This window comes from Falco cherrug, chromosome 11 (assembly GCF_023634085.1).
Source record: "Falco cherrug isolate bFalChe1 chromosome 11, bFalChe1.pri, whole genome shotgun sequence".
NCBI classification, from domain to species: domain Eukaryota; kingdom Metazoa; phylum Chordata; class Aves; order Falconiformes; family Falconidae; genus Falco; species Falco cherrug.
Genome location: NC_073707.1, coordinates 10,815,471 through 10,871,929, shown reverse-complemented (window position 1 = coordinate 10,871,929; position 56,459 = coordinate 10,815,471). Strand labels below are relative to the sequence as shown.

The 56,459-nt window shown below is 41.7% G+C and overlaps 1 protein-coding gene and 1 long non-coding RNA gene across 2 annotated transcripts; both read left to right on the top strand.

Annotated features, from left to right (window-relative positions):
- The first annotated feature begins 6,178 nt into the window (after positions 1 to 6,178).
- On the top strand, positions 6,179 to 53,993 carry LOC102054109 (vesicle-associated membrane protein 2-like). Its single transcript, XM_055723888.1, has 5 exons — positions 6,179 to 6,363; positions 43,189 to 43,303; positions 46,918 to 47,076; positions 49,066 to 49,117; positions 51,290 to 53,993. Coding segments are annotated over exons 1-5 (345 nt in total). The 5' UTR covers positions 6,179 to 6,361; the 3' UTR covers positions 51,307 to 53,993.
- Positions 6,563 to 7,314, top strand: LOC129737072 (uncharacterized). Its single transcript, XR_008734492.1, has 2 exons — positions 6,563 to 7,034; positions 7,134 to 7,314. It is a non-coding gene; the product is annotated as an uncharacterized LOC129737072 (long non-coding RNA).
- Positions 53,994 to 56,459: the final 2,466 nt, after the last annotated feature.

Genomic DNA, 56,459 nt, shown 5'->3' with positions numbered 1-56,459 from the left:
CGCTCAGGATCATTTCTGGCTAGCGTATTTTAATCTTATGTTGAGCTTGTAACCAGCTGCTGTGGCTATCAAGCTTAATGTAGTTAGCTGAGTAATTGCTGAGACTTGCATGTACTTCCTGCTAAGACAGTAATTTCATGATAATTATCAAAGACAGACTCCTTTTTAGGAGATCTGTGCAGAAAACTGCTCTTGTAATGGATGAAAAAAGGCATTTACTGGAAAACTACTCCTGATCTTAGCATGATGCACACACCAAGTTTACCTAACGTTAGGGAAGAATAATATTAAGTACAAAGACCCAAGAAAAGAATTTCAAATCCCGTAAGAGTGATGGTGATAGCTCAAAGCTAATACATGCACAAAGTAGTTAGCTCAAACTCATTTTTGCTTTGCTTCATCTGGTTAAAAAATGAATAGTTTTGAATTGCTTGTGTCTCGTCCATCCCCCCATCCCTGGTCCCCCTTCTTCATCTATCTGAAAAGTAGTAAGCATAAAGGCACTATTACAGGAACATAAGCAATAATTATGTTCTGGTTCAAGAGAATTGGTAGTACTAACTTTGTCAAACAGTGATTTTTGGCTGCTGCCCATATGTTGCTACTGCCTGTTACACCCTGGAGCTGGGTGTACTGGTGCCACTAACTGCGGCAATGTTGTTCCTAGAAAATTGTCCTGGGTTGTCACACCTGGCAGCGCCTGTGTGTATGCGGAGGAATAGAGATGCTGCCCCTCCAGATTTCTCTTGCTGGGTGGGAGAAAGCATAGGGAATTGGTTACATGATAAAGATGTAGACACACAAGGTCTGGAGACCTGGATTTCATACCTACTTCTGCCAGTGACTTGCTAGTTTTTTAGGTTAAGTTATTTAATTTGCCTGTAACTGTCCCCTTGTGTGTGGGACAGCTAATCCAGCCTGGGTGACAAAGGGATCTGTGGCTCTTTGAAAGGTGCTCTGGGAATACTTACAAAATTTTTGTTAAAAATGTATACAAAACTTAGCCTTGGATGTACTTACAGTTTATTCTTAGGAGACCCAGAGAAGAGGCTCAGTCCAGAAAATCTCTTCTTAAATAGCCGTGCTCGCTTTTTTTGGCTGTGCTTCCCATCTCCTGTGCTTTCTTCTGGGAGTCCCTTCTTTCCCTTGCGCCAGCTCGTTTCATCTGCCATAACAGCAGCACCTGCTCAGATGAGAGCAGAAGTCCGAGTAGCTTTTCGAAAGCCTCTTTCTAACTGTGTTGCGCCTGGTGACGTTTGGATCTGTTCCTCTCCAAACCTGGAAGTGTCCAGAGTTACGCAGAAGGTTTAGTCAAGATCAGTGAGCAGCCGCTTTCTGTCAGATGGAGCAAATACCAGCTTTGGAAAATCCTGCAGATACAAGGCGACTCTGGATATTCTTTCTCAACCACTGTTCCACGTAATTGGAGAAAGTAGGCTTGGACATTAAATACAATAAATATTTCCCTCTACGCGCTCACTTTCATGATCAGGCTGGTTGCTGAAAACGAACAGAGGCGGTGGCTCATTTGGGAAAAGCAAAGAACCAGGAGCCAGTGAAACAGTTTTGTGCAGAAAACAGAAGCAGTAAAACAAATGTGAGATGAAGCAAACACTGCAAAGCAAAAACCAGAACCCTTGAAAGATGAAGAACCAACAGGGGATTTTAGTTAAGGCTTGGAAATTATTTCCTTTTTCTTTTGATAAAGCAGTTGATTAGTCTGCATTTCCGCCTTGCATTGCTTTGTCTCCAAGAATTAGCCCGTTGGCCTCTCTGATTGAATTAGTCTCTCTGCTCTACATTCGATACTTGCTAATTGCATTAACTTTTGGTTGCTTGAGGTGGAGGGTCACGTTCGCCCCCTCCTAATGACTGGAAGTGGTTCTCTGTTGCTACCTGTTCAAAATATTTTCCACAAATCATCCAAAACAAGTCATACAGTGTTGGTATGCTTAAAAACAAAATTGGCAACCGTTCTGAACTATGCACTCTTCTGATTTTACTCTTCATATCCTCCTCCCCTCCCCAGCCTTTTAAGAACAGTTCTCTGACCAGTTCTTACAGCGGGACATACAGAGGCTGTAGGGACTCGCTGTGCAAATGCTTTGCAGGATCAACATGTTTTGCATGAAACAGTTTCTCGTTGTGTTAAAATAATTTACCAAAACCGTATGTTGACACCTATTAAACAGAAACTAAAATACCTCGAAGGAACGGAGTGACACACCTTGCTACTCCTGCTTGGTAACAGGACAGCCAGCTTTTTAAGAGAACCTAGGTAAGCTGGACCTGTTTATCCCACAGAAATGCCAGAAAAAGGCTATTTATGAAAGAAATTACAAACAGTTCATTGACCTGTAAAAGGAAGCTGTCACTAAAGAATGGCTGTGCTATTAGAGAACGAATAAAAGTTGTGAATGAAAGAAAATGACACGCCTCACGATGCTAGACTTCAGATTTTAATTTGTGACGAAACGATCTGCAAGTTCAGGACCCATTTTAGGCACACAGTGGTGCTGAGGTGAAGCTTTGCAGAACAGAGCAACCTGTAGCTAATAAACCCTGCAACCGGGGAGGCAGGAATCCTCCTTGCCTCTGCCAAGTGAGCTTCAAAGGCGTCTCCTCACAGATCTTCCAGCAGTAATTCTGCTTGTCTAAAAGATCAAGAGAGGAAAATGTAATGCTGAAAGTACATGTGTACATACGTGGAAACTGGTGACAAAGAATTGAAGGTACACAGAAGGGGTTGTTTATACAGCCATTTAGTCAATTTTTTTTTCCAAAAATTTGTACTTTGGACATATATTGTATAGTATTTCATTTCTCTTCTTTTAAAGCTGAAGTTGTCTGGCTACGTTGGGTTTCCAGCATAATTAATTCTAATGACATAGGGGGAATTCCTCCTGTACTTGAACCCTATGCTTAAATGTGTTGCCAGATCAAAAGATTTGAATATCCAATATTTGAATAATTAATTTATTTGCCTTGCTTTTCTTCTGTGCTTGAATCTGGTGAAATGTGACTACTGTTGCTTTCAGTGCACCAATTAATTGCCCTCACCTTTCTCACTTAACAACAGCAATAGTGCTTTTTTGTTTTGTGAGCCAGGTTAACCAGTAACTGTTGGTGTGGTTAGCCTTGAGATTTATTGTATGGTCAGTCTGTTAAATTTACAGATTACATAACAGGTCTTTAAAACAGGAATCCTACTTGTAGATCTGGGACAAAACAAGTTTCCTTCAGATGAAGATTGCACAGAAGCATTTTCAGGAACCTCAGCGTTGTACATGCAGGTTGTCGCTAGTTAATTTTAAGCAAAATCTAGTACCTGCAAGACTTCAGATGTCAAAACTGATTTGCACTGATGCTTGCTGTTGACGGCTTTTATCCCTGGACTATCTGAGCAGTGTATTGGTGTCTCTGTGACTGCCGTTATATTTATAAAGATGACTTCAGGACAAAGTATGAATTGTGGATGGGGTTAGAAACACCCAACAATTTACAGATGGGACTCACAGGCTAAAGATGCAGGAAACTTTTTCAGAAACGGACCGTTTCCACAGCCATCCCTCCAACTGCAGCAGCACACAGCAGCCCTGGCCGGGCTGATACCCCTGGGGTAAAAGAACCAAACAGAACAAGAGGTAAAATCTTTGTGGCAGGGACTGTCATGCAAACACACAGGGTAAAAGATGTCAGACAGGACAGGAGGTCTGGAGGGAGGAAATGACATGACTAGCAACTTGGGAAAGATTTCTTTGTCCCCAGGATGCAGTTTTTCTGATCCAGTTCTGTGTCTTAATTAAATAAAATTTGTTTGAACTAATTCTGATCATATTATTTTTCCCACCACAGGGTGTCTCTGCATCTCTTCTTACACCGAAGGCTTTGGTAGCCTTTCATGGCAAGCCGTGATCTCAAGGGAATGTAGGGTTAAAGGGAAATGTCCCCCACTTTAACTGTGGACTGACTTCAGGATCGTGAGCCGCCTTGGATCGGAATGGTGATGCCTTCATTAGCCGGCAGGAAATTCTTCAGCAAGTAAGGTCTTAGTCCAGTGATGTTATTTAATTTGGTTTTGAGTGCTCTCCTGTATCAGATCAAGGCTGTGGCCATATGATGTGGTGCACTGATCTAGCTTAAGTTTGTTCTGCATTACATTCACAACATTTGAAGCATTATCCCTGCACTGGCACACTTTCACTAAAGCAGGCGATGCCTGTCTGCCACGTTACCTTTATGCTTACGTGGGTATTTTTTGTTCTCCTTCAACTGGGATAAAGCTGGCATGAAGCCAGCATGAACACTGGATCGTGTGCTCTGGATAGTTTGTATATTTAAACCGTTTCATGTTGGGTTTGGGGGTTTTTAGGACTTCCTTCAGTCTTACAAGCTTTGGGCTGGCATCAGTAGTTACTTGTTCCACTCTCCATATAGCAGGGACGTGAAGCCACACCGCAGGAAGGTCTGGGCAGTGGGTGCTGCTGTCCCAGCAGCTCCTGGCCACACCAGCCAGCCATGGCTCTTCACTTCCTCGGGATTCCAATGTGGTTTGGGTTTGAGGAGTAAGGAGATAGTAAGTAAGGAGTAGCAGGTGCTCCCAACGTTGGGGTTAAGTCTGTGTGTGGTTGTTGGCGTGGCTGTATGCTATAGGCACATTATGTAAACATATCTTTGTCTGGGAGGTCTGAAAAGTAAACCATCCTCAGGAGGGAAGAGTTACGGAGGAATTCCAGATGGGAAGTGCTGAGCTAAGCGGTCTGTGGATGGGTATAGCTTAAAGCTAGTCAGGAATCTTCTGATTGTCATCAGGGCATGTCAGCTGGTTGAAACTCCAGCTTTATGTAGAGAAAATCCAGTTTGAAGTGTTTTTTACTGCCATTGGGAAACGTTTCCCAGGGCCAGGCTGTTATGAGTGCAATATGTGAGCAAGCCCTCAGCGATGTGGTTGAATGTAGAAAACTAGAGCTCAAAGTGCTGCCCTAAGTGATATTTATTTATTCATGCAAATAATTAGCTTCAGTGGAAGAGACAGAATCTCACCCTCCAGTGGCAGTAGGTATGATGAGTCTTCAACGCAGTGAGCAAGCTCTGAGTTGGCAGAGGCAGAAGGTCCTTGTGGCCCCGCTGCTCTGGGGTGTTGCACCGCTCCAAGGGGCTGCTTCCCCGTCTGCGCTGGTGGCTGGGGGCTCGCACCTGAACCAGGCCGCGACAGCACCTCAGCCTGGATTTAGGTAATAACCAAGTGTCTGGTGGCTGGGCTGTGTGCCACTGCTGTGGGTGCTGTCACACGCGCTGGCTACTTTCTTTTTCCATGAAAATACTCAGCTGGTTGATGATACCCAGTTTGGAAACCGGGGCTGATGCGCCGCTCACCCCTAACGCCTGCACCTTTGCCTGTTGCTTTGAGGAGTCATTGCACGCAGAAGACACAGATTTGATGTGATAACGCAGATGCATTTATCCCCAACAGGAATCCCAGGATCTGAGGTCCAGATACTTGCAGAAGCATCTGTTCTGGCTGTGTTCTGGGTAAGCTCTCGCCCTGCTTGGGTGGATGCCTGGTTTTAAAGTCTTGTGCTAGCTGTCACTGAGGCTGGCGGAAAGTTGGGGACAGCGGTGACCGGTGGAGTGTCTTTTTACAATTAAACCGAAGCAAGGTGTCACTGCGGACAGCAACAGCAAGGTCCCACTTCTTGAGAAAATGACGGCGTAGGCTTGCTGCGTCCTTGGTGTCTGGCTGGAGCCCGTGATGGCCGCAGAGGGGCACGTTCTGCCTCGGGTGTTTGGCCCCGCACCGGGCCGGGGGCGAGCGAGAGCAGCGCTGCGCTAGCCAGGGGGCTCGGGGGAGCTGGGACGTGGGGGCTGCGAGGAGCCCGAGCCAGGAGCGCCGGGCCGGGGCCAGGGCGCGGTTCCGCCCGAGGGACGCCCCTGCCGAAGCACCCACGGCTGCCCTCGCTGCCCACCCGCCGCCGGCTCTGCCCCGCGGTACCCCCCGTCACGGCCCCCCCGCCCTCCCCCATCCCGCGGGGGGACCGGGCCGGTGGCTGCAGGCACGCACGAAGGTCTCCAGCTGGGACCCCCGGCGGGATGGCCCCGCCGCCCCGGGACAGCTCCCGCCCGCGGGGGGGGGGGGAGGGGAGGGGGAGGGGCGGCGGCGGCGCCCGTCCCTCCCGGACCTGCCGGGGGTGGGGAGGGGGCCCCGCCGCTCCCCGCTCCGTGATGTGCGGCGCAGGCATGCTCAGTAGCCGGTGCCTACCCCTCCTCTCTCCGCCGCCGCGCCGACGGTGCTAGGAGGCTGCCGGCAGCGGCGCCGAAAGCCATCTTTGCCGGAGCCGCCCGGCGCCCCTCGGTCGCCGCCATGTGAGTAGCGGGGCGGCCCGGCCCCCCCCCCCCCGGGGCGCGGGCGGCCGCGGGGCTGTAGGGCTCGGGGGGCGCCGCGGGGCGCTGCCCTGCTGCTCCCGCAGCCGGGGGGGCGGCTCCGTGCGGCGGGGGGCTGGGGCTGGGGGCGGGAGGGGGCTGCGGCGCCCTGAGCGGGGGTCCCGGGCGGGGCCGGGGGTGTGCGGTGCCCGCAGCCCCGAAGTCCGGTGTGGTGCTGCTGCTGCCAGCAACCTGCGAGCCTCGGCGGGTCTGCGGGGCGTACCCGCCCGCCGGGCAGCGGGAGGGGGTGGCTGGCACGGTACTGACCCGGGTCGGCCCGAGGGGCAGCGCGGGGCCGAGACCCTCGACAGGTCCGAGGCAGCGATGCAGAACTGCCTGAGTCACCCGGCGGAGCCACGGCCAGCGGGTCCTGCCTGTCCTCGCTGTTCCGTGAGACGTTCCCTCCCCAGGACTGGCAGCCTGAGCAGCTCAGCCCCATCCCCAGCACCCACGGCCTCCTGTCAGCAGCGCCGGATAATAATCCGTTTCTTCTTGCTTGCATCTCTTCAAATACCTCTCCTGAGCCCTTACGTTGAGCATCAACGCTTTAATTAACGCTCTCTGCTAGGCAGTGCTGAACCCCCCAAAGTCAGTGCTGAAACAAGTGTGCTGAGGTAAGTAGGGGCGGATCAGCCCCCTGTTCATTCACAAAAGAATTCAGGTGGCTTGAACGCATCATTTCACTATTGTCTCAATTCACTGTGCATTCCCAGTGACTCCTAAGGGACTGCCAGAGAAGATGGCTAAAGCAAAGAGTCACTCATGTGCTGGTGTATGGGACCAAATATCTGCTGGTTTTGGGTGCTCTTGGAAGAACTGGAGCTTGCTTGATTCAGAGAAGATAAGGAGTGGAAACAGTCCTGGCAATCTGTGATTAAATTACTATTAAAATATTGCCAGTAACTAACTGTTCTTCACGAGGGTTTTTCAGAATAGTCTACCATCACATATTGTGAAATGTTTGCTTTTTTCTTTAATGTTATTTCCTATATAATATCTCAGACAATAAGCTTTTGTCTATGTTGTCTAAAATGTTTCCAAAGCAAGGAACTCCTTGGAAGGAAAAAAAAATAACTTATCTAAAAGAAGATTCCTTAGGTAAACACTGAACTCCATCTAGCAAAAGGCAGTTCATTGTAAGCTTCTGTTGCCTAGTTGTGCTTATATCAGGAGCCAGATGATGACATCAAATACTTTTATTTATATGTGAGATTTTTTTCTGTGATTAATACAAGAGTTTGCTGCTGCGGTATTATACGATCGAAGCTGTTAAGACACAAAGCAATAATTCAGATAATGTTTAACTCAATCGGTATATGTTTTGGTTTTGGCGTGTCTAGGTCTTCAAGAGAGCATTTCTAAATAAAGCAGAAAGGGTGACACTAGTAGAACTTGGTCATACCTCTTCTATAGGGGACTTGCATCAGACTTCTGACAAAAATCAGAAGAAAAGAAGGCAGTTTTTGCCTACTTTGGCCATATAGACTTCCAGTCTGATAATTGAAATGAAGCCAAGACAAATAAGCAGCTTGTCATTGTCAGTTGGCTTCTGTTTCATTGCCAGATATTGTAATGAAAACTTTTTTTTTTTAACATCTGCATGAATATCATGTCCCAGTACCTTCTGAGTTACTGATGAACAACAGAGATAAATGTGTATTAGCTACTGACTTGTAGCAGCAGCTACAGTTGTAGTTCACAGGGCTGTAGAAGCCAATTGCTAGTGAGCACCAAATACTCTGCAGAGGTTACTTCTAATCTTACACCGATAGAGTATTGCAAACACGGACTCTTCTTGCGTGTATACAGACATGCGCATGAGACATGACGCTGTGTCTTCAGCGTGTGGGATCTAGTGTCAGTGAAGAGCTCCTTTGCTGGGTCAAGTGACAGATCCATCTCTCCTGGTGTGCTGTCCTCTGAAGTAGCTAGCAGGGAGTGCTTAGGGGAGAGTACAAGAAAGCAGTGGGTATGCAGTGGTATTCCCAGAATTCTTCCCCAGCTGCCAGGCATGTAAGGCTTGGGGAGTGTCCGAACCTGAGGAGAGTTCTTTAGCGTTCCTGACTCGCACTGGGTTTTGTTGTTCTTTCAGGAAGGTGTCCAGTTGCTCCATTTGCAGCGTACTGTGGCACAGAGCTCCACAGCTGGACTGGGCCGGTGCGAAAGCCACGTCCTATTGTTTCTGAGCTAGCAGGTAGCAGGTTCTGCCTGACCTTACTCTCATGTTGGAGATCAGAGAACAGTATTCCTTATTCACCGTCTTCTCTGGGGTTCATGATTGTGTGTCACCCCAGCAAACCTGCACTGATTTACGTGAGGTGGGAATCTGTGGTCTCTGTTGCAGTGAGTACGATCCAGGGCAGGTAAGACACGTTCAGGTAACAGACATCTTTCACCTTGGTGCAGGCAGAGGAGAGGATGCTGTGGCATAAGAAGGTTGAATGAAAAGATATAAGAGGGATCTAAAGCAAGAATGGAGATGGGTTGGACCATACCAGTGCTGCTAGGAAGATTGTTCCAGGTGTAAGGGAGAGCACGCAAACTTACTTAGAGGAGATATGAGGAGCAGTGAAGGGAGATGAGGAGAAGAAAACGGTGCTTAAAGTTGGGGCACTTATAGGCTTTGTTCCTCTCTGGAAAACAGACTGACAGCGGCAGGTGAAGTATATTGGTTTGTTTCTTTTACAATGGTCACATCTCAATAGGTAATTATATATAGTAGAAGTTCATGACATCATGGCATCTGTTGTTTACAGATAGGTCAGTGAGCAGACAGCAGGGTGCCTTTGATTACATTAATCCAATACAAATGTGCTCTATGGCAGGGTACAACTTTTGTGAGACAAGGAGCAAAGCAAAGCACCTGGCTCTCCCCCCGGCGGAATTGCCTTGCTGTATCTCATTCCTCGGGTAGCAGTTAGAGCTTTCTGAAAAAAAAAAACCAAACCACCCAACCCTTCTGCCTATTTTAGAGCAGCAAGGAGTAACATCCTGGTGGGGATGGATAGGATTAAAATGGTTCCAGCAATTGTAATGAGTCTGTTCTGGTTGAATGTCTGTTTGGTTTCTCTGAAAAGAATGGCATGGCCATGGTCTCCTGCTGTTAGTAGAGCAGTACTTAGCCCTGGTTTTGTGGGCATAATTTTATGAAACTCAGCAAAATCTCCCTACCTTGCCCTTCTCTTGTACTGATCAGTGGAGACAAACCAATTTAGTACAGCTCTCTACCCAGTCCTGACCCCCTGCTTTTGGGGAGCTCGGTGGCTTACAAAAGCGAGTGCAGCCAGTGCATGTCCTAGGGAAGTATAACTAGCGTAAAATGGAGGGGTACATTTTCTAAATGGTACATCTGTTCTGTGCTGCTAAGTGTCTGTGTTCCCTTAGAAATATGTTCTAAAAGAGCTCCGAAAATCCACGGTCGCAAGAAGATTGGCATCCACTGGAGCTCTCAGGGTTTTACATCTGGTGGCCAGCTGCCTCAGACCCAGACAAGCTACAGTCAGTCTTGACGTTTTCTGACTGCCTCCCCCATCAGCCAGAGGGACCAGTGGTTTTGAGAGTCCTGTAGTATTGGTTCACACAAGCATAGTTGTGACCGAGTGGGTGGTTGTTCTCATTTAAAGGATGTAGTGGAGCTTGTAGTGAAAATAACCAGGCTGTACTCGGTGGAGCACAGCTGTGTGCAGGAGAAGAGGATGCTGAGGGGTGAAAGGGCCCCGTTTTCAGCATGGTTCTATTCTGACCCTTGTTTGCTGGTTCTAACACTCACAGCTCTGAGTAAGAGCCTTGAAGTAAGGGCGTTAGGAATAGGAGCTGTTGTTGTTTGCCACTTTAAGACCTCAACAGAGGGATGTATGTGTTGTGTTCATTGGTTTTTTCCCTTCACTGGCTCTTTTGTGGCATCATGCACACAGGCATCTTCTTTCTGTCTTGCATTAGAAATAGATGCTTCCAGCCACATGTTAAGTGTTATTCCTTATACGCTTGCCGTTTGAAAGAAGGGTGGCCCAAGCAGGTCATAAATCTTTTGGATATTTGGGTAATGAGTCTTTTAAAATGTAGAGATCAAACTGAATGGTGTCTTGAGGACCTCAGTGAAGAAAATAATCCCAGAATGGGCGCAACTGGGAATTACGTGTGACAAGTACAGACAAAGTGAATGTCACAATAAACATTCTTCAAAACAGGCTAACAATGAGGTGCATGAAACCCAAATATATTTAGTCCAGTGGTCCCTTTCCTTGTGACTTGGCGCTCATTCATTGTGTTATGCATCAGCCATAACTTGTTGCTGTTGACTTCCAGGCATTTTGCATGGATAGTTCCAGCTGTGGGGTGACTTACAGGACACTTAATGTGGCTGTAGTGGAAGCTGAACTGGTTAACCAGATGAGCATTTCCCCTTTTTAGATGCTATTTAGATAATCAATGTCTTCTTGAAAAATCAGTAATTAGGCTGTAGAGCACCAGGCACACCCATGTTTGTGTGGACGGCTTGGGGTGAAGAGGCATGGCTGAAGAAAGGAAAGCGATGTATGAAACATGTTTTCCCCTTCCGCTGCTGTTCTGCCACCGTTTGTAGGATGCAGAACACATGGAGGTTTCTCACTGACAGCTTTAGCCAAATGCCAGCGGTGCCCTGGAAGGGCCAGTACAGGCTGTCCCAAATAAGTTCAAATTGACTGAACTGCTCATTTTAAGCAATTACGACTTAAAGAGAATATGCTCCCACCTACGTCATTCAGTGCTCTCTACTGTCATTATTTGTAGTCATTACCAGCAGTTAACTAGGCTGGTGTTTTGTAATGATGCAATTCCTTTTTCCCTGATGTTTGTACTTGAGCCCTCTAAACTCTTTTCCATTATCCACTGAACACCCACCAAATGATTGCAAGGTGGTGTTTTGGTTTTTTTTAACTGCTAAGTTATGGCAACCTGATGTTTTTTCTGTGTAAAGTAGTAACTCATTGAAAAAGATCTGTCTGTACGTTTGCAAGTAAGTGTTTTGTCAGTTGCAATTATATTGTAGCTTCTTGTACTGGGTGAAATAATTAGAATGAAAGTTCCTGACCAAATGATCTGAATTATCTGATCAAGTTCCTTTATCTCTTCAGATGCAAAATTCAATGAGAAATATGCAGGAAAATGCAAGTATTTCTATTTCAGAGTAAATGAGAAAGAAATTTAATTTATCATGTGTTACCTTACAGCTGCTTGAATCAGTATCGCAGGGTCAAAAGGAACTCTTCTAGAAAACAGACATTCTCCTACGATGGCCTTTTAGAAGATAAACCCCACATTGTTGCAGGAATTGGGGTGGTGGGGTGTTTGTTGTTTCTTTTTTTTTTAAAGTACATTCTCATCTATTGCAGCGGTCTCTAAATGTAAACTGGTAAATGTATTGGAATCAAGTGCTTTCACTGCATGTTTATGTATCAGAGCCATAGCTTGCTTGCATGTTGGAAGCACCAACTAGCTGACGATTTGTGTTTGTGAGGAGTCAGTGCTTCACCAGAGTTTTTATTATTATGAAACACGTCAATACCATGCAGAATTGAGACAGCCTTTGCAAGAAGCTGGAGACAGAAACAGCACTGGTGGGAATACACCGAAGGCTGTGATGTGTCCTGCTTCATCAAATGATGTCCTTGTGCTGGAGTCTAAGTAGGAAAGGAAGTGTCCACAGATTTTACAAAACTCCTTACATGGTCCAGAAAAGAGATTAAGAGAGGAAACAGACAGCAATAAGTGCTGTACTGAAGTGTTGTTAGTGCCTGATACTGGATAGATGCTGATTTTCTTTTAAGATGCTCACACTAGATCCAGATGGGAATTTATATAATGAAATTGAAAAATTGAACAGTATTAAAAATGCAGTCATTGTAAGGAAATGCTTCTTATGTCCTGTTCAGGATGCAGCAAAATGTGTGTTATATTACAAAATTATCAAGACTACTTTGCATTGTTTGAAGTTCAGTTGCAAAATTTTGTTTTTAAATAGCTTCTTAAAGGACTGTATTGCATCTCCTGAACAAGGAGAGATGTTTCATGAAATGTTTTTGGAGGGATTAAAAAATCTGGCTGGACAATGTCCTAAGCAACTTCATCTAGTGGGCCCTGCTCTGAGCAGAGGGCTAGACTAGATGATCTCCAGAGGTTCCTTCCAACCTCAGTGCTCCTGTGCTACCATTTGAAAAGGTCAGACAAAACTGAATATGTTGAAGTTAATTAAACTAATGTTTGGCTGTATTCCAAGCGTCCAAGATACTGACTTTTCATCCATGATAACTTGGTAGCACTTTTATCTTCAACCTGTTGGTAGTGTATGCCACAGGAATACCTGTAATAGAAGGCGAAAACATGGTATTTGGGAAGGGAGGAAATGTGGGAGTTAAAAAAAAAAATGCAGATCCCTGGAATGCATTATTAAATTTGGCTTGAATGCAAAAGTTTGTATTTCTCCCACAGGGAACAAAAACCAGGTTTCTTGCAAGTGAGCTTTCTCATCTTTCATATTCCATGCAATCTTCTCTAGCTTGGTGTCTGCTCCCATCTCTCTACACCATGTCTTGCAGTAGCTTGGTAGTTTGCAAAAAGCTATTGTTCTGTTGCCCTGTAAATGCTGTTCTCAGCAGTGCAGAGCGCACATTTTAATAAAACCATATGTGCTTACATAAAGTTAGAGGAGAATCTCACAGTCGCATGCAGTGGACTGGAAGAGAGAGGAATTGCTGGTAGTAGGCAAGGTTACGGATTTGTGGTGTGCTGACCAAGACAGGAGTTCTGACCCACTGCTACAGAGCTGTGGCTTTTTCAACTCAGTTTGTAACTTCTGGAAATGGTTGGTTTAATCCCTGGTGTATCTACCAGAATGGCAGCTGATGAGTTAGCACAAAAGACTGTGTTGCTTCAGGGCATGGCTGTGGCGGGGGATCCTTCAGCTGTGGAGCGCTCCTTATATCCATGCTGGCAGCAGGTATCTCTTGGGTTTGGGCTGTCAGAAGCAGGACAGATCCTTAGCCCAGCATCTTCCCTGCCTCTCCAGATCTCTTTCCTCAGTCTAGATTTCACGTACCTCTGGAGAAGAGCGAGGAGTGAGCTTTCCCAGTAAGCCCTGTGAACTGCAGTTCTTGCTGGAATCAGTCTCTGAACTTCCAAGCGAGCCCCAAAGTACTCTGCTCTACTGAAACATCGTTGCCTCTGTAAGAGCAAGCGTGGATCTGTGAAGGAAAGGACTTAAGAATTGGCTCTACAGGCTTCCCAGCATCTCCTCTGCACCTGCAGAAGGGCAGGGGTCTGGCTCTGGGAGGTGGGGGTGTTGTAACGCACTGGTTGCCCTTTTAGACACCAAGGTCCTGAGTCAGGCAATGTGCCAGTGTTTTAGAAATATATGGGTTCTGGTAAAGCTTTCCTAGAAACAAAGAAAATCATTAATTATCCCTAAACCCACTTGTTACCTGCTTCAGGAGGTTAATGGTTAGAAATTACATTTGTTCATTTGAATTCATATACAAAAATAGCTCCTCTTTATCATGCTAGTGAATATGGCCCTGCTCAGGGCCCTAATTACGGTGTGCTGCAGGAAGGTGAAGGGCACGGCTGCTTCAGAGCATAAACCTGCAGCTGTTGGCACAGGCTGTTGCATGGGATAGTGCTTTTTTGTGATAGTTTGGGGTTTAGAGGGGAATTCTAAGACTGGACATTTCTTCTTGTGCACTCACTCTCTCCTTAAGTCGATCTGTGGGAAAGCTTGCTGAACTCCAGCAAGGTTTGCCAATAGCTCTTATAGAGAATGGTCCCCCCCTTCTCTTTCTTGTGTCTCCAGCAGTATCCATTTCCAGTGTGTGCACAGAGAGAATAGTTGCACTTAACAGCTGTCACCTATGGTGACAATTCAGCAGGGGAAAGGGGAGGGGAAGCAAAGAAACAAAGAGCTTTAATCAATAGCAGCAAACCCAAAGTTGTCACCTAACCCTGAAAAGCATGGAGCACTTTGTGCTATCACCGAGCAGCTAAACTGACTGGCATGGCGCTTTGTGCTGCCAAACATCCTGAGTGGGGTCGGAACTTACCAAACAGTTGCCACAAGATAGTTGGAGCTACCTCTTGGTAAAGATGCCAAGATTCCTAAATCAGCATCAGATCGAGCATCAATAAGCAAAGCTCTGGCAGAATGACCTTGCACCCCTCGTTCAGGGTGAGGGCGGTGGGTGCTGCAAGCTGGATTTGCTAGTCCTGGTTCTGGGCAAGTACTCGTATTTGCAGAGGACAGTTCTGTATAAATATAGCTTTGTTTGTTTTCCATCACAACTGCACCGAGTGACCAAACAGTCCTTCCAGAAGGCTTTGGGTAGCTGGTTGCTTCCTACACTTCAAAAGCTGGCTGAGATTTGATGATGACTTATAGCCCATCAGCTTACTTGAGAATTTCAAGGCAGAATTCTCTGGGCTGGTGTCAGCACTGCGGTTGAGAGCCTTTCTGCTGACTGGGATCCAGGGAGAGCTCAGCTTGAGAGCAGGTACTGCCAGGATGAATCAGCAGATATCTTCCTGGAAGCAGTCAACAGTCTGGATATCCCAAGTGTTTAGCAGAGATCCCACCAGGCTATAAAAGTCTGCTTCTGAAATGTATGACTACTTGTTTCCAGCAAGGAGGTGTACAGTCATTCCCTGACAGCTGTGATACTGTCTCCCACACATACATGAAGATCACACGGTGACATTTTTCAGCAACTTTGTTTACTAGATGATATAAACACAAAAATATTTCAAGCCACTGAACGCTTTGATGCTTTTTTCCATTGAATGTTTCAGGGAGACGAGGAGAAGGGAATGGAAAGGTGGAGTGTGCCCTGTGTGTCTTGGCGTGTTGACACTGACCTGCATGTTTTGCATGTCAGTTCTCAATTGTTTCACGTATGTGAAGCAACATGGTCTCTTGTATTTCGTCTTTGTAACTGATTCATGGCCACAGCAGCAATGTTAAAGCGAAGAACCTTGCATTAGCATGTTTGTTGCCCTTGTGACAATTCTGTGCAGTTAACCCTAGGAGAGAATGAGGCGGATTTGATTTTAAGTTCTGTGCAGACACTGAAATGCTTTAGCGGTAGAATGATCTCCTTCAGAAACCACAGCTGACAGGTGCTCTTCTTGTTCAACTCCGACCTGACAAAGCCAGTTACGAACTACGCAAGTTAGTATTTTTCTGGTTGCTGACTCCCAGATAGCTGTTTGAGGATCTCCTTCACCACCACAGTTCTGGAAATAAAGCCTGTTGTCAGTCCCGAGCCCCTCTCCCAGCCCTTCCTATTTCCTGAGCAGTCTGGATGGTGAAACTTGTTAGGCAGGAAGAAGGCACTTAGACTTAAACCATAACAATTACAGAATCAAACACTCTCTATACCTGGACAGAGGAAAGAGCTGAACCGGTCGGATAGTGTGTGTGTATGAAACGAGGGGGCCTGCACCTTGGGGAAGGGAGCATTGTGCCCAGAGGGAAGAGCAGAGTTCCTGTCTCAGAAATACCTCGTTCCTGTGTGTTGTCAGTGAACAAGAGGTACCCAGATTTCCAGGTAACTTGCCGTAGTCTTGGAGGAATCCGTAGTGCTTGTAGCAAGGGCAAGAACTTCAGAAAACCTGAGTTTGATTGCACTGAATGGTTGCTGGTATTGAAGTCCCTTAGAAGATGAAGTGCTACCCAGCAACGAGAAGAGGAGTCTAAGAGGTCCTATCTGTTTAGGAAGTTAAATCCAAAATCCTCAGAGGCACCGTGGCTAATGGCTCTAGATCAGGCTCAGCTCAGAGCTAAATCACTCTGTACAAGGTACTTTCACTCCAAGATGCTGCAGTAGCATTGCACAGCTTGAAGGAAAACATTTTAAAAAGTAGAAAACATGTAGTTCAGAAGGTAATGCCTAGCAAACCAAGCATTATGTACTTTGCTGAGTGAAACTGAAAAATCCCCAAATATTGTAAAACATTTAACAAAACTTAGCCAGTGACTACCTACATGTTCATTTAATGTAAAAGTGCGCCTTTTGGTTTTGATGTTTTTTTTAAATAGTTTGGTGATGGTGCTTGTCTCTGGGTTTGTTCTAGCATTGTTTGTCTATAGGACTGAATCTGTTTTACAGCAAAGGCAGCTGTTCCCCCAACCTGGACCAGAGTAGCTGTGCTTCAGTGTTTGGATATACACAACCATTTGCAAAGCTCCTCTAGTTGAAAGGACTTTTTTTTTTTTTTTCCAAGGGTTTATGTTTATTTCTATAGTCTTTGGTTTGCTTTGAAACTGATTGTGCATGTTGCTTATAGGATTATGCATGTAAATAGCAAAGGAAGGTACTTGATAAAGATTTTTCAGATCTTTAAAAAACTTGTCATCTGGGATTTAGGATAGAAACTGAGAAACTCCTCTTATTTGGAGGGTGGTGGGGAAGTATTGTGAGTAACAGGCAAGGGATAGCAACTTGGTGAGTGATGGGGAAGAGGAGACAAGTGTAGGTGTTTACCCTTGTGGCTTGCTGTGCCGAGCCGCTGTTAGTCCCTTGGCAGCTCAGACACAGAGCAGTGGCGGCAGCCAGGTGTCTCCGGCGGTGACTCATATGCCCAGTACAGGTTTCTGTTGTTTTCACTGTGGTCCCTTGTTAACCTGCAGCTGGTCTCTCTTGGAATCTGCCTTCCCCTGCAACTTCCCAGTGGTGAATGTGAATGTCCACCCGTATTTGAGACATCTCCCTTCCTGAGGTGGCTTGGTTACAGGTAGGTTATAGATTCACCAGCCAGCAAGCGCCAACTACAGCTCCACGTGCCAGAGGCTCCTAGCCTGACTGCCCATGGAAATGGCCTTCCTCTGAATCTCTGCTGGGACGGTAGAGTGTGTTGTGGGGCTCTAGCAGCACAAACACATCAAACAGGCTGTCAGTGGTGATAGAAGACAGAATTGCAGAAATTCCCTTGTGTTGTTAAATAAACAAAGGGAATCCCTCTGCTCTGAGCCACAATTTCCTTTAATTTGGTCAACGTAGAATAATCTGAGTTTATTCTTCTTGGCTGTCTCTTTGAGCGAATAAACTAGGCAAACTTGGTTGCATTCTTTCGTAGCAGAAAAGACTTGTAGGCTGAGGACAAAAGAAGATTAATTTAGAATATGTAAGGAGTTAAGGTGGGGGCCTTGACTCCTTATGCCAAATAGAGCTTTTGCATTTTCTGTTCTGCCAAGCGCCAACCTTGTAAATCCTTTTCTCAGGAGCAGTATAGAAAAATGAGAATTGTCAGGAATGGAGAAGGCTTCTTTTACTTTAATCTTACATCTCAAACAGCAGCATCGTGGATGCCTCAGACATTTGCAAAAACACTAGGCACACGAGAGATGGTGAGACCTCTGAGCAGATCAGCCCAACAGTCCAATAGTGTTTCGTAATGGAGACTTGGCATTTTAAGCAAAGCTTTCTCTCTCCCAAACTCTTCTAATTAGCTAGTAGAATTCTAGGTATTCTTGCTATGTACGTGCAGAAGTAGAGAGGTGGTCGTGCTAAGCCATCCTTTCCCTGTTTCCAGTTAAAGAGCTTTTTGGACAAAGGCTGACTGGCTTTATACTGAACACATAGACTGGGAGTAGAGTGAAAAGAAATAGGATCTCTGTCCTGCTAAAAACGAAGAAACAAGATAAATCTCCCTACGTAGTATCCATGCAGGAACTACTATCTGGGCAATACCATTGCTTCTACTGCTAACCCGTGTCTGTCAATATAGCAGGGCTGAATCAGGATCATGTGTCTTTGGGATGGAAGAAATTGCTTCTGATTTCTTTCTATTATAGCTACAGAGAGACTGAGCAAAGAGGACACAAGGACAGGCTGGGGGGCATAGCCCACTGCTACATTAGACATCACACCGCCTCACTGTTGCACAGTGAAAAAAATTGCTGCTGTCTCTGTCCTCCTGTCTTCAAAGTGGAACAAAGGGAAGATATTGTGCTTCTCCCTTTTAAGTCTTTTTGGACTTAAGGACTTTGTTTAGTTATCTTTAGTTACTAGACCTCTGCCCAAGTCATGAGGGGTGTCTGGAACTGGGAATTCCTTGTAGTTACTGCCGTAACCAAAATAGGGCTGTTCTTGAGAAGCTTTTACTTTTCCAGAATGTAGTGTATTTTGTATTTCCAAGTACAATATAGATTTTATATAGAACTTTTTCTTGGGCATATTCAGGTAAGTGCTCAAGATCCTTAACTCGGAGATCAAAAAGCCAAGTAAACTGACCTTTTTGTAAGATCAACTTGGGGATATTAATGCTCCACAAGTGTGAGATTTTGAGGTGAGAAGATATTCAGCACAGGAACAAACACCTCTGACTAGGAGCATGCAGAATTTTTTCAAATTGCAAGTGTTTTAAATGACAGCTGCGTTGTGCAAATGTGTGTAGAGAATGCTCAATTTAGGTGTTTCCATGATGCTGTGCAAGAGCTATTCTGCATATAAGCATAATGATGCAAAGCATGTTCTGTTTGACATCTCAGTGTTTTGCTCTGTCTTTAGAAGTAAAATCCTGAGAGGCTGGTATTTTTTGCATATGTGTGCATTAGATGGGTTGTTTTGGGATAGGCAATTAGTTTTGTTTGGGTTTGAAACTATCTGAAATGGAGAAGTTGTTTGACAAATTAAAATGTTGGAATTCAGCCTCTTGTTTTGGGGGCCTCATCTCCGGTCCACTGAGGCAGCTGCTGTCCCAGTTCAGGCAATCTGCCTTGGAAGAGTATTTGTTTCTTCCGAGTAGTACTTTGCTTTAGACAGGATGTGTTGGTGCTTATCTTCTCTACGTGGAGGTCTCCGTTACAGCAAGTTTAATGACAACAAGACAGCAAGAACTATTCGAAGTTATGTCCATAGCATCAGAGTAATAGAGAATACATTTCATAGAGGGACAGCGTGTGGCTGTTGACTGCACAAGAACTAGCCCTGTTCATAAAAGCCAAAGGTTGTGGACTGTGTAATACCATACTCGGTAGAAGAGGATGCATCCAGCATCTTGCTCATTCCTCCTTGTCCCCAGTCTGCAACATACATGTAAGTAAAGCAAACTGATTCTTGGCATATAGCAATAGTCCTGTCTTAGCCATATACAATTGGCTGAAATAAAGAGGAATGTGTAAATAGCTCCTAGGCCCTGGCTGTCTTACATCTGGTACCCCAGGGCTGAGCAACAACATGGAGCAGACAAGCTGGCAGCAATTCGAAAGTTCAAGAGAATGCATAAAGCTGAAAACTCCTTGAAGAGATGGGTGAGAGATTTCCCTCTAAAACTACTTTTTTTTAAGTGGGGGAACAAACAATGAATTTTAATTAGGATAATGGTTTTAATAGGCTAAAACCAATCAAAATACCCCTCTGTGTCTTAAAGACAGTGGTACTGGCAACCTCGGCACTGCACAGATTTACACTATATAAACACTGACAAATGAACCAAAGAATTCAAATTTTGTTGAAAAGCTAAGACAAATACAGCCTTTTTATATATTATATATGCCATTTTTTATATATGTATGGATTTTTTTCCTTCAGAATTAGCAACTGTTAATGGGAATTGGGAGAGAAGATAGAATATCCTGGTTTAAATGTAGTAGCGTGAATAAAAGTGATTTATATAGTTCTCTTACATGCTTATGATTGTCCCAGAGCTTTAATGAACATTTGCTGGTGTCCTCCAAATTTGTCTCACAGGATTGAGTTAGTGTGGGATTTTGTCTGCATCACAATGCTCCAGAAATTGACATTTTAAAAGATTTTAAGACTTCAGTCCTCTTCCTTTGAGAGTAACTTCTCTCAAAGTACTAGGAAATAAAACAGCCTGCCACAACCCTTACTGTTTGGCTGGGAAGGTGGCTTTTGGGGTGTTGGCTTCTGCTATTCATGGTTCTTTGTATCCCCTGCAATGTGCTGGTGTTTGGTGATACATATGATAGTAAGTACCAGTGAAGTGATGAGTGAAATAGAGGAATAACAGGCTGTAATAGCACGCTGCTGGTAGAAGGAAAGATGTTCTGGTCCAGTCAGCCTCATGTGAAGTGGGTTACTGGGTAAAACATAACCATCCCTGCCTTGCCCTTTCTTTTTTGCCTCTTTCCTCACCTTTGATCTATGACTAGCTCTGACTACCTTTGACTATCTTCTGCTCCGCCTTGCAAAACCTTTTGTGGAGCGCATTTGCTCCAGCAGTGTGTGAACAATGTCTGTCTCTTAGGTTTTTTTCATCAGAGGCCACATCTTGTACCATCAGGAATAAAATTGCCTGGCTCACTTCTGATTTGAAATTTGATTTCTTAAATGTCATTAAATTTAAAAAAAAAGGCGGGGGGGGAAGCAGTCAGGCTGTGACATGTGAAGGGAACAGAAGTTATGGACTGGGGAAAATATCTTCTCACTAGAAAAGATCTTTGAAGAGAGAAAATAAATTCCTTATGGAAAGATCAAAGCACATGAAGGTGATGGATTATGACAAGATAAAAAAAAACACCTGGAGAAAATGGTAGGTTCAAACATAAAAGAGGGAAATAGGACAGTGTGTTTTTTTGTTGGAGATAAAGGATAGTTAGATGGCTAGCTAAGGACTTGAGATTATATGTTGTAGCTAAAGGACTACTAGCACAGGAATAGGGATTTCTTTCTTCATGCCTGGCACAGCCTCCACTTAGGTGGCGTTGAGGTAACCTTGGAGTTGCAGTCCTGGATTCCTGCTCTGCTGTGGTGCTCTGTGCTGGGGACTACAGCCTAATGCACTCTGTAGTGCAACCAGACCTTCTCAGACTGATGTAATCATAATAATTCTTAAAGTCACTTGAATAGTCTGATTAGGTCCTGCTACGGTCAAAAAATAGGAGGAGTTAAAGAAAAAAAAAAAAAGGCAGAAACCCTTCTGGTGAGCTAGGAAATGTTCACAGGTGAATAACTCTGGGAAAACTTTTGTTCAGGTTGTTGTTATCAAAGGTCATCTGTACTGCTATAGGTATCTATGTGCTTTCTTCATTGCTGCAGTGTGTGATGCCTCACAATCATACAGAAACAGACAACTACAGCTAAGGCACAAAGACAGATCCTCAAGTATCTTGCTCTGTGGCATACACATCTGTGGGAATCGGACGTTTGAAATGCCTCTCGAGAAGCTAGGATCAGGTGACTTTACCCAAGGCTGTGCTGGGTTTCTGTGGGAAAGCAGAGGCTGCACCTCGCTTCTCTTATTTCATCACCCATCCTTCCCCCAGTCCCACCACAAAGCAGAAGTCCCAGGGGACTTGTGCTGGTGCTTTACATGCACCACGAGGTTCACCTGCACTAATTGCAAAGTTAAGTGTTGGACCTACTGAGAGTTACTCAGCCACCCACAGCTATCTCTAGGTGTTGCTGTTTGTCCTTCTGGTTTATTTCTTGGTATGTTTGAGTAGTTGGATCTCCACAAACCTGCCAGTTGTTTCCTGGATCAACAGTGATGTCTACGTTGAGTGAGAACCCGGCGTTTGTTGCCTGCCCCTCTTAGCAACACCCACTATACCCTCTGGGTCAGTTCCTCATTTTCTTTTTCACAGTTCTTAAGAAACAACCTGCCTCTCCAGTGACTGGAGGCAAGAAACGTTTGTGTATGTGAGACACCTGCGTACTGATGATCTGGTGGAGAGCTGATCAATACTGGAGTGTATTTAGAAGTGGAGTGTCTTGCCTGTGACTACATGCTATGGGAGAGGTGTTGTTACCAGATGGGGCAAGGGAGGGATTAAGACCCGGGTAAATCCTCGTGTCCCTGACCTCCCTCCTTATTAATACTGCCTCTGCTCTATGATATTTATTATTTTTTAAACTTCCAAGAAGTGGTTGAACTGTGTTGCTTCCAGCTCACAGGCAACTTCAAATTAAATATATTTAACTTAATTAAAAATAAAATTGTCAGCTTTTTGTTTTGTTAGACAGCCTCACATTAAACTAGAAATACTTTTTCCGTTTCTAGCAGCTGTGAGAACAGTAGTCTTTCTTGTCTGTCCCTATGATGAGAAACAATTACAAAAAGGCATAAATTCTAGTGGGTGAATACTCCAGAAAGAGTAGAGCAACATGAGTACAAAATTCAGTTATTACTGGCAAAACACTTGTTTCATCTATTCTCTTAAGATCTTGTTCAGTGTAGTATAGGCCAGAGAAACAAAAAACTAGATGCAGCAAAGCTGGGTTGGATAGAACAAAGGGGGTTTGATTAGAAATGTTATTACTGTACCCAGCAAGAAATGAGAAAACAAGAGACCTAGACCTGAATATCTGATATTAAGAATTCTTGATAATAGGACAATAATAAAATATAGAAGCAGTAATTGGACAGCTACCATTGAGTAACTTATGCAATATGTCAGTAACTGTTACAGTATTGAGGCCTTTGCCAGCTCCGAGTACGATGTCCATGTTCCATTCTCCTAGAAAAGGTGAGAGAGTCTGTTGTATTCTTTTCTGTGTCATGAGAAAATTGTGCACTTTATGTTATGGCTGGCACCACAGTTGTATCTTTTGCTTTTATTATCTAAAATAGATGTTTGGAGTTGTGTATCTTAACCAAACTCTGCAGCAATTGCGGCTTACCACTTACATTCTGGGCCTACACAGATGTTTGTATATAAGGGCTAGTAGCTTGGCACCTCATAATTTGCAAATTCCTTAATTTCTTCAAAAGCAATAAACAAGGATGTTGAACAAAGGTGTTTTTTTTGGTTTTTTTTTTTTTTTTCCTCTTTCTATTTTCTTAATCATGGTGGTGCCCTTCTGGCATGTGGTGTTCCAAGTCCAGAGCCAACTGACCTGCTCTGTGTAGTAAATGGGGTGCTATTCCCAAAGATCATTCACGGGTATAAATGTGCAATGCCGCCTCCTCTTCCATCTCTTCATTTCCCAAAGTTATGTATGGCTTCTCTTCTGTACATTGGCAATTTTACCACTAATCATTTCTGTTTCAGTGCTGAAGTATGATAGATGATAACATACAAAAATTGCTGCAGTAGGGTACTACTATGAGATGATGCTGGCAACACATGCAATTAGCTATATTAATCTCTTCTCTTTTAATAGCTGGGAAGAAAACGTATGGAATTAGTGAGCAACAAAACCTCAGTTTTCATTTGAAAAAGGAAATAGAGAATGATTCATTCTAAAACCATACGCTCCAAAGGAGGAAGGCTTGAATTATTAACAACATCTCTAAACATGATGGGTGCTGACACCTTTTATTTTTACTGCCATGGTTTTTCTTCACATGCAGTGAAAGAATTTACACTACAGGAAGTGTTAATGGTCTCATGCTTCCTACCCATTTTTAGCTGCCTAATTTATGGAAAGCCATTACTAGGTGAGTCACTGCTTTCACAGGATTAGTGTGGCTGAGATAGAGCATTAGGTGTTGCTTTAATTTTCATATTTTCTTGAAAGGAACAACAGATCCACATTAAAACTGTTAGTGTTTGGTATTACAGTAGCGTTCAGAGTCTCTGCTTTTCTTGATCATGTACAAATATTGCAAGAGATGCTCCCTCTCCCTATAAGCTAACAAGCTAAACAAAGATACTTATCTGTGTTACAGATGCCATGAACCAGAGGGTTTCATTGTTCAGAAATTGTGCCTAATTGGATGGGAGTTAAATACTTGCAAAGACTGCAAACAGAAGCAATACTAGGACTCTCACTACAAAGAACTGTTCATCCTGCAATAGCTGTTGCAGAAGCACGTTTATTCTCTTGTTGATCTTAAGAGGCTTTGGTTAGACATTCACAAGTTCCAAAAACTAACAGCCAAGCCTGAGAGGACCAAGGTTTGCCCCTAACAGTAAATGAACCATGGGTCAAAATACATTTGGGCTGTCTTTATCATGAATGTAACAGTAGAAATGGTGTGTAAAATATTCAAGCACTGAATAAGGTATAGCTTTCATAGCCAATACTCTTTGTAATAAATAATTCAGAAAGATTTGCTCAATTTAGAGAATGGTCTCCAGCAGGCAGTTACAGATGAAATTTGAAAGAAATCCTGAACTGATTTTTTAAACTAGTTTATTTTTCTATAAACCTCTTGTCACAAAAGACATGTGTTGATCTGTTATGAGTATTTCACCCAATTAAAAGTACTTAAACATCTACAAAGTTTTTTTTCCACTACAGATTTTCTGTACAGGTCTACCTCCAGAGGCTGTTTGTGCCAGTTACGTGTAGGCTGCTTCGTTAAGGAGCCCATATCTCACTGTACAGCACATACCAGGGAGTGCAACTACCCATCTGTAGCTTTCACATTTGCCTTGCTCAGAAGTCCGTTGTGCAATTGACTCAATGTGGACCTGCGGCTGGGATAACTCTGAACTACTGTCCTAAAGAAATTATAGTTTTTGGATGCTATCTGTAGATAACAATGAAATGAGGCATCACTAGTTCTCCCCCTTTGTTTTCCACTGAGAGTCTGTGGGGGATGAAACTAGAGAAATGATGTTACAAGTAATTTATTGCTCAGGGTTCTTTTTCTCTCCCTAATTTCTTTCTATTCTGTCAGCTTCTTTCTTTTCTCATACCAATTACTTTGACTTAAGAAATTACAAAGCTTTTCTTAATAGTGCTTGAAGATTGCTATGTTTTCTGTATAAATTCTGAGGCAGATCTCCAGTTGCTACAAAGTGAAGTAACTCTGAAGCCACAACCTTTTTTTTCCAGCTAAAAATCTTCTGTATATGAGCTATCCACTTCTTTCTAGGCTGGAAAGGTTTGAAAAAGGAAAGGAAAAAAGTAAAATAGAGAGTGATACATATAAGGTTGGGAGACAATACTGGTGGCTTGTTAAATGCCAAGTTGCAGAAACTAAATATAGATTACATTAATGGATTGGTGTATGCACATGTCTATGCGTGTACCCCTATGTTTAACACTTTTGAAAGAAGTGATAGAAAATAAATCCTAAATGACACTTAAAATCTGTCATCAAAGTGATCATATGAGAATGGTTAATAAGTAATGTAGGCAAGTACAATACAACATTCTTCAACTACTGTTCTGCAGAATGGGTCTGTGGTTGAGACAGAAGGCAATTGGAGTTGACTTTTCTAAGAAGATTTTTAAAGTACTTTGAGTATTTAGAACTGAACTGTTCCGTCACGCTCTTCCAGAAGGATTTTTCTTAATGGATATGTCTTTGGACTACGTATTATTATTCACTGGCCAAGTATGTGGATTTTCAGACAAAAAATATTTTAAATTTTATTCTGAACTGAAATCAATACAGACATTTGTGGTGGATGCTTTTATTTCTAGTTTCAAAACACTCCACATTTTTCATATTGTTCTACTCAGGGCAGTTGAGTGACCGAATACAGAAGAAAAGAAGAAAAGTGAAAGCTGTATGATAGCCTGCTCATTTGTTATATAACTTCTACATAAAATGAACAGTGTCTTCCTCTACTGGAGAGCCACTGACGTGACCGAGGCACAACACATGTTTGAATAACAGTAACAAAAGTAGAGGTTAAAAAGAGGTGTCTACATGCAAGGCTTTTAAACGGTGCTGGCTTTGTTCTGCCTTTCCAAGGAAATGCAGTTTGTGTCGTTGCCTCTGTATTATTCTGCTAAACTTGGTAGTGTGGTTGGGAAAATCTAAAATCTAAAACCTCAAAGCTGTTGGGAAATCAGTGGTTAGGTGGAGATGAGGCCCAAGTTATTGTTGCCAGCTGAGGAAAAGTTGGTAAGAGAAGCACAGGAGCCGTTAGTTACTGTGGTTGGCTGAATGCAGGGATGGTCCAGAATTCACCACACCAGCAAATGCTCTGATGCTCAGTAGAAGGGGAAAGGGTGGAGGAGAGCTAGTGGATGGGGCAGGAACTGGAAGTATTACGAGGTAGCAAGTCTTGCAAGATGGTAAGGGAGGTAAGTTCAAGGTATTTTGGCTACTGGGGAGTCATGTAGCAATTTCAGGTATGAGGCCAGGCTTTATTGGTTTGGTTACTCATGGAATAATTCATCATGCAGTCTGCAAAGGTTGCTTTTTAATGAATGACGTCATAAACCAGGGAATAAATGGAGTAATTCTGAATGTTGCTGGTGTTTTAGACGAGTAGAAGGTCTAAGACTCAGTCTTGGTATCAATAAAACTCATTGGGGACCCTAACCACAGAAAAGGCAGAAACTGTATACAAAGTGTAGTAGTCTGATAAGATACTGTGAGCATTTGTTCTGTAAATAAATAAGCTAGTGGACTGAGTATTTCTTCTGTTTTGATGCATTTAATTTCCAAGCAAACTAACACACAAATGATAAAAATAAGGCAAGCCATTACTAATACACTTCTTTTGGCACCTTTACTGAAATCTATGTTTCATTCTGTGGTGTGTACCACGGAGAAATTTCTGAGTGAGTCCAATACATATCTTCAAAGTAATAACTGACAAATCAATAAAAGAAAGGATTAGCAGACCCAGACCTGCCTCTTCTTTCTTTTGACTCAATACATTCATACAAGGTTATACATTCTGGAAAGTGTGTTTAATGGATACAGTCAGAATAGTTTAATGCCTACGTATTTGCTGCTTCTTGTAACTGAACCAAGCAAAAATATTCTTTCCTTTTGGACATTGACAATTGTCCCCAGTTGTACCACAGGACATCCAAAATGGTAAGATGGAGCTATACCCTACGATTAAAAGCTCCTTGGACATTGCCTGATACATTGTGGAGTTGTGACAGTAATATTTTACTATAATTGCTTTCTTAAGATGATGACAGAGTGCTGCAAGTGCAATCATTTTTTTCAGTATGAGTTAAACCAAATACGTGTGATTCAGGCATATTCACTTGACAGAATGCTCTGAATTTACATGATTAGAAAGCTCTTCAGATTAAATGCAATTCATCAAGGCATTTCTCACAACTAAAATACCTGTGTCAGATTGGCCATTTTTCCTTTATGATGGTAGGAGAGTAATCTTACTGAATTCAAGAAAAACCTCTGAACTACCTGCAGATGCCATCAGGTAGGCAGGTAAAAAATGTCTCTAATTAGTTTCAGGTGTAAAACTGCATGTGCAAGATTGATGGCTGAATTGAAGTTCTTACAAAAAAGGAAAAAAAATCCAAACCAGTACAAAGTAGTACTGCAAACTTCTGAAATAGTCTTTTCCAGAAAATCAGGCTCTGCAAATCTACTGAATCTCATAAAATTTTAGTCAAAATATTAATAAGAAAAAATGCTTAGCAAAGAGTGTTAGAAGGTTCTCTATCGTTGCAGTATTGTTCAGAAAGATTACATATAGAAGTATGCAGCAGGTTTTCTGGAATGTTGCCATAAAACATAGTTATGTGGTCTCAAGATATCGATAACCACTTACAAACTGTTCTCTTACACTAGTTTCGGGCTCCTTGCAGAAATACTGGTATTAATCCACATATGCACAGGTAGTGCGTTACTTACAATGGCTGCTGGTAACCATGTAAATGCAGCACGACTGTTGCAACCAGTAAGAACTTGCATTCATTTTTAAAAAAAGCTGTTGTGCTGTGCAACAACTCGGATGTTTCAACATTTTTGAGGTTCTGATTCTGCAGAAAACTTACTGGAGAGAAACAATGAGTTTGGTACAGCTTTGTCCAGAGAACATTATGATAGAGTGCAAGAGTGGAGTCAAAAACTATCAGGTTCACCCTCGATAAAAGAAGGTGGATCATCTTTTTTTGTTGCATTTACTTTCCTATATGAGCACAAAGCAAAAAATAGATCTGCTTTAACTACGCTTGGTTGGATGAGTGTTGCTGAGATTGTGATGATCACTGGTTCATTATTGGATACTGTGCTGTTCTTTTGACTCATGAAAGACTTAAGAATCTCTGTTAGTGTTTAGTGACTTTATATAAAGAGTATATGAGCAAAATAAATAGAAAGAAAACCTTTAAAATAAGCAATGCCCCAGAAGATGACATTGTTAACAAAATTGGTTTTTCTGCATGTTACAGATTAAATTTAATTTTCTTAGATAACTTGGCTGTAGCAGTATGGTGAGATTAGCATAATCACCAAACATATGCATATACTTTATGCTAAATTTGATTTAGCAGTTATTGGTAAAAATAAAATTAATTGAAATAGAGGGTTGTTGGTTTTTTTTCAAATGAACTGCAGCTTGGAGCACAAACTAAAGCCAAAATTAAATTTTGACTTCTTGTGTCATATGGCTATACTATTTCACAGTTTACTTTTTTAATCCATTAAGAGTTTGAATTACAGCAAGGATTGGTTTGATGATGTTCAGGTTTTTAATTTGGAATCTACCTTTCATTTAACCATTTGAATTGATAACCCTCTAATCTTAGACCATTATATTTTGGTTTGCTAGACTGAAGAATTTAGCATCTTCTCCCTGAGCTTGGATGGTACGTGGTTTTGATGTTTTGAGATGCGTACACACATAATATACACATGTGGAATTACTTCAGTTTCTTTTAAATAGCCTGCATAACAAAGTCTTGCACTAGTAACTTTTATGGTTTTTGAAGTGAATCAATACTTCACATGTTATTATTTCTTTGATTTTTCCATTTGGAATTGCCTATGAGAAATCTGAGCATCTAACAATTTTTCTTAAAAATAATTTGAAAGTAATCTCTGAGAATTTTTATTCAGTGGATAACTCACATGCTGTATAGTTGTTTTTGCTTGAAATCTGATGGAAAAAACTGAAATGATTTGTTCATTTAGACTAGACTAATTCTGTAATTTTATCTTCAATTTGAACACTAGAATCAGGCTTCAAAATCTGCTTTTGCAATAACATTGTAGTTTATCTTTCTGATAACATTTGTCTCAGTTAACTCATCTAAATATTCAGAGACAGCAGGTACTGAAAATTTTATTTTTATGAGTATATTAATATTTTTAGGAAGTTACCCAATTCTAATTAAGACTAGGAAACTGAAATAACCCAGTTTTAAAGAGATCAGGCAATGAGAGAGCTCTGCTTTGACTTAAACAGGTCCCTTTACAGTTTAAAATGTATTTTGCAAAAAGATTTTGTAGATGCTTCCTCCACAGCCAATGTGATTTCTGCCAAACTTAGCAAGGAAAATTATTTCTGTTCATTTCTTGTACTGAATTGCTCTGTAGATGTTCAGCCACTCTAGGACTTCACGGATAAAATAAAGAGCTTGCTGTTAAGGTTTCCATGCAGGCACACAGATTCTTCATATTCACAGCTTCCAGCTCTTTCTTCTCTAAATCTTCTAGTCCATCAGCTGATTCACGATTGAGGGACCTATGCTACAGGTACGCTTTGGCCAGCCTTTACTTAGGGGCCCTAAGACTAAATATTGCAAAGCCTCCTTGCAGGGATTAATGGCTCTGTCTGGTGTCCTAGGAGCTTTGCTTGAGGTAAAAGCACTAAATGAACCATGAAAATATCTGATACAAATATTACTGGGGGGGAAACCAGACAAGGCTGAGGCAGATGGACCTGTTTCAGACCTGAAGGAGAAGTCCGTCCTGCCTGGAGATAAGGCAACGGTCAAGATAACTCCCGAGGCCTTTTCCAGATAAATTTTCTATTTTTTGTTATTCTGCTAGGGTTTGGGGGGGAAGGTAAAACTTCAGTCAAAAGGATGTCTCCTGCCAGAGACACTCCCAGTTATGTCAAAATCTGTTGTTTACATTGGGAACTGACTGATCTTGTGTGATTGTGCCCCACTTCCCTTTTTCTTAGTTCCCAACATTTTTACTATCTGTCCAAAGCCTAAGGATTTCATATTGCAATCTAAATAAATCTAATGTAATTATTGGCTAATTAACTTTAAGGGAATACTTTATTGGTATGGAATGCTTAATGCTACATGTTGACTGTGCATCTAACATAGCAGTCTTACTTCTAGGCTAACACATCTATTTCTGAGAATGATAAGACATGACTCCTAATTGTATCCCTTTCAAGCACTTATCATTTATTAAATTTTGCTGCATTCAGGGACCACGTTGGTTATCTGGAAGCACAATGATTCTGGGGCTGTGCATTGTCAGGTCACTAATCTCCATCCTGCGCTCAGCCTTTCAGCCACACGAGGATGACTCACTCCCTGCAAACCTCCTGTTGCTTAGTAGCTGTTCGTAATGTGAAAGAGTTGGGCGAGTAGCAGTGAGGTAAGAGGAAAAGGGCTGGGAGGCAGTGTGTTCCTGGCCGCCCAAAAGGAATTTGTGAATGAGGGTATTATTTGACCTTCTAATTGGTGAGGAATGTTTCTGTTTCCGCACAGATACAAGGTGCATGAATTTACATGCTGTGCCCCTTTCTATTCTCTGTAGGATCTAGGAAAGTTAGTCATGCTGGTGGGCCCTTATTGTATGCATTTATTTATTTACCACTCTGGTGCCACTTTCTCTTTTAATAGTATCTCTTTGTTACCTAGGGAACTGGTTACAGCCCTGCACATTTCTTCCTGTTTGGTGCATCATCGTGCTCCCGTATGCCATACACAAGGTTCCCGACACTGCCTGAAGAACTGTATGTCTGAAACCTGTTGTGCCAGGCCTGCGTTGCAGCACTGGCACCAGCGTGATGACTCAACTAGGAAAGGATACAGGAGCCAAAGAGGAAGGGGGGGGGGGGGGAAAGAAAGAAATTAAAAAAAAGCAATAGCTCTATCAATGCATTGAATCTTGTTGTAGGTAGGCTGAATTTGGGGTGGACAGGTGGATTTAATTCCCAGTGTTTAGCTGGGATAGCTGTAGAAAGTTATTTAGCTTTTTTTATAGAAAAACCCTGCACTAATAATATTTCCTTCTAAACTAAAGTATGTGTTTGTATCCCAGTCACAATAGCAGGAGGTAATACTTTGCCCTTCAAGGGATGTAACACAGATGGAAGACTGAGAGCGCTTGCAGAATAGCTTTGAGGGCAGGAAACATTAGCTATGGGAATGCTTCAGTGATCTGGCTTTTTCTTTGTTAATATAAACAGGACTTTATGGTTGATTTTAAATGGATTGCTTTGTCCAAATATGATTCTCACCAATTTCTTCTTCTCACTTGAATAACATGGACAGTTCAAATTTTGATTAAGTCTTTGACTTTTAAAGCATAGCAGGTTTAAATTTCAAACATTTCTCTTCAGTCCTAATGACTTTGTTGTTTTCAAAAAGGAGATGAGGAAAAAGTGGTTACTTTTGAAGTATTGTAAAAATAATTGACTTCCAAGTTTCAGATGAATGCTAAGCACAATAGCAATACGCACTCGGTAGACATGGAGGAGAGTGTTTCCATTTATCTAGCGAGCCCCAAGGGCTGCTTATAATGATGCAACTCACAACAGATTCTCAGGAAAGCGTCTAAGCAATTTAATAAACAGCAAAAGACAGTCTCTTGAGTGTAACAAGACTAAAAGATAAAACCAAGATAAACTGGTCTTTACTGAATTAGTAGAAGTTTATGGATTTATTTGGGGAAAAAACCACAAAATCGAAGTTCAGTTTCTGGACTGTAGCAATTTGCAAGTGTACAGGTGTGCACAATGTTGATTTAAATACCTCAACTAAATTAGAAAATCAGATGCCGTATCTCAGCCTCAGCATTGATCTACAGAGTATGTCTGTAAGCTTCTGAAATCACACTAAGGGTTCTGGAAATGTGATTTAAACATAGGTCTTTCCATAAAGTAGAGACAGTCATTAAAAATTTTTGAGGAAAAGACAGATGGTAAGATAAAGATGGGAGCACTGTCTAAGGGGAAACTATGAGGTATGCTCAATGATTGCATCAGGATAGGGAGTTTGAAGAGTTTAGGAGAGATGGCTGTGATGACATAGACAAATGTTATTTTACATGATTAAAGTGCTCAAAACATGTTTCAGTATAGTTTGTATAATTTTGTGTTAGGCAGTATTTAATGAATTCGCATTAGTTTCCCAAGTGCTGTATTTGGCAAAGTAGTCTTCAAGAGTTTCTTTTAAAAGTTCTTGAAAATTCTGGTTTTGTTTGATTTCAAAATGTTCTGGGATTTTGGATTTTTTTCATTCAATCAGAGTATGAAATGAGAAGTTGCCTTTTATTACTTTGATTGGTTAAATGGAATCTAGTTTCTTTGATGGATGTTGGAACTGGGAGAAAATATTTTGCATATGAATCATAATGATGTGGGAAGGTGGAGCACCTGTGATAAGGGCATGGTCACTTGCAGGCAGTAGCTGCGTTTCATGGAAGCTTTTCAAGACTGAACATGATACTTCGTGAGAAATAAGGATGAAAGTTTGGCTTTCTGTAGTTACTTTTGCTATTCTCTCTTTAACACGTGTACATACTGTGTGACTGCTGTTTAAGTAATGAATAGGTGGGATAAAATGTTCACTGTAGTTCTCTTGGCCAAGTAGTTAGAGAAGATTTAAGCTTAATAAGCCTTCTGATAATTAAGTTTAAATATAGGTAAGGGTGACAATTATCCTATAAAATTCAGTTGTGATGAAACCACCAATGAATAGATGTATATAGCAAGGCTACAAGACCATTTCACTACTGATGGAAATGTAGCTTTCAGCTGGTTTCTTGTTGCTGGGACTTTTCTAAACAAACAAACAAATAAATAAATAAATCATGTTAATAGCTGATTTCCTTCTGAAGTGCAACAAGAATGCTGGAAAGTGAATTACAGGCAAATGGAAATCCCCCAAGCCTCCTAGGTTTTCATTTGGGTTTCTCAAAAGACAGGTACAGAAAACATCTTTGATCCAAAAAATGTTACTTAAAAGCAGGGAGAGCACATTAATTCAATCCTGCCGTTCCTTTGAGAGTCTTCCTTGCTCCTCTGTATCAGAGTTAACTTTTAACTGACTGCAACCAGCAACAAATTACAGCAGTTTCTTCTGCACCCGTACATGAGTCAGTGAGTAGGGGATGGCTGAGTCAAACTCTGCCCTCCCACTCCCTGCCCAGCTGTTGCCTGTTTACTCTTTTGGGTTTAGCCCATGATCCTGGAAGCCTACACAGAAAGAAGCTGGACATAGTGGACGCTCTTACTCCTCCGCATGAGAAATATAGGTGAAGTCTAACCACAACATACCATGTGAGCATGAACTTGAAGTACGTCATCTCCTGTTCAGAAGTAGGACTTGGGACCTTAGTTAAAGCTGACCATTCCCACTGAACTGTGTCCTTAGTGATTGCTCTAAATGTCAGAAGCAGAGGTTTGTGAATCTGAAATACGTACCCGACCAGGTTGTTCAACATCATTGGCCTGTTCAAATGTGCTCTGGCTTTAGAGTACTGAATTTTTGAAACATTTCTCTAGCAACATATTTGGTATTTACATATATTTCCCCTATAGTTTCCAAGACAGATTGTGTTTCTTCTTTTTCTTCCAATATGGAGAGGAAAATGACAGCAATGATACTGACTGCATTTTCAGTGTCTGTATTGATTTATTCTTGAGCTGTTTCAAACATATCTTACTAAGGCACTGCGTGAAGTTTTATTCTGTTGGGCTTCCTCCCTCCCACAGCCTGGTGTGCTTTGGTGACTTTCTGCTTTAATCCAGTGTTGTTTCAGTTGGCGACTGTTTTTTTCTCTCCCTAATTTCAGGTCAGTAACTTAGAATAGGAAAAATAAATGCTTTGTGTTATCCAGGATTTGATTTCTCTGCTGAATCTCTTTTTAGTGTGTTTTTATTTATTTACTTACTTTTATGCCCCGTAAAAGCACTCTCCTATTTATAAATTAAATTCCTTTAATTAAGTTTTCTAGGGAGAAAAATGCAACTCTTCCTGTAATGGTCAGTCTTTGTGTTATTTTTCCAGATGTGTAAAGTAACTTCCAAATGTGTAAGACAGAGTTGTAGTAACTGGAGAAAGGCTGCTACCAATGCACCTTGCAACGTCAAGAGCTGTCAGGGTTGGATTTGAAGATGACATCAGCTCAAATAGGCTAATTAAGATAAAAACATACGGGACTGATGGAGCATAAGGAACTTTTTAAAAGTGAAATCCTGGTATTTTCTTGTAATGGTATGTACATTAACCTACCCCTTTGAATTTATTTGAAATTGGCAACCCATGCTGAGTGCTAGATTTAATCTGTATTCAACTAACTTGAAATAGTGACCATTCTGTGACAAAATCAGATCACAGAACTGATCTTTGTGCCAGTTTGATTGCTGTTAGTCCACATCGTAACCCGGACACTCAAAGTTAATAGATTGAGAAATGTCAAAAAAAACCCCCAAACAACCCTCAAAACACCCCAGCAGCTTGTATTCTCTCAGTTAATGAAATTACTGTAAGAGCCTGAAACCTGCTAATTCTGAAATTTTGTAAGAAGCAACAGAAGGTAGTCAACACTACCTAGGAAGCAGAGATAATACTTTCTTTTAAAAACTGACTTGAAGTGCAATACAGTGGTTTGGTATTTTTCTGTGTAGACATTGCACTGAAGATATTTTTTTAGTTATTAACTGCCACGACTATTTCACATGACAGGTTTACAACATTTTTTTACTAAACTGTAATTTTTATCCAAAACCAGCCTGATGCAAATTAAGAATTTAAACAAAAACAAATTAGAAAACAATAAATTACATTTCCCTTTTTTTCACAACAGTGTTAATGTCAATATAAACATGAAGAGAAAGATTTTATAATTGCTTACGCTTGTATTTACTTTCATCCTCTAATTAAAATAAACCTCATTTAGTAGAAAGATTGCAGTTAGTTTCAAATCAGCAACTAGTAAGAATTAACCCTTTTCTAAGAAAAAAAACACCAACATGGGACTAAAATTAGCTGAAGTCACTGATCAGTCTGATGAAATGACCTCAAAAGGAGATTATTTACTTTAGAGTTATTTAAGTGTTTCAGTTCTCTGTGTTTAAGTATATTGATTTGCTGTCACTGTAGTTGCAAAAAAAAAAAACCAAAAACCAAAAACCCAGAAGTTACCCAGATCTGTAGCTAGTGTAATGCAGAGGTTTGTTAGGGGCAACGTCCGCTGCTGCTATGAGCAGGGCAGCAGAGATTCCACATGCAGCGAGGTGCTGTGGGCTGCCCCACCAGCTAACCAGCTCCCTTGGGTGCTCAGTAATACGGGGGTTTTCCTTCCCTCCTGCAGTTGTTCCCAGAGTGACCTAATTTGCTGCTTTGCTCCTCTGGGAAGAGATGAGGAACCCTCATCACTGCCGCTGCTTTTGGAGAGGCAAGTGCTATGGTGCAAAAATTAAAACCCGTATCACATGGTGTTAGAGCTCAGATTTGGTTAGTGTGGTCTGGGTCAACACAATTCCTAGCTGTGATGTAAGTAGCAGACTGAGCTTTTTTAAGTGGATCAGGTATGTTAAGGTTATAATGGTAACTGTCTACTTGGTTGTCTGCTTTGTTAGTTCCATATGTTTTTGTTAAACCTTTCTTCTGTCCAGTTAAATGTGGAGATGAGACTGGTCAACTGGGATCTAAATACACAATAGAATGAGTATGTACATGCAGGTACGTTTTGGATAGGTGATCACTTAACACTAGCATATGTTAGACGATTGACTTCTAGAGCGTAGTTCTGAGTTCTTAATCTGTGAATATAAAATGCGTACGCTAACGCCCGGAGTCATCTAACCCTTCATCCTCCAAGCAAATCCATGGAGTACTCTGCAAAGTGGGGTCAGTGGTGAACACAGGAATCAATATCCCTGCGTTGTGTTGACTTGATCTTACACCGCAGCCTTTGCAAAAGATGACAGCAAGGGGAAAGAAGGACCTAAAAAGATCTGTAGTGCTGATATTTCAGAAAAGGAATCCTGCCTCGTGTTCCTTTTCTGACTAACAGAAACCCTGCCTGAGTCACTGCAACTGGTTGTTGTGAAGAGTACAATTTAGAGAAATTACAGAAATAATGCAACTCTTTCTGGCAAATTCTTATGTTTGTCACAAAAATAATTTGGCTGAACTAATTGGCTTGATTTAGAATTCAGGTGCTTTAGGCCTTGTAAGTAATACTTATTTGGCTTGAATAGAAGATAATGGAGAAGATAAATCAGTCAGTCATTACTAGCATAAAAAACGATGATCAAATTAAAGATGATGTCTTAAGGTTCCTGTATTTTTCCTCTGTGTGCATATTTAGCACACCAGATGGTTAATGCAGCCATAATAAACTGGTGGGAATATTTAATTAAATGTGTTCCCAGGACATTAAATGTAGGGTATTATTCTTTGGCTGATGATCAGAGTAAATATTTTGTAATAAGGGTGAGTCCTTGCAGAATATTGCTAGTAGTATATGAAAATCACATTTGGGAACAGAAATGTGTTCAAAGCAGAACTTTCTTTACAAAATTAAGACATCTGAAATGCTAATTCCTTTTATATTTTTTCTACCACGAATTCACTATTACTCATTACTACCCAATTATTACAAATGGCATGAGAAATCGTTTTAAAATTGATAGTAGTAGAATGGAATGAGCCTAAATTAAAGTCTGTAGCCATTTAATTGGCAATAGTCACATTTTTACTGAATACTGGCGGGCTCGGATAGAATGCTGGAAAGCACAGCGCAGAAGATCTGTTAAAACGGTGATAGTTCCCTGGTACTGAAGGAAGCCTGTTTGCTCTTATTGGGAGTTAATTCTGCTCCCTCAGTGAAATCTCAGAAGACCGAAAACATCTTTCTATAGTCTGAAAACCACTCCTCCCAAGTAGGCAAATGTCCACTAGCCCAGCAGTGATACTCTTTTTGTCAGTAACCTAATTATCTTTTCACCCTAATTATTATATCATCATTACTTTCTTTACTGTCATAGAGGAGCCAATTTTTTTCCCAATGAAAGTGACATTAGTAGAACGAAACCAAGGATAATCTTGTTAAAACTTAACTAACTTATAATAGGTTAGTTAATAACTGGAGAGGGGAAGATCAGCTAGAAATCTGAAATACGTACAATTAGTGGGCAACTGAATTGAAAAGCAAATTACCTTACTGAGTGCATCTGTCTCAGAACTGGGTAGGTCATGCTCTCTAGCCAGGGTTTTCTTTTGAAGAGGTCCTCTCGCTTTACAGGCAGAGAATATAATTATCTACTTGTAAGAAGGCTGAGAACCTAGTTCTGAAGGCCACTCAATTTTATGGGGACATTGGAAGGAAGTCATCTTTTCTCTGAAGCTCTCCTGACACAATTAGTGTGTGGCTTTGAAAAAGTAACAGGATCTGCTGTTTGACACTATCCCATTTCACTATGGGGAAAAGCAAAAATTTGGGTAGGAGGTGTTGGGATGGATGGCTAATGTCTCTTGATTTCTAGATGTACACATCTATATGTTCCCAAACAGAAACATCATTGTCCACACACAACTGTGTTTAGGCCTGTACTATTGCTAAGTTTGTACACTTGCACACAGAAGTCTGGAAGGCCCAGAACTTTAAGGAATTTAGATATCAAAGGTATCAATTTCTTTGAGAAATAGCATGTAAACAGGCTAGCACACAGTTTTAGCCTGGCCTCTTTAGTTAGACTGGATTTTGTTAGGACTGTGTCAAACTGCCTATAGCTAGACTGATTGTTAAGAAAGCTTTTGTGCTACTTTAGCTAAACTGACTTTCTAACAGAAATAAAATCCTATGTGGTAGAATCCAATTAACAGGAAACTGGGACCTAGCAAATCCCTCCAGAAAGCAGACGACTCTACGTGTTATCAGTAAAAGTCCCCCTTTGCAAATTAGCAGTAGAAACATTGTTTTAGCTATTACTGCATAGGTATAAACAAAGCAAGTTCAAAACTAAGAGCAAACCCCCAGTGCTATAAAGCTCCTTTATTTCCTTAGAGATCCTCTCTGCCTCAAAGTTTTCAGATGCGTCTAAATCCACATTTATTTGTGAGAGATGAACACTCTCAGCACCAGGGATAATGTGAAAGTGGTTTGTTTCTACAGATACTGTTAGGTCCAGAATCTTCACTGACATCCATAGTCACCAAAGTAGTATACGAGTTTGCATTTTTAGCTAATTTTAATAATTGTTTTAGAGTTAAATCCCAAGAGTACAAAGGTATGGAAGCGTTCTAATTTATTCTATAATGAAATAAAATTTTGTGATAGTAGGGGTTTTTCTAATGCCTTTGGAACCACAGACTGTCAAACCTCACTTAAGCATTGAAGCCCAAATAGGTAGCGTAAGGGTCCAAATGAAAGAACAGTGTCTTAAATGTACATGCTTGGTTACAACGGTAGATATTTACTACATAAATATTTACCTGGACAGTAAAAGAATGAAGGGGAAGAGAGGCAGTGCAATTTTATGTTATGTTAGAACAACAGGGAAAGGGTTTGAGGAAGGAGGAATCAAACTGGGATTTGTAGAAAATTGCCTCCTTCATTTCACTGTTTATAGAGATCATTAGTCAAATCTGCTGCTGCATTGATGCACTTTCACTTTCCCCTCCCCTGAGCTTTGCCAGCTGATACCAGCTAAAGCTGTCTGATGTAATTCTCACTTTCCTCATGCTGTAACCTTTAACTGTGTGTTTCTCGCTATTTAAGTCTGAGGGTTAGAAAATAACTCCTGCTATTAGAAATAGGTTGTGAGCTTTGATTTGGAGTCAGTAGCTGAAGAAAAGGGGAGCAGAAGGTTGACAATGAAGAGGCCTGGGCTGCTTTGCCACAGGCTTTCTGTGCCACTGAGCAAGTCACTTAATCTCTCTGTACCTGTTGCCCAGCCATATGCTGGGATAATAGCTTTTCCTTAGCTTATTGCAGTATTGTCAGGATAAAGACTTTGAAGGGATTAGGTCCTGTAGCTGGAGGCTTTAAAGAGCACTTCGAATGGATAAAACAAGCTGCTGAAAGCAGCTATTGAAGCCCTAATGTAAACTGTACCAAAGTCGCAGTGGTGGCCTGGCATCCTCCTGGTATTCACATGTGCATCTCCCTTCCCTAGCCTGACTAACACGAAGTACGTGTCAGGCAGCTTCCCAAAACATTAGATACACAGTCATCCTTAATGTTCTTTCAGCCAGTGCTGCAAAGGAAACAGTAACACTGGATCTCTCTAATTCTCTCTTAATTAGAGTTGCAGCTCCCTTTAACTGTCAGAGCTAGGTAAATTGCTTCCAAAATAATCCAGTTGAGATGAAAAATCTCTTAGTCATGATTTTGACCTACCAGTTTCAGGCTCAGCAAGTAACCAGAACAACTGAGGACATCTGACTCAGCTGAGACCATTTTACTAAATTACTAGGACAGTCCCCAAATGTTTCTTTCTAGGTGGCTGCATACATACACAGGTCTAGCACCTGCTTTCAATCAGCCAGATTGCTCATGTGCTAACTGAAACAAAATCTGATATGGTGGGGAGTGAGGATGTCACCAATGTTATATGAAGAATGGCCTAACTACTGAGACTCTAAAGGTGTGGTACAGTTGTCCTGAAGTAAGTGTACTCATCACTTTCCCAGAGTGTACCCCAGTGCTCTGATACTGCAGCGTGGCTGCTATTTAGGAAGAGTTGCTAGGGTTTTATAACCTTTGTCACGACCGATAACGGAGCTTTGTTCCCCTTCAAAATTAATTTGACCTGTTCTTAGGGGTGAAGATTCTCAGCATCAGTGGTAACTTTTTTCTTTTTCCTATTAACAAAACAAAAACAAACAAAAAAAGCACAGGTACACAAGTCTGATGGCTAGAGGCCTAGTGATGGAGTTTTTATATTGATTTTGCATTCTTTCGTAGCTCACCAAAATCTTGCCAGACTGTGAGAAATTGGACTATAAAGTTATGTTGCTTCATGTATTTCAAAAGAAGGCCTTTCTAATATAGTGCTAATGTTTTGCATGACTTTCTTTGAATAATGCTTCTGAGAAATTGTAAGCTGATATGACGTAGTGCAGAGGCAATAATAGAAGAATTATGTAAATGTAAGTTGGACTTCCATTCTAGCATTTTTGCACCAAGATGTTCCAGAGAATACTGGTGCTTTCCAGTGATGTAGGTCTTCAATTCTCTTTACTAGAAAACTTATGTTCAAAGACAAACTCTTTAACAGATGCCTTGTGGCACTGGAGTCATATTAGCTCACAGAGGTACTACCTTCTGCCCAGCCAGGATGCTTTCTGTAGAGCTCAGACATGGGGTAGGGCTGAGCCAGAAGCATGGAGACCCCTCTGTCCTGTTCTGAAGTGCCTTGGGAAGCTGGAAGGGGGAGAGGTGATGCAGGTATCTTAGCGCTGGTTTTGGATATTACACGCTGCCTAATGACAAGAAAGGGCTCGTGCCTTGTTAACCTGCAAGAGCTGCTGGTGGCATTAAAGTCATGTGCTTAAGGACTGACTTCCTAGAGCCTCTCTGGGAACCTGTGCGGTCCCCTCTGTAGCAGGTGCTGCATCTCTTCTGGCGAGCGCTCTGCTTGTGGCAGCTCATTGCTCTGACCCATGAGGCCATCAGCAAGGCAGCTGCTGTTGCTGTGTAAAGAAAGCGCAACTGCAGAGACAAAAGGTTTTGAGAGAGTAGCGCTGCACTGCAGGCAGCAACCAGCTCTGGTTACTTTTATATTAGATTTTATTTAATTAATTAAGATGGGTGTGTTAATTACAAGCTTGCTGTACCTTGCCATAAAGATTGCCATTTCTCTTTGGTAGTTACTGTAACTCCTGCTGGATGGTCAGGGCAGCTGTAAAAACAGTCATTCTTCCCATCCATTCCCTCCTCACGCAGGGAGCAGAGAAGCCCCAGGAAACACAGTTGAAATCAAATTAGATGGCAGCAAGGATGCTTGAAGAGAACAAACTGGGAAGTATCTACTTTATGCCAGATCATTTTAAGGACAGTTTGGGAGGTGCAAAAAAAAAAAAGAGGAAAATTACTGGGCGGAAAAGGTATATGGCAGAGCACTGACCTTCTGAGTTAGCACATAGCTTTGACCAGGAATACTGCTGCACTTAGAAGCGATACTTACCAACGAAAACATGTGGCCAGGAAAAACACTTCTCACCTGCTTCCCTTCTGTAGGTCTGGGATGCTAACAGTACATAGCTCAAGTGGGGGAGCTCTGTTGAGGTTTGTAGTAGCGAACAGTGTGACACAATGTTTCCACAGAAAAAATTCTGTTCGTGTTGACTGGGAAAAAGAGTGTTTCCTGACTGCAAAGAAATTTTACAATTTCAGTTTTAGCTCAGTTGTTGTACCAGGAACTCCTTCTGAAGTCATTCATGCTCTAGGGAGATCTTGCTTTGCTTTGAGTCTGGAGTGATATCCTTTGTGATAACAGCGTAAACTCAGAATAAATCCTGTTGGGATTCTAGCCCATGGCCCTTCAGTGAAGTAATTCCATTGCAGGTGGCAGCATCACCTGGTCTTTTATGTAATCAGTAGTGGCTGTGAGGTCCTCAAAGGATGAGCAATTTGTGTATTGCCCAAGTTCTTTCCTTTTAACTAAAATTTGATAATGACATTTCACCCACAGTTGAAAAACAAAACAAAACAGAAGGGTAAGATAGAGCAGTGCTCCGGGTCTGCGACCAGCTGCTCCATCACTGGAGTCTGTGAGGGTCAGTGTTATCTGTAGGGATCTCAGCCCACAGGCAATACTGTCAGACTGCATTTTGCAGCTTAAGGTACTTTCAGGGAATTCACTTTAGTGCCCCTAGGCGGTTTGACAATGTATTAATGAGCCCATAATTCCAGCAGTATTAATCAGACCCCAGGATGTAAAAGGGAGTGATTCACAGAGAAACACTGTGTTCTTTCAGTCTGTCACTGTGGGAAGGCATTGGTAATGCATGAGTAGGATTGGTGATATTTTTCAGTTTACATGCTTAGGGATTTCCTCTGCAGCTTCAGGAAGGGGTTTATTTCTCTGCAGGAAGAAGTGACGGGGTCCTTTGAAAGGAAAAGTTTCACAGGTTAAAGTATGGGTGTGAAGAACGACTGGCTAAGGTTGAGGGATACTGTTCAGGCCAGCAGGGCGACTTGTTTGCGCAAGCTTGTGCACTGAGACAGACTGAATTTGTTGTTGGATTTTAAGAAACTTTTGTTTTGTCTTTTGTTTTAGAGCAAGCTGGGGAAAGCCAGTGTTGATGCTTAAGAGAAGAGCTAATGTGCAGGAGATCAGGGCTCTGTTCACAGCATTGGTGCAAATATTCATCCAGGGTCTATAGCAGATGTTTGACCCTGGCCAGCTGCTCCGGTCGGCGATTTGGTGGCCATCAGTGGGGTGGTTAAGCATTGCTGAATACCTGAGATGACAAACCCTGTGCTGTGTGCAATTCTCACCCCCATATCCTCCTCTATTTCTTTCTCTTCTCCTTTTGTTTATCTTTACTCGATTAACTTCCAGCCAAACTCCGAGAAGCGGGGAGTGTGTCACTCAGCACACAAGAGGAAGGTAGCGTCACAGCCCTGGCTCCTATAGCATCCCCACAAAATACCCAGAGCAGTCTGTTTCCTTAGTAGGACATAAACTTTGCCCTGCTAGTTAGGCCTGAGATTGATCAGTTTTACTATTGGCCTAATTTAGGGTAGATAACTGGAATTGCTTGCTGTTTAAAAAGGCAGCAAAGGAGGGAAAGAGTTAATATGGTTCTATCAAAAAACAGCATGAAAACTAATTGCAGAATGGGAGGGAGTGGGACACTAGGATTGTGATTCAGGAATGGAAGATGTGGACTTTGAGACAATGGAAAACTCCTTTTAAGAGACAGGTACTTTTGACTTGTTCCAGAAAGGAAGTAGTGAACAAATAAGGATGGTTTCAGTCACTTCTTATGTTCTCTGGTTTTGATCTAGGTCTGCTCCAGTTCCTACCCAAGGTCCCCCCAGTGCTGGGGCTGCAGGGCCATCTCCTGCTACCAATGTGTCAAGCAACAAACGGCTGCAGCAGACACAAGCCCAGGTGGATGAAGTAAGTGGCTCCAAGTGATTTGTTGCTCACCACAAGAGTGTTGATGTGTTGGGTCTTTTGTTTTAGTATTTTTGCTCCCAAGTGATCCAGCAACTCCTGCTCATCTGAAGGTAGCGGATCTAGGAAACAAGGCTTACCAAAGGATAGCATTTATGAGGTGGCAGATGGTACAAGAGAGATTCTGGGTATGAATGTCTTCACATCAGTAACACTTCTGCAGGATAAACATGGGCATTAGTGCCAGTTCAGGAATTCATCCTAATCAGTCAGGTTAGGAGGAAATGTCGTAGTGGAACGAACTCTTTTAACATGTTCTCTGCATTTCTAAAGGTTAGACACTGATCTTGCAGGCTGTTTCACGGGGACAGACCATTGGCTTCTCATAGATAGATTCGAGCCATGAGAATTGCACAGCTGAGGGCTGTGTTCAGTAGCCAGAGCTCTATTGATTATCATTATAATTTATCCCCAAAGAAAGGCACCCACACATGACGTCATAGCAGCAGCATCAATAAATCCACACTCCTTTCATTGGTCTTGTTCCAGCTTGGATTCTTAAATTCTTGTAACATACAGACTACTCTGCCACCTCAGCTGTAATGCCAGTGTCCGTCTAACTGCTGCGATAATGGGAGTAAGCGGGCATGCCACTGTTCATGGATGTAGTCCCTGAGCACACCGGCAGTACAGTAGCAGCTGCAGCGTCCTTGCACACCTGCTGTGCAGATTTGTGTGCTGGGTATTTATGTATAGTTTCGCTAACCCCCTACAAAGACTTAAGTAACTAGTTGCTTACTGTCCTTGAGGGAGTGCCCAGGCTTGTGTGATTCTTTAATGCCAATTCAATAAAATACACATAGGAAATAGCTATTTACATGCATGAAGACCGCTCTTTTCAAAAGCTCCAGGAATACTTTAAAAATAATAGAGAAGACCTCACAAAATCAAACTCAAATGCATTTTTTAAGATGAATTAAATACACCTGTCAAATCGAGATTTGTCTTTTTGAGAACTTTTTCTTTGCTGAAGATCTGAAATGAGTCTTTCTGGCCTCCCCATTGCTGATGCTTGGAGCTGATCACAAGAACATCCTCTGGCTGCAGAAATGTCTGCAGAAATTTCTAGGCTGAGTTCTCTCATTACCACTGATTTTCACATCACACTAACTTCATTGACATTAGTGGAGTGTCTCTTGCAGTGGGGAAAGGAATATTACATTTCAGCTTTTATCTTGGGTCAGAACAATGAAATAAACTTATTGTCCTGAACATATTACATCATGATGGTGCTGTAATTGTTTATGTGAGCTACAGCAAAAGTAATTCTCCCTAGAAGATGAAAAATAATTGCTAGTTATTGTCTAAAACGAGCAATGCAGGTCAGATACATAGGGCTCTTTGAGCAGATCAATGGAGATGGCTCCAGTGAGGCTAGCGAACCCCCACTTTATGTTTAAGATACTCTGTATTCTGAGACTTTTCATCAAGCCTATGCAAGTTTATCATTCTGTGAAGCATGATGGTGTAATTTTTGCAGAAACCCTTACCAGTATGAGGGGAAAGCCAGTAGCTCTTGGATTTAAGATTTATGTGGGTGATAATCAGGATCTAAGTTTTTTTCACCTCCTGTTTGAGGGGGAGGCTGAGGTTGGTATGGGTTTGAGAGGATAGCACATGGTCAGCGGATCCTTGTTTACCAGGGAAATCACAGTACGAGAATAGCCATGGGAGAAAAACACCACTGGTCTTTCAGCACGGTGAAGCCACTTGGGTGAAAGTGGTTTCTAGCACCTAAGGATTTGATCTGTTAAGCATTGCTTTGACCTTCCCACAAGCATTACTTCGTCCTTCCGACTAGATCTTTGGTTGTTTTTCTTCCGTGTCTTGCGGGAAAGCAATCTGTAGGTGGCACCAAACACCGCGGCACAGCACCGCGGTCCCCTGGCCGCTCTGCTCCCAGCGCTGCTCTGCACAGCACTTCACACTCAAACCCGAACCTCGGCCACACCATCACCGCTCTGCTTCCGAGACAATTTTTGGTCTGAGTAAAACAACTTCACTTAGTATTTTACTATACAATACAATATTATTTTTAATATTTTAATATTTATATTTTTAATACTATGTCAATGCTGATGTAGTATTTCAGCTATATCCATGTTGGGTTTTCCCCTCTGACTTCTCTAGGCACGCTAGAGCTTATTTCCTAAGGCCCAGATTCTGGGTTTAGTCTAGACAAACATTGATTTCTTTGAAAGAAATGCAGTCTTATCAGGACAAGTGTTGACTGCAGTCAGGTTAAATTCAATAAATAGTTCTGGGGAAAAAATGAGAGAATGGGTAGGAAATGTTGCAGTATTTTGTTTCAGCATTTTCAAACAGTTTCAAATTTTCACTATGAAACATTGTACCAAGACAAAATTCAGCTAAATACTAGCTGAAAAATTAAAACAAAAGGTTTATTTATTTATGTAATATGAATTTAAATGCTTGGAAGGTTTTTAGTTTGGAAAAGCAACCAAGAAAATTTGGGTTGCCAAAACATTTGATTTTGTTTTAGGTTTGGTAAACAAATAAAACAAATCTTTTGAGTTTTGGAACACTATTTAGCCTTCTGCCAGATTTAACCTTATGCCAGTCCTTTCAAAGATTCGTTCATTACCAGTTTCACCTCACTGTGTTTAAATACTGTATGTTTGTAATAACTCTGGTTTTTTGCAGGCTGTAGTTAAATTACATTAAATACAAATAACATGGACTTCCTTATTACAGAGTATGAGAAGTAACAGACCATATTCACTGCTAGTATAAGTGGACACAACTTTACTGAGATTGGTGTACTGTTCAATTTTTACATTAGTGATGAATTTGAACAGGATTTCTATTTAGAGTTACTGGCTTGCTAGAAGAGGATTTTTTGCCTAATGCAATGTGTAAAATATATGCACAGATGGGCCTTACCTCGTGTGTAACACTTTTTCACTGAGGCTGTGCAATGGAGTGGCATGAGCCCCCTGCTACACTTTCTCAGGTAAAATTTTCTCCTCCTCCACTTACAAGCAGGACTTTAAACTATGGCTGGGAAGTCATCTTGTCCAAGAAAGATCTGCAGAATGAGTAAATTCCTTGGTCAGGAAATACGTGCAGTTCCCTTTAGAATGGCCTTTACCTAGCCAATTTCTCTAGTTCAAGTAAGGAAGTTATAGTAAACGTATAAGAAAAATAATGGCTTGGTCTTAGTGATGACTGGACGAATGTCAACCAAATTGTAGTATAGAGGTACTGGTCTCCATCATTTTTTTGTATCTATAGTAAGTAGCTAGTTGTAGGCTAGAAGAAATCAAAAGCTTTAATGTAACTAATTATGGTATTTCATAATGTCCCTTTTTCCCTTTAAGGGCATCTAAGCACAGTATAGCTATGTTCATCTTGTTCTTATTGTGTCTGTTTCCATAGGCATGGGTTTTTGAGGTACTGGCCGGGTAATTGCTACCACATACCAAAATGGCAAATGGCTGGTTCCAGTATGATATGTGATATTCCAGAGTGTGGACGTATGGGTGGCCTTCACCTTTCCTGTGTGTGTCATCTAACGTGAGGCTGTACCTTTGCAGGTGGTAGACATCATGAGAATGAACGTGGACAAGGTGCTAGAAAGAGACCAGAAGCTATCAGAGCTTGACAACCGGGCAGATGCATTGCAAGCAGGTGCCTCACAGTTTGAAACCAGTGCAGCCAAACTGAAAAGAAAATACTGGTGGAAAAATTGCAAGGTAAGGGTTATAAATTCTTGTTAAGAATCGCTTCATGGCACACATTACTTTCACTTGCATTTAATGGGACTTTGCTTGCAGGATGGCATCTGCAAGTGGTATCTTCTTGTCAAGGGGAGAAAGAGATGCCTTGCCCTCTAGGTTCCAGGATAATAAGTCAAGCAACTATGATATTTACCGGAATCTGTTCTTTAGATAATTTCTGCACTACATAAAACGTAGATACAAATTTTGATGCTTCAGTCAGTGCCTGCAGATAGGATTGGGATAGCATTCCGTGTTAACTAATGTCAGTTCCCTGGGTGAATCATAAAACCTGAACAGGTGTAGTGAATATTAGTAGTGGGAGAAAATAAGCTTTTTCCTTGTGGGAGATCATCAGCCTCTGGACCTTTCTTTAGGATGGTAAGCTACCAAAAAAAAATCTTGGTTTCACAGACCACTGTGAGAAGTGAGGAAGTTATGGTAGCTTTTAAAGAGGGGCAGATTAGGATAGAGGAGGACTTCAATCCACCAGCTTTCTCCTCTTCTGTCTTCAGTCTTATTCTTCTCCACAAGCAGATGGAACCTTGCTCTCCTTTGCTTTTTCAGACCTCCTCCAAGATTGTCTTTTCTGGACCCAGAAACTTCATCTCCTCTCATGCATAAAAGACCACATATCCTTGCTTCTTTCTACTTGTGCACCACCACCATGAACACTGTACTAAAAGTTCAGCTCCATTTCCATTTCTCTTCAATACCATCTTTGCTGTTGCCCATTCATGTCCACCCAAATAAAACCACCTGCTCCCAAAGGAGAATCCCACATATATCCCTCACCAGTTTGTTGCCTGCTTTGCCTCTTCAGTTTGCAGTGCCATGAAATGTAAAGCAAGGCAAAAATATTCTGGGTAAACTACATATACAAACACTCCAGAAATAAGTGGATGTAGGTTAGAATCTCAACCGAGCAGTTCCTCTGTGCCTCTTCTAGCTGTTGCCCGGTTGCTTTGCCTGACAGTGCAGGAAGCAGGGCTTTTGGGAGCTACAGACACAAATTTTGAGTTCGGTTCATGCACGCTGACTGCAGGTACCATAGCAACCTACACAACATTAGACTTTCAGACCTACTCTCATTTTCCTTTCCTCATTGTCCCTTCCTGCTTTACCCTGGCAAACAGAATTGCCCTGTTCTTCCTCTGGCTCCCAAACCATGGAAGGAGGGGGAAAAATAAATATATCTCCTGCAAGCCCGTGGCTGGCTCTGTCCTCCAACATATGTTGGGAGGAATGACGTGTCCATGTTTGTTGTTTTTCAGTCTTTCCATTCTCACTGGGGTAGTGATAGGAATTGGACTGCAACATCTCTGGTGGCCTCATTAGCATTCAGCAGGTCTCATGTGGGGGCCTCTACCCCACACAACTCCATACTGGTATGGACTGTGCACAGCTGGCTCTGATGTATCTGTTCCTGTGGGAACAGACTTCAGCTTTGCAATGAGCTATTTCCAGGCTAACATGTTAGAAACCGTGCTGGCTAGCATGGGCTACGTAGCTCTCTCAACAGCACAGGTTCACAAAGCCAGCACAAGTAGCTGCTAGGCATTAGACATCCCCAGCTGCCTCTTCCCTTACTATGGGAACGTGGTCAAAAGTGATTAAGTCACTCCAGTATAAAGTGGTACATGGCCATGTGTGAATCCAGCCACTTCAATCACCTCTGGAGTTGTTTTACTTTGGAAGTTTACTTTTTCTTTGCTGGAAATGGGTGAGGCCATCTTAGCTGATGGGCAAGAACTTGCTGGCTTTGACAAGAGGTTTGACAAGCCCATTGCAGGTTGTCAGCCGTTCCTAAAACTGACACTAAATCTGGGGCCTTAACATGTCTGTTCAGTGAGTCTTTGCAAGGACTAAAGTGCACTAAGTAAAAGCAAAAAAAAGAGGGGTTAATGTCTTTCATGTGAAAACCTGACTTTCTCTTTTTTTTTTCTCATAACTTTCTTTTTATAGATGATGATCATCCTTGGTGTAGTATGCGCAGTCATTCTCATTATAATTATAAGTGAGTAATTATTTTTTTCTTTTGTTTCTGATCTCAATAGCTCTGTGACTTATAAAGTGCTGATATATTAGAAAAACAAAAAAAAAAAGGCTGTAAAATATTTCAACTGATTAATTTGTGAAATTCCCCTTCTAGTGTCATGATGTTATAGTGAGAATTACTGCAAACTCTCTTGACACTTCTATAGGTAGATTTGTTGACATTTAATGTATTTCACATTAGCACATTACATAACTTTCCCTAGGATTAAAGAATTCTCCCTTTTCATATTTATATAAATTTTTGTGCAGTCTAATATATCTTCCTTTCATTGCAACCAGTGCCACAGTCCTGGTGTTTTCTAGTGAGAACAGCAATGCCTGCATTACCTTATGCCTATAAAAAGAGGGTGAAGGCCCACATGCAAATGGACATCCAGTTAATTTTTTAAAAGCATGTAGATGCCCTCTTCCCACCAAATCAGCTGGAATTTGAGATGGTGCTTCTGAAAATCCCTTTGCATCCTGAATCCCTAAAAATTGTTAAAAGATGGCCCAAAGTCTTACTGATTCTTGTCTCAAAAGATCATCTCATTCCAAATGTTTCTTACAGAAAAGACAGCATATGAATGAATAATAGCAGTCCTGCTGGTTGGGAGCCAGGGATCTTGTAATGACAGGAACTGAACATTTTATTTATGTAACCTCTGTGTTAACAACAGCCATTATGTGACATAACTGTAACATGGCATTAACTGCTGAAAGGGAGATTTCTTGAGTTAGACAATCCCGCTAGTAACCCAGAAGAGATTCACCAGGAGGCTAGACAGTAGATGTGAATTAATTCCCAGCTCTCAAATTACATGCCTTGCATTTGGCATGTTTCCATTTTCCTCTGTTGCTTCTGTAAAGAAGGCTTACAGAATCACCTGTAAACATGACTAAATGGATTGAGATATACATGCGGCAGTTTATTAGTCTTATGAATGCTGGCACCAGAGTGACCCAGAATAATTCTAGGGTTTCGTAACACTGATACGGCAAGAGTGGGAAATGGCTAGATATTAATTAACTATATTAACTGGCTTCAAGGGAAAGATGGGCCTTTGTTCTGCAGCCTGGGAAGACAGATGTGCAGCCATTGAACTGATTGCTGTGTATATATGCATCATTGAGCATTATGTGTATCTTAACATGAAAGTAAAAAAGCAGACAAGATAGCTTATAATTTCTCCTTAGAAGTTAATTCTGAAATTGTATATATTATATAATATATTCAAAACAATGAAACACTGTTTCCCTCCTGGTTTTAAATGCTGAGAGCCTGTACTGGTAAGTTTAGAAAAAAACATAGCAGGTTTGACATGGCTCAGGTTGGGTTTAGGGTATTTAACCACAGACTGAGTGTCACATCATCAAACCGAGGTCATGGCTCACCACAGTGAGATCTAGTGCAAATTTAGTGAGATTTAAATGTGTCTGGATCTTATATTATTTTTTCAGTCTATTTGATCCTTCTGTAACACTACCTAAAGGTTGCAGCTTCAGGAAGGACCTTGTGTATTGAACTCGAGGATATATTTATTTACAGTAGCTCTGAAGTATATGTATAAATTCTGTTGACATCAAGCGTCCACGTGCTGTCACAGACAAGGCCTGCATGGCTTCTCCAGTTGCTGATTTGAATGGGAACAAGGTCGTACCCTCTATGCAGGGCTGGCTACAGATGCAGATAAATTGGGTTGTTCCCTACAGCAACAAGCTGCTATGGGTGCTGAAATGGCCCATGCCAGGCTATCATCCTGCTAGTGGGGCCCTGGAAAAGCAGGCTGGCTTCCTGCTGAAGGAAGAGTTAAAACATGTAGGACTGCAGGTATTGCTGGAGCTGGGGATAGTGGCTAACACCGCTATCAGCCCTTGCCCTTTCCATCTTTTGAGCTGCAGTCTCCCCTGTTTTCCACTCCGGTTTCCCCCTCCAAACTCCTTTTGACACAGGAGGAGCATCACCATTCCATCTAGGAAGGCATACCTTGTGCAAGACATGTCACAGTCTTTCAGCAAAGATGTGTGAAAGGTGTTTGCCATTCTCTGACAGCACATGCTTCTGTGAGATAAAAATGCAATGGTAACTCTGTAATAACTGTTGGTTTATGTATTTTTTTTTCTCCCCTCCACCTTCTGCTTCCTTTCCCAGTTTATTTCTCCACTTGAAAAAGCAAAGAAGGAAGACTTGGCACAACTTTGTTCATATCAACCAACAATATCAGTGTTCCTTTGTTGAACTCCGCTTTTTAATTCCCAGTGTTTTGGGATTTTTGCTTGTAATAATCCATAAGCATTCAGTGTGGTGTGTTTTGGAATTCTGTTGTTTCCACAAGAAACTGTACCAGCTAAATACTGCCAAGTAGTTCCATACACTGTCTTATCACTGTGTCTTAAAATATGTACGCACTGACCTTCAGAAACTGTAGTATATGAAAAGTATCCTAAACATCTGAGAATCAGAGAACGCAGTTATGGGGAAACTCCTGCTTAAAGGGACACTGTCAGGTGGATTGGACCCAAACCTAAGGTTGCAGCAAACATTAGGGCCAAAATTCTCAATCTGAGCACCTAAAGTTAGATGACAAATCCACTATCAGATCTAACTTTTTGAGGTAGTAGCTGCTACTCCCATCGAAGAAAGCGGTACCTACAAGTATTCATGTAATACATCTTAATTCAACTTAGCCAACAAAACACAGATTTTTTGAGATTAGTTGTAGTATCTGAGTCTAAAAACATTGCCTGCAGAAAATAAATAGGGCTGGATTATAATTCTTTATGGATTTAATTTTTTCCTTATGAGGTGTTCTGTACAACCAGGATGGCGCGGTATGAAAGCCTGAAAGAAACTGTATGACAACCAAAAATGCATTAGCTAGCACAATCTTGAAAAAGCCAAGTGAAATGCAAAAATGGTAATACAAGCATCATAAGTAACCAAGATACAGACTCTTGCTAAAACTCAACGCCTGTTTGTCAGATTTCATGGATCTCTCTTGAATGCCAATCCCCAATACTTATGGCCCTAACTTAAAGCACATGAACAACTTTGATGATGTCTGTGGCTTCCCAACACAATTGTAGGAAGCTACTTCTGCGTCATTTTGCAGAAATGGTCCCCACTGTGAGGATCATTTAAAAATAGGAAGAAGCAGGTATGGGTAAATAGAGGGAACAGTGGAGAGAGGCTGAGAAGGGGAAGGGTGCCTAGCAAAGCTTTCCTGGAGTAGAGGAAGGCAGAGAAACACTGTTCCAAAGTGGTGGCATTAAAATGCTTTTAAAAAATTTAAGTTGTGTATGTGCGTGTGTATAGTTCATAAACTATAGTGTAGTCTTTGTAAAGTGTTCAGCTGAGATATTTTTCATACTCAACTAGTTTAACATTTGATGTAATTAAGAGAATTTATGTATTGTGGTTTGAGAGAAAGTTCTTGTACGCTGTTGTTGTATGGTTTCTCCCAAATGTTAAATTCCTTGGTTTTTCTTATTTAAACATTGAATAGTTTAATCATAGTTAACCAATCTAAAAATGAATTATCAAATTTTGAGTCAGGAAATTCTGAAAGTGTCTTTGTAGTATAACTCCTTCAGAATTTCTAAGAAGAATTCACAGAATTAAAAAAAAAAAACACATTTTTTTTTTTGTTTGCAATTTCATTAGGGCATGGAAATGGTGATAATAGTAGTGTAAATATTCCCACTGTGGAGCATCTCTCTTGATACGGTTTTAGATGAAAAAAACAGAGACCCAGACCAGTTTGTTGCAATGGATGTATATATAAATTGTGTTTAAGTAGAATTTTGCAGAGACAATAAGCAATGATCATTTGAAAGGTTCCACTTGCATTTCCCCCCCTATTTATTTCTTTATATTCACATGTACTGTTTCATTATCATTAAGTAGTAAGTGGCCACAGTCTTAATGAACTTATCTTTCAAAGTTACTAATGTGCTACTGAACTCCCCGTTATGCCCTGTTCACTTCAGTCCTTCAGCTGAGTGGGTACATAAACAGTTCTTAAATCCTCACGGGCCAGACACAAAACTCTGCTGTCATAATGGGCCCGACTCCATGAGGTGCCACAACCGAATGCTCTGTATAACTGAGCCTATGCTGGAAGAGGAATGAGCCATCCAACTTCAGGACCCTTTTTAAACTGCTAAGATATCTGGCTAGCTGACATGAAAGAATTATCTCCTAAGAGTGAGACCCTGCCACCCATACCCGTGTTGAGCGTGGCTTGATCCTCGCAGGGCTTTTCTGCAGGAATGCTGAAAGGACTCAGGAAACGAAGACAGCTTTCACTGGAGATGGTACAGTCAGTAAGGTTATACGCTGATACAGATCAGATCTAGAACAGATCTACAGTGTAGATAGTGCCTTCTGCTATGGGAGTCTGAACTGACTACTTCACTTTGAACAACTGCAAACACACAGCAGAGTTTGAGTCCTTGAGCTACAAAGATGCAAAGCTTCCAGATGAAACTGCTGTAAAGATGCAAAGCTTACATCCTCCTAGCTAACATATCTCAAGCAAGTTAATAAAGTTGGGAGCTTTAGGGGAGAGTAGAGAAGAGAAACTGCTGGTTGTGGAAGCGTACTCATTCTCTCTCAAAACAGTAACTAGTGGGGAATACTGCTAAAATAATAGTGAGAATTTGCAAGGAAGAGTTTAGTCAAGAAACCTAGCCTCTAGTGGGTAGCCAAATGTTTGTGAAGAGGCAGTTTCCTCCCTGTGTAATGAAATATGTTAAATTAATGTGTTTAACTCTGAAGTTGTTTGCATAGAGTGTGTTTGTGAATGCTCAGTGTTTGCTAGTTGTGCTGTGCTGGTTGGTTGCAATTGGCAAGATAAGCCATGTAACATTTTTAATTCAGCTGGGGAAGCATGAACAAATATGTCCTTCCCTGATGCACAGACCCAGAGTTGAACTGCTCCTGCAGAAGGTTAATTCTTCTGCAAGGAGCACATGGTAATACAGGACTGTGCAGGATCATCGATTGTGCAACATCATCACATATAGGTAGACTGAGGATGATCTATATAAACACAGTTGGAGATCTTATTTGTGTTGAAGCCAAGATCGATTGTTTTTCATTCACTGCCTCTACGTTTAAAATGTCCATGTAGTTACAACTGTCTACTTGTAATAGTACATTTCCCATGAAAAGGTTAACTCATTCTTGTTTATTTAGCAATGTTTAAAGATTCAGTTACTGGGTAGGATTTCAACTACTACTCTTCATCACTAGCTACTGCCTAGGCTTTTACCTGGGGCTGCTGAAAAGGCACAGAAGGGCTGCAGGTCCAGCAAACCCTTGGGGAACTGCAAGGCTGATTGCTTTCTGACTGATATCCTGGGGACAGAATGGAAGAAGAGATTTCAGTATCTTTAGCTAGAGTTAGACATTGTTTGAGGCTTGCATATTCTATCCTTGTAAGAAGCACTTACTCTTTTTCTGCTTTCTGGGCTCCAGCTGTGCAGCTGGGATGCTAGCATGGCATGCCATTCAGGAACAGCATCGCTGAAATGGGATTGTTAGGAGCTGGTCTGTGCTCATACCACGGCTGCTGTTTGGCTTGCCAATGAGTGCACGTCAGCTTCTGAGGCTGAGGAAATATTATTCGCAGCCACTATCTACAGGCTGGTAAGGTCCTGCTTAGGCACTACAAATCCTTCCCTCTAATTTTTGCAATAATATAAATGTGGCTTGAAACCTAAACACATTGGTACACAGAACTTGGCAGGAGCAAGTAGCATGGAAGTCCAAATGGGGCACTCGACCTGATTTTCACTTGACAATATTATGTAACAGCACAGTCAATCCAACATAGTCCAACATAATCCAATATTATTAGAAGGAGGAGGGGAGAATCTGATAGAGATTCTGAATATAACCTAGGCTCTGTAAGACTAGAAGTGATTTAGAAATGTAGTTAGTTTGATTTTAAAGCTGGCACTGTAATTCTATTGGAACCTGCAGGAGGTTAGCCCCAGGAACAGTTCAGGCAAGTAAATTACTTGGCTTTTTTCTTTTAAAATAGTGATCTGCAATAAGTGACTTAAACACAGACAATGATGGAAGAACAGGACAGTATTAACTGTGCAAGGAATTAATTAAATAGCCACAATCTGCTATGTTTTTGTCTGGGTAGCAAGACCTTTTGAAATTCTTCTGTTTCTGTGTCTCATTTCTGTCACTGCTCCTCCGACAGGGCTTCACATACCTTCAACTTTATGAACAGCTGAGCTACTTCTTTTCTGAGCACAATAGGCTTTAGCCCTTAAAAGCAAATTCATGACTTAACATCTGAGTTAAAGCATACCTGTAAAACTTTCTCAGAAGTGCAACTACCATGGAAGAATATGACTTAAGGAACTTTTAAAAGCTCAGATGTTACTCAGTTCTTTTTCATGCTTTTACAGAGCGAATTTTTCTCTATTCCGTGGGAGGTTATCCACCCAGTGGGAGTATGTATAATCTACCATTTTTTAATGACATCGCCTTGATCGCACTCGTCGCTCTAGACCTTTGCAAGAAAACTAGAGAGTGCTTGGGTGTGATCCAGGATTTAGATCACAACCCTGCTTCTCCTGCCCTTTAAACAGGGAAGAGGGCTAAACCAGTAGCCATGTAAGGCACTGGGCTTGCTCCCAATATACACAGTAAGTATTGGAGAAAGACCTCGAAGAGACCAAAGTCTCTTTGGTCTTGATTTGTGTCCTGACCTGAACTGTAGACCCGTAACAGATCATAACCTTTGGGCTTGCTGTGTAGTCAGAAGACTGAGATGCTCTTCCAGCCAGTTCTTCCTCTCACCCAATTTATGTTCCTCTTGTTAGACAAGATACATTTAAGCATGTAAGCATGTGTTTCTTCATGCAAGAGAAAGCACAATCACCCTCAAATCACCTTCTTTAAAAGCAAAACTGAAAAGGCTGAAGAATGTAGTTTGAAAAAAATGAATTGTATCTAGAGAAATTATTGGCTGAAGATTTCTCTGAGGGTGATATTAATTTCAGGAGAGATACTAGATTGGAATGTATGAAACAATCAAACCAGAACCTCACATCAATTTTTCTTTCTCCATCTGGTCTCCTTTAGAAACACTTCTGTATTCTGCTTCAAGAAAGGATTTTGTTTTCCTCTTCAACTACTTTCTCTTCCTTATTTCATTAATGTATGTCTCCAATGATGTGCTCAGTAGCCTTTTTTTTCCGTTAAGACTGTCTGCCTTTAAACACATGCGTAAAAAGAGATTTGAGCCATCCAAGGAGTTTACCTTTCTTCCTGATGCACTGACATTTAAAAGCTA

Coding starts and splice junctions, on each gene's coding strand:
- LOC102054109 (XM_055723888.1), top strand. Junction 43,304..46,917: donor CACAAGCCCAGGTGGATGAA/GTAAGTGGCTCC, acceptor GTACCTTTGCAG/GTGGTAGACATCATGAGAAT. Junction 47,077..49,065: donor ACTGGTGGAAAAATTGCAAG/GTAAGGGTTATA, acceptor TTCTTTTTATAG/ATGATGATCATCCTTGGTGT.